At 35.0% G+C, this 66864-nt stretch overlaps 1 pseudogene; it reads right to left on the reverse strand.

The window, feature by feature from the left end:
• Positions 1-32780: 32780 nt before the first annotated feature.
• LOC125855998 (uncharacterized) lies at positions 32781-41919 on the reverse strand (annotated as a pseudogene).
• Positions 41920-66864: the final 24945 nt, after the last annotated feature.

Here is a 66864-nt window from a genome sequence, read left to right on the forward strand (position 1 = left end):
CCTAAAGAAGCATAAGCGATTGTTATCAAGTAAAGAACCCAACTTGTAGGTTGGGGTCGATCCCACGAGGAAAATGATTTAGACTTTACTTTAGCCAACAATTATATTCAATTAGTCAAATTACTTCCAGAAACAAGTAATTAAAAGGAGGGGGGGGGGGGGGTTTGTCAAACAAATTGTAAAAATTCAATAAGTAATCGTAATCAAAAGTAAATTTTAGTTGTCATCAAGATGAGAGAAATAACTAGGGTATATGTGTTCCCCATAAGCTCATAACATGGTATTCCTAGTAACAGCAATCATTTCCTAGTGTACTACAAGTAAAGTGATAAGTTAGGTATCTCGAAATCTTTGGTCCGGCATCTAGAGAATTTCACTTCGCACCTTGGTCCGGCTACGTGTGTATAATTTACTAACCCTTACCATTACCTCATATTAGACATCATAATCGATGTTTGGCTTAGTTATTACTTCGCACCAATCGACACTAGCCTATTAGATAGTATCACACTAAATCTCTGTTGGTAATTCTTTTCTTGTTGATTACCTCCTTGGTCCTTCAAGTAGCAACAAGGCGAGTTCTAATGCGTGCACTCGTTAAAAAGACTTCTAAACGACAGAATTATCAATGCATGCAAGACACTATTCAAGAATTGCTTATTTACTATTCTGACTTTGTTAATCGCTCATGGTTCCCACAACCCTAGTTGTGGAGTTTAGTTACCCATTATCATATGAACACAATTCATTGTTATAGATGAAAGAATTATTAACTTACTTAAGAAGAATAATAAACCCAGAAATTCAACTTGAATTGCAACACACAAATCTTCAAAACGAACTTAGGAAATTAATAATTGCTAGGTTTGCAAGAATAATCTCCCAAGTCATAAAATAGAACTAAAGTAATAAAGTCTAACTCCCAAAATCGAGGTTTACATGCCCTATTTATAGAAAAACAAGTCCTAAATTAAAAGGGAACCAAAATAAGGAAAGTTTGTTCAAGGACACGTCTTCATTCCAAGAGACTGACTCACGGACCGTCAATGGATCTACGATCCGTGAGTCCCTTCCGTCAGCCAGGACTTAGAGAATATTTCAGCTTCCAAAACTCAACTTCTCTGAAGCAAACAACGGAACTGCAGTACGGACCGTAGATCAATCTACGGTCCGTCAATCCCCTTCCATAGCTCCACACTTGGAATCTTCAAAAATCAGGTACTGGAACCCTCTCAGTATCAATCTACGGATCAACAGTATAGTCCGTAGATTCATCTACGGACCGTCAATGGCCACCGTGGTTCCACACTTGGTCAGATTTCCCTGATTTTCCTTCCATGCCTTGCCTGCTGATCTACGACCACCATCTACGGAGCGTCAATGGACCTACGGTCCGTAGATCACCTCCGTAGATGCCCTTTTTCTGCATTTCTTTCAGCTGTCTCTTTACTTCCAAACCTGAACATCTTTCCTGCAAAATATGATAAAAACACATAAAAACCAATACAAAAAGGCTCTAGACACACATAACTTGTAAGTGAAATGTATTAGAAATATTGTAAACTCACGGTATATCGACACCCTCAACTTAAATTCATTGTTTGCCCTCAAACGACGCACTAAGACTCTATACGACACTTGTATAGAAGCAAGCATTTCAAGCACAAGCAATCGCATGGCTCTCTATTCCACTCACCTTCCGGGTGCAAACTTTGTTCTCTTAGACTTGACAAACTAATTCATGCGGATCAAACCATGACAACGATCGACCAACCAACACACAACATACATTGTTTCACTATCACCAAAGTACCAACTTTTTGACAATGTAACTAGTGCCCTTACTTCAAACGAAATCCCTTTTCTTTCACACAATGACTATGAATTTTGAGTACAAGGATTCATTCAACACTCACGCTCAGAAGTAACTTCAAGTACAATTAGTGCTCAGTACCATAAGCTTGCCCTTATTTCACCGCTTAGATTCTCCAAAATAGATTCTAGGATCACTATAGGACTTTATTGGCTTGTAACGTAGACTCAGGGTCAGGTGTGGTACATTTGGGTACTTTTTAGTGACTTTATGCCCTCCTTGACATTACACTAGGCTTTCAACCTCTTTTTGCCCTATTTTTGCAATCCTACCATTGTACCTTCTTTCCCTTGATTTTCTTCAACCACGGATGTGACTTTAAACCTTGTAGCTTTTTAAGAAATATATATATATATATTTTATTTTATTTTTATAATAATACTTTTCTTTAGCTTTCAACAAGTCGCATCCTTTCCTCTCTTTTTCAACATCAAACTATTTTCATAGTGACAATTCTTTCAGTTTCCTCTTTCATAGCCACCCTTAACTTATAGATTTTCCATTGGTTGAGGTGCACAATACCCGATGTCAGGCCAGGGCAAAGATTGAAGTTACTTTTTACATTAGTCACCCTCAACTTAGGCTTTTGGCCTAAGTCAAGGTGCACATGTCCAAGGAGGGATCAGGGCCAACATAGTCGATTATGGGAAAGTGAGTTCGGGGATTAGAAAGAAATGGTCTAATTTTAGGCTCAAAGCATTTGGATCAAACGGAGCATTTATTTTATTTGGTTGGATCCTTCTTTTAGGCAATTTGTGGAATTTTCAGAACAATGGTCTATGACCACTTCCTAACCTCTAGATTGAATTGTCTTAGCAGGACTAACCGGGCAAGTTCTACTGTTTGAACAATCAACTATTCTCACACACTCTTTGCACATAGTTTCATTATCATATTATCAGATTACCTAGTTCAAGTTTCAGCTTAAGTCATGCCATCAAGTTGATTTGTTATCATGTCATACTCAGAACCAACACATTCAACTTGTCTTAGCCTACCAATTCTAGCACACATAAGCAAATTTGGACGGGTATATTTTTCATAGGCCATCATGCTTCATTCTTTTTCATGCTTTTACACATATGATCCTAACACATGCCGGTTCAACAGAAATTAAACAGTCTCTTGGGGAAAAAGAACACAGGCAAGAAAACCCCAAAGAGAGGATGTATGAGTTGGGTTATTCAGACTTCACCCTACCACTCACAATCCATTTACCCCACCCCCAAAAAAAATAGATGCGATTGTCCCCAATGCATACAAAAACAGTAAAAGATAATGGATTGGGTGAAGCAAACCTGTGGCGCATTGCGCTGAAGAATCATCAACAAGCGGGTGGGTCCGGTTTCCTCGAGCCCACTGGAACGATACTTGGGTCACCCTCAGTAGTTCCCACACAACCATCATAGCACCCTCAGTAGTGCTGTTGGTCACTCTAAACGCACCATCAATGGTACTCACAACGTCCCTCACGACAGGCGGGACCTCTACAACTGGGGAAGAACTCGATGCCCCTGCAATACTCTCACGCACCCTCTGTTGGCGCAACTCTTCATCTAAAATCGAAGTCTTCCTAGCCTCCTTCTCCTGCCTACGCTATCTCTTTTGGGCTTTTTCCTCCTCGGTGCGACTAGAACGGTGCCTCTTGCCTTTGGTATGTGTAGCCTCAGGACCCTTTCTATCTTTTATCACAAAATCAAACTCTTGCAGCAATAATATCCATCTAATCAACATCGGCTTTGCATCCTTCTTTGCCATCAAATATCTCAATGCAGAGTGGTTAGTGTATACTATGACCTTGGTACCAAGCAAGTAGGATCAAAATTTTTCAAATGCAAAAATCATTGCAAGAAGCTCTTGTTCAGTCACAGTATAATTCTTTTAGGCCACATTCAGAGCCTTGCTAGCATAGTAAATAGGGTGAAGAATTTTTTCTCTCATCTATCCCAATACCACACCAAGCGCCAAGCCACTTACATCCACATTACCTCAAATGGTTGTCCTCAATTTGGTGAAATAATGATAGGGGCAGTAACTAACTTCTCTTTCAACTCTCCAAATGCTCTAAGACAAGCATCACCAAAATAGAACTTACACTCCTTCTCAAACAGCTTGCACAAAGGTTGTGCAATTTTTAAGAAATCTTTGATGAATCTCCTGTAGAAACCTGCATGCCCAAGAAAACTCTTAACACCTTTTACAGAGATAGGTGGGGAAGTTTTTCTATTACTTCAACTTTCACTTTATCTACCTCAATGCCCTTTTCAGAAATTCTATGACCTAGAACTATCCCTTTTTTCACCATAAAGTGGCACATCTCCCAATTCAGTACCAGGTTGCAATCTTCACACCTTTTAAGTACCTCAGCCAAATGATTCAGACATCGATCAAAAGAGTCCCTTACCACAGAGAAATCATCCATAAATACCTCAATAATGTTCACCAAATCAGAGAATATTGACATCATACAACGCTGGAAGGTTGTTGGAGCATTGCACAACCCAAAGGGCATCCTTTTGAAGGCGAAAGTCCCATAAGGGCAAGTGAAGGTGGTCTTCTCTTAGTCCTCCGGAGCTATAGAAATCTTATTGTAGCCCGAATAACCATCAAGAAAACAATACCAACCCTTACCAGCAAGTCTATCTAACATCTTATCCATGAATGGCATAAGGAAATGGTCATTTTCTGTCCAAGCAGACTCTCGATCCAATCATGGGCTGCATCGGAACAAGCTCACTTCTCTCATTAGGAACCACAGTAATTCCACCTTTCTTGGGCACACATTGAACAGGGCATACCCAACTACTATCTGCAATGGGATAAATAACTCCAACATCCAACCACTTGATGATCTCCTTTTTAATAAACCCTTTCATAGGTGGATTTAATCTTCTTTGGTGCTTAATACTAGGTTTGTGATCTGGCATGAGTTATGTTTTGTGGGAACAAATACCGGGAGGAATCCCAATAATATCCGCAATAGTCCACCCAATAGCTCGCTTGAACCTCTTTAATACAGTCACCAAGCACTCTACTTGTCTCGCATATAGATCTGCCGCAATGATGACCGGAAAAGTGTTATCTCTACCCAAGAATACATACTTCAAATGTGGTGGTAGAGCCTTCAGCTCCAATTTCGGTACCTCCACAATAGATGGTCTCGTTGGTGGAGACTCATGATTCTTCATGTCTAACTCATACTTCTTTTGTTTTGACCAATATTCACACCTCTCGATTGCAGCTACCAACTCAGCATACTCTTCAATACCATCACTATCGAAATTCATCATAACTGCTGCTAGTGCCCCAACACCGAGTCGCTCTTCAATTTTCACTTCTACTCCACTCTCAACTCTGTAAGTTATAACAGATACCGTTTGGAGCTCACCACTATGCTTCATGGACCTACAAATATAGAAAGTTGCTTCTGCATTGTTCAGTTTGAACTTCATCTGTTGCTTCGCCATATCAACCAATGCATGACCTGTGGAAAGGAATGGTCTCCCAAGGATGATGGGAACATTAAAATCAACCTCACAGTCAAGAATCACAAAATCCACTGGAAAGATGAATGACTCCACTTTTACTAGCACATCATGGAGTACACCAATGGGCCTTTTCACGGTACGATCAGCTATAAGTAGCTGCACNGTCAAGAATCACAAAATCCACTGGAAAGATGAATGACTCCACTTTTACTAGCACATCATGGAGTACACCAATGGGCCTTTTCACGGTACGGTCAGCTATAAGTAGCTGCACCATAGTAGGCTTTGGATCCCCTAGACCCAACTTCTTATAAATAGACAATGGCATGAGGTTGATGCTAGCACTACGATCACACAATGCCTTAACAAAGTGTAAAAATCCTATAGTACATGGGATTGTGAAAGCACCAGGGTCTTCCTTCTTCTGCTTAAGAGATCTTGTAGCAATAGCCCTACAATGCTGCAATCTATCATCATCTTCAAAACTTACAGACCTTTTCTTTGTCACCATATATTTCATAAGCATCGCATACCCATGCATTTGCTCCAAAGATTCAATCAAAGGAACATTGATGGAAAGTTGCTTCAACATAGTAATAAGCCTGCGATATTTACCATCTTCAGTCTTCTTCACTAAACTCTGTGGAAAAGGTGGTGGAGGTCTAGGTATGGGGAACACATCTGAGATATCACCGCTTCTTTCTATGTCGCAATCTCAGACTCTTCTCTAACCTCTACCACATCATCTTCTTTTCTAATCTCAACATACGGCATAGGTGGATCTATGGTTTGCTTACCCCCTCGAGTAGTAACTGTCATACAGTGACCGTTATTCTTTGGATTTTGGATGGTGTTGCTAAGAAGAGTACCAGGTTGATGTGGGTTTCACTGTACTAGACAACTGGGTCATCTACTGCTGCTCTAGGTGCTTTATTGACACTTCATGAGCACCAACCTTTTGACCAATACCAGACAAGTCGTTTCTCATCTCCTTCACATTCTCATCAATTGCATCAAACCTTCTCATCATCTTCTGCATCATATCTTCAATACGCACCATATTGCCTCCAGCTTCCCTAGTACCAAATTCCTGATTTTGAGGGGGAACATAAGGTCCAACCCGATCATTTTTGTTTCCATAGTTATTCCTGTTGTAGTTGTTGTCTCGATTGAAGCTCACATCCCAGACTTATTGACCTCTCGGTTGTAGTTTCCATAGTTCCGACCTTGGTTTCCTTGACCTTGGTGCCAATTTTCCGTGTTGGATCCTTGGGCGTTTGTTCGAAAACCCCCCATCTGATCTTTCACCGCATAAGCATCCTTTTCATAGTAACACTCTTCAACTAGTGGTGGCGTTCTAGTCAAATAATTCACAACATTTACCTTCTCTGCACCTCCACTCACATGCTTCAATACCAACCCCAACTCGGTCCTCATCTGAGCCATCTCCTCATGAATCTCATCCGCAGACTAGGTGTTTGTATTCTGAATGGAAAATATGTTTCTCCCAGTATCTGGCCTCCTAGTGCTCCATGCTTTATTGTTGCGAGAGATCTTCTCCATTTTTTCAAAAATTTATGCATATGTGCAGTCGCCATATGAACCTCCTGCAATAGTATCAAGCACTCTTTTATTGTTGTCATCCTGACCTCGATAGAAATATTCCTTCAGCAACTCATCATCAATACGGTGATTTGGGACACCTCTTATGAACGCAGTGAATCTGTCCCAAGAGCTACTCACAGACTCTCCAGGTAATGCTACAAAATTATTGACCCTATCTTTGTGATTGAGCTTCTTGGATACTGGATAGTACCTTGCTCGGAACACATCCGTCAGTTGGTTCCATGTAAAGATTGAGTTATAAGAAAGCTCGTGAACCATATTGCAACATCGCCTGTCACTGATAGAGGAAACACTCGTAATCCGATGACATCTATATCCAAGTATGGTCTACCTACACAACTTTAGCAAACCACCCTTAGCTTGGCTAAGTGAGCATGTGGGTGGGGTCCTCCAATGGCAATCCTGAAAATAAGCCCCTTATTGTAAGCATTTGCATAAAGCTACTAGTCACCAAAAATGTGTGCCCTGGAGGTAGAGGGGGTAGGACAATAGGTCCATCTGAGTCTGCTATATTGACGTTGCCCCGATAGTTGTCATGTTGTTGTGGGCCTAGTGGATCTTGCACCCTCAATGCATCTTCCAATTGATTGTCAGCTGGAACCTGTTTGTCCCTACCAACTACCCTCGGCTATTGTAACTCAACTGCATCACCTGGATTTTCTACGATAGGATTCACTGGATCTCCTAGATTGTTCATTCTTCACAAAGTGTGGTTCAACTCTGGATCGTAAGGAGTAAGTGGTTCACCGTGGCTCCATGTACTTGGCATACACTAGAGTCAAAACCTGAGAGAGACAAAAACAAAGAGAAAAGTAAAATTAGGAAATATTTTATATAGTTCAATAATGTAATTAAAACAAATCTAAAAGCCAAATTTCCCCCGCAGCGGCGCCAAAATTTGATCCGCTTAAATTACACCTCCCTAAAGAAGCATAAGCGATCATTATCAAGTAAAGAACCCAACTAGTAGGTTGGGGTTGATCCCACGAGGAAAATGGTTTAGACTTTATCTTAACGAACAATTATATTCAATTAATCAAATTAATTCCAGAAACAAGTAATTAAAAGAGGGGGGGTTGTGAAACAAATTATAAAAATTCAATAAGTAATCAGTAATCAAAAGTCAATTTTAGTTGTTATCAAGATGACAGAAATAACTAAGGTATACGTGTTCCCCACAAGCTCATAACGCAATATTCCTAGTAATAGCAATCCTTTGCTACTGTACTACATGCAAAATAACAAGTTACGTATCTTTAAATTCGTGGTCCGGCATCTAGAGAATTTCACCTCGCACCTTGGTCCGTCTACGTGTGTATAATTTACTAACCCTTACCTTTACCTCATATTAGACATCATAATTGATGTTTGGCTTAGTTATTACTTCGCACCAATCGACACTAGCCTATTAGATAGTATCACACTAAATCTCTGTTGGTAATTCTTTTCTTGTTGATTACCTCCTTAGTCCTTCAAGTAGCAACAAGTCGAGTTCTAATGCGTGCACTCGTTAAAAAGACTTCAAAATTAAAGAATTATCAATGCATGTAAGACACTATTCAAGAATTGCTTATTTACTATTCAAACTTTCTTAATCGCTTATGGTTCCCACAACCCTAGTTGTGGAGTTTAGTTACCCATAACCATATGAACACAATTCATTGTTTTAGATGAAAGAATTATGAGCTTACTTAAGAAGAAGAATAAACCCAGAAATTCAACTTGAATTGCAACAGACAAATCTTCAAAACGAACTTAGGAAATTAATAATTGCTAGGTTTGCAAGAATAATCTCCCAAGTCACAAAATAGAACTAAAGTAATAATGTCTAACCCCCAAAAATGAGATTTACATGTCCTATTTATAGAAAAACAAGTCCTAAATTAAAAGGGAAACAAAATAAAGAAAGTTTGTTTAGGGACACGTCTTCATTCCATGAGACTGACTCATGAACCGTCAATGGTACGGTCCGTGAGTCCCTTCCATTAGCTAGGACTTAGAGAATATTTCAGGTTCCAAAACTCAGCTTCTCTGAAGCAAACAACGGAACTGCAGTACGAATCGTAGAACGATCTACGGTCCATCAATCCCCTTTCGTAGCTCCACACTTGGAATCTTTAAAAACCAGGTACTGGAACCCTCACAGTATCATTCTACGGATCAATAGTACAGTCCGTAGATCCATCTACGAACCGTCAATGGCCACCGTGGTTCCACACTTGGTCAGATATCCCTGATTTGCCTTACCTGCTGATCTACGACCACCATCTACGGAGCATCAATGGACCTACGATCTGTAGATCACCTCTGTAGATGCCCTTTTTCTACATTTCTTTCAGTTGTCTCTTTACTTCCGCGCCTGAATATCTTTCCGGCAAAATATGATAAAAACACATAAAAACCAATACAAAAATGCCCTAGATACACACAACTTGTAAGTGAAATGTATTAGCAATACCGTAACCTCACGATATATCAACATGCAATAAAATAAATCCCCAAGACCCCATTATTCCCTCGTGGAGACATGGATTCTTCACAGCTATCCACTTCTTTATGGCGGCTCATGACTTGGACAATCTCAGTAAATCAGCTGCCGTTGAATCTTCTGAAGAGGCTTCGGGAACCATTGTCAAATTACAGGCTGACACATCGAGCACTGATGCCCCGACGGATGGAAAGACTGCATAGACAGGATTCCTCTTTACCTCCCTCTCTGTTTTTCTTTATTTTACATTTTGGATTCTGTGTTATTTGCATTTGAGGAAAAATTTCTTTTATTTGTTGTGAGGTGAGTCCCACCTTTGAGTGTTATTCGAGAATTATGTTTTGTTTATGTATTTGGGTTATAAGCTATAATTGTGTTAAATATTGCTTTCATGGAAGGTTTGAGCTTGTGGCTCCTTGTTTTAAATTGTAAAATGATTTTGACCCTTTCAAAAAAATTATGCCACCCCTTCTGTGTTGAATATGGTTGTTCCTTCGCAAATTTGAATATCAGTTCTGATCAATACCGATGACTTGGATAGTGCTTATAATCGAGCAAACATGAATGTATGGCTACAATGAGGCCAAATAAAGTTGTATAGATAATATCTGAACTCTTTGCATCTCGTTGTGACTAGCCAATGATCAAATTGATTCTCTTGTGATGACTGTTGCACACTAGCGAAAGTATGGAGCCTTGTTTGACTATAGTGTCAATGCCTTGTGTGATGAGCTTACCTGTGAACTATGCATGATAGATCCTAGAATTTGCCCCGTTGGTCCGGTCAACTAAGTGATGATATCTCTTGATATGATCTTAGGCAACTTCTAAGAGTGTGAGCCAATTTGACATATACCTCTTTTGTGTCCTACCTTGTGAGTGTGTGTGAACCTCTTTTGAACACCCATTGTGCCTTATCTTTCTTTGAAAGAAACTTGATGAAAACAATGACTTTTATTTATCCATTACTCATAATCCTCATGAAGTTGTGGTTTCTTTATCTTTCTTTGAAAGAAACTTGATGAAAACAATGACCTTTCTTTATCCATTACCCATAATCCTCATGAAGTTGTGGTTTAGTTGACTAGCCAACTTAGGCTTTTGGTGAAAAGATAAGGGCAAGTTAAGAAGTGCAAGGAAAGTATCCTCTTACCCATGGTTTTGACAAAAATGGAACCCCTCCATATAATAAAATAAAAGAGGAAGAAAAAGAAAAAGAAAATTGTGGAATAAAATACAAAAAAATGGGGTTTCCAAACAATCACGGAAAGTGAATAATAGGATGACTTATGAGCACTAATGAAAATGATGAAAGAAAAGGAAATAAAGTGTTAAGAGCATCACATTTCATTAGGATGAAAGTCACTGAGTCTAAATGACTATACCTTTGCACTCAGCCCCATTACAAGCCTTGATAAGACCTTCTTGATCTTGAGTGAGCTGAAGCTAGTGTTGATTGGAAAATACGGGCAAACCTATGGGTGAAATTATGCATTGTGTTCTTCTTTGTAAGTGTGAGCGTTGCCTCTGATTTCGAAGCTTTAAACTGTGAACCATTGTGCGAATATGGAATCATTGTTTGTGTGAGGGCATTTGAACACTTTGGTTCAGCTTGAACTTGCATTTGAAGCAAGTATTGTGAGTATGAGATTCTTTGATATTGATGAGTCACAACTTGAATCTTTGAGTGCACATTTGATCTTTGCATAAGTAAATTGAGTCTTATTGTGTGCATTCATGATTGAGTCTTGTGTAGCACTGTTCGAGATACCCTTTTTGAACAGCCGAACCTGAGTTTGCTTGAGAACAATCAAAAGTTTAAGTTGGGGTTTTGATAAGTCCACAAATTGTACTCATTTAGGGCTATATTTTGATAGAATTAGTGTCCTCAAATGCATATTTTATCTTAATATCTGATGAAAACCCTTAAGTTTCAAGTATTTGAAGTTTGGGGGAAAGCATGGACACTACTTAGCAAAAAGGAACAAAAGAAGCTGAAAGAACAAAAAAATGAAGATCTGAGAATCGCCGAACCCATTCGGCGAGTCACCAAAAGGTCTTATCTTGGCCTTTTGTTCCTGTGTGCTGAGCCCTGAAAGAAAGGATCAAATCTGCAGTGAAAAGGAGCAGTCGGCGCATTGTCGAGCAGTTCCGCGAAGCTAAACTATGTCGCCCAATGATCCAAAACACGACAATGCTAAAGGTTAACGCAAGACGGCGATGAAACCTACCAAAGAGCTGATCACCGAGTTGATCGGCGATCTCGACTAACAACGCCGAATGATCCGCTGCAGCATAAATTTTTAAAAATTATAAATACTCGTTGAGAGTTGTATCTTAATATTAGATTTTGAATATAGAATTTTCAACATAAACTTGGAATATTCTCTCTAAGCTTGGAGAGGGTTTTGAAGAACTTGAAGATTCAAAGGGTTTCAACTCCAAGATTTTGGACTTGGGTCTTAGGGATTCTTCATTCTTTTCTTATTTTGAGACTTAAATCTTCATACCCATTTGAATGCAAACTCATTTTGGTATAAATTTCTATCTATTTTATATGTCTAGCCAAAACCTCAATTCTTGGGGTGTGATTTTGTGACTATGGGTTAGATTATCTGTTGGGTCTTGCTTGTTGATGGTTTATTTGTTGTGTAAATGTGATTTCGTTTAGTAGTTGTGGTGGAAGTTAATGAAATTGTAATTGCAAATATGATTTCACCTTTGTGTTTCCAGATTGCTCGAGAGAGAGGTTGTAAAACTAAGACTACTAAATTGATGGCCGGTGGAAGTAGGTCGACATGAGGTTCAGCTCGAGAGAGTGAACCCTAGTCCTTCTCCCACACACTCAGCTCGAGAGAGTGAGTGGGCTAAGGCGGAGGGTGTTCTTTATGCGGCAAGTGGGTGTCCAAGAGGAACCCATTTGATTCGGGGTAACTTGCTCGAGAGAGAATTTACCCCCACTATAGTCTAGCCTAGTCACAAATATTCAACGGATTTATTATCAAAAGCATGTACCCAATAGTTTAGTTTATCCCGTATTCCTATCACATCTCAAGAATCTCATATCCTTGATTAGTATTCTTTTATTTTTGTTGTTCTTGCTTACTTATCACAAACCCCTATTGATAATTGACGCTTGCGTCACCCCTTAGATTTAGTATGTTTATATTCGATAATGTTTCTAGCTATGACTAATTAGAACTTAATTTTATTTTTCTATTAATTATCAAGCTCACTCCCTTGGGACTCGACCCCAACCCTTGGTTGGGTTACTTTACTATTGTACGATCATAGACACTTGCATTGGAAGTTATGTCTTGATTACGCAAACATCAAGGGACATTGGCCACAAAAGAACTACATGCCAAAATCAAAATGCTCCATAAGTGTTGTTGAATTTTAATGAATGTTCTTTTTTATTTGAGGATGATGTTCCCTATCTCCTTATCTTAATTTGAATCAACTTATGCTATGTTATTTATATAAAATGTGTAATTTATTTAATTATGTGTTGCTACCTACAACAGAATATTGCATATGTTCCCACATATGTCAATTATGTGTTAGATTTGACAACAGAATATTGCATATGTTCCAACATATGTCAATTATGTGTTACATGTACTAGAGAATAACGCATATGTTCCAACATATATCAATTATGTGTTACATGTACTAGAGAATAACGCATATGTTCTAACATATATCAATTATGTGTTACATGTACTAGAGTATAACGCATATGTTCCAACATATATCAATTATGTGTTAGATATTACAACATAATATTGTCTATGCTCCAATATATGTCAATTATGAGTTACAAGTACAACAGAAAACGCATCTGTTCCAACATATTTCTAATAAATAATTACGTAAGGTGTGTGAACAATCAATCAATTATTACTGTCATTGGAACAACTTTCAAGAAAAAAATTAATTACAACTCTTCATATTTTACCCATTTTTCAAAAAAATAAGTACTTGCATTTGAAAAGTCAAAAGCTGTCTCTTCTCTTCTCTTCATCTTCAGAAGTTGCAACTTTTCATTTCTGGAATTATATAAGAATACGACAACAAAAGGTCCTCTCATTTAATTTTCTCCAAGATGGAAAGGAAGAAGAAAAAATCTTCAAAAATGATTAGGAGTAAAAAAACTATATTGAATCCCTTTCGAGGGAACTACTAATTGATATCGTTGAAAGGATTGCTTCCTACTCACTCAAAGATTTAGTGAATGTTAAATTAAGATATGTATGTATTAATCAATTTTCGCTCTTTAATTTGATTTCCTAACCATTTGATTTGATTTCTCAGTTCCAGGGTCCTCAATCAAGTCGCTAATAAACCTTTTGTGTATCAAAAGGTAACATTGGTCAACTTTCCTTATCGTAGATGGTCGATAGTTCAAGAAGCCACTTCTTTCTTGGAAATGTGCATCGAGGAATTGAGAAGCCTTATACATAAAAGGCGTGGTAATTTTTAATATTTTTTGTATGTATTCACGTTTTTATCAATGTATTTTGCCTTTTAAATGTGTTATTTCTTCTGTAGTTTGATTTTTTCAACTGTAACAATCCAAATGCATTGGTAATGATTAATCAAGCAGCAAACAGTGGCCACATTGGTGCATCCTATGTGCTTGCCATAATTTCATTCTTCAATGGCGGTGAATCCATGAGAGAAGACTTAATGTTCATTGTTAATATGAAAAATATGGAGCCACTAAAAGTCAGAAGATGTCGACAGCATTTGCGCTATATTTTAGGTGGAATGTGGGTTCCAGAACCTCATTTGTTGGGAGAAAGACCCATTTGTCGTATTGTTCATCAACCTGAGTAAATCGCTCGCACGAATGGTTGGCCTAGGGGAAGCGACAATGAAGATGATATTCGTTGTGAATTATGTAATTGTGATTTAGAACTAGATTATGTAGTTAAATTTCTGTCTTATACCACTGTGTGGTATTAATTAAATTGACATATGTGGTAACATATGTACATAACTTGCAAATTCATGATGAAAACGGTTGCATTTTTGTGTTTTGTACTAATTTTTGAATTTGTTCTTTATAAAATGTTTAATCTAAGAATATTTGTTATTTTTTCATAGTGTTCTCATTTTGACCATCCTGGAAATATAATATGTGGCAACATATGTATATCCTTCATTAATTACAACTCTTCATATCTTACCCTTTTTTCAAAAAATTAAGTACTTGCATTTGAAAAGTCAAAAGTGTCTCTTCATCTTCAGAAGTTGCAACATTTTACATTCATTATATTGGGATTATATAAGAAGAACCCAACTTAGGTCCTTTCATTTAATTTTCTCCGAGATGGGAAGGAAGAAGAAGAAATCTTTAAAAATGATTAGGAGTAAAAAAAACTACATTGAAACCCTTCCGAGGGAACTACTAATTGAAATCGTTGAAAGGATTTATTCCTACTCCTTCAAAAATTTAATGAATGTTAAATTAAGGTATGTATGTATTAATCAATTTTCGCTCTTTAATTTGATTTCCTAACCATTTGATTTAATTTCTCAGTTCCAGGTTCCTCAATCAAGTCGTTAATCAACCTTCTATATATCAAAAGGTAACATTGGTCGACTTTATGGAATATACATGGCCGTGTAAGCCTTGTTCAGTTGTTCGAAAATGCGTTTCTTTCCTGGAAATGTGCAAAAGATAGAGAAATTTAGAAGCCTTATACAGAAAAGGCATGGTAATTTTTAATGTTCTCCACATGTATTCATGTTTTTATCAATGTATTCTACCTTTTAAATGTGTTATTTCTTCTGTAGCCTGATTATTTCCACCATAGCGATCCAAATGGATTGGGAATGATTAATCAAGCAGCAGACGGAGGTGACATTGGTGCATCCTATGTGCTTGCCATAATTTCAATCTTCAAGGGCGTTGAATCCATGAAAGAAGGCTTAATGTTCATTGCCAACATGAGAAAAATGGAGTAACTAAAACTTAGATGATGTCAACAGAAGTTGCAATATATTTTATTTGGAAGGGTGCCAAAACCTCATTTGTTTGGAGAAAGACCGATTTGTTGCACTGTTCATCAATTCTATCACTTTCGTTGTGAAATATGTAGTTGTGATTTAGAAATATATGAAGTGGTTAAATTTCTGTATTAATTAAATTTTCATATGTGGGAACATCTATATATTTCTTGCAAACTCGTGGGGAACCCAAATAAAGGTGACATTTTTGTGTTTTGTACTTATTTTTGAATTTGTTCTTTATAAAATGTTTAATCTAAAAAAATTGACATTTTTCCCATTGCTAAATCACTCAATTTATCGATTAACCCATCCTTGAAGTGTCATCTGTGGCAACATATGCACGTTCTGTTGAAAAAATTGTTGAATTTTCCAGCCGAAAGAGCAACAAACATGTCATATGTGGCAACATATGTATATCATAAAATGGTCTTTTTGGGTTAATTCAATTATATTGTCACCTATTTCAACATGTAACACTAATATATATTCCTACAACATGTCTATGTACAAAATTATGGTCTAATACAATAATCTTCATTCAATTCTATCAATTATTTTTACAAAGACTATCATTCCACTAGTTCATCATACAATGACCAAGTAACAACATATGATAGTTATATAACACCCTTATAAATTGTTGTTCCAAGTGTTATAGAATATTTTAATTGCTTATTTATGGTCCAAAGTACTAAAATCTGGTCCAATTTGACATTTTTCCATTGCTAAATCACTCAATTTATTAATTAACCCATCCTTGAAGTGTCATCTGGGCAACATATGCACGTTATGTTGGATAAATCACAACAGACATGTCATATGTGGCAACACATATATATCATAAAATGGTCTTTGGGGGGTTAATTGAATTAAATTGTTACCTAATTCAACATGTAACCCTAATATATAGTCCTACAACATGTATAAGTACAAAATTATGGTCTAATACAACAACCTTCATTCAATTCAATCAATTATTTTTACAAATACTATCATCCCACTAGTTCATCATACAATGACCAAGTAACTCCATATGATAGTTATATAACACCCTTGAAAATCGTTGTTCCAAGTGTTATAGCATTTTTTATTGCTTAATTATGGTCCAAACTACTAAAATCTGGTCCAATTTGACATTTTTCCATTGCTAAATCGCTCAATTTATTGATTAACACATCCTTGAAATATCATCTGTGGCAACATATGCACATTCTGTTGGATAAACCGCAATAGACATGTCATATGTGGCAACATATGTATATCATAAAATGGTCTTTTGGGGATTAATTCAATTAAATTGTCACCCAATTCAACATGTAACACTAATATATAGTCCTACAACATGTCTAAGTATAAAATTATGGTCTAATCCAACAACCTTCAATCAATTCTATATATTATTTTTACAAAAACTATCATCCGACTAGTTCATCATACAATGACCAAGTAACTCCATATGATAGTTATATAACACCCTTCTAAATCTTTGTTCCAAGTAGTATAGCATATTTTTATTGCTTAATTATGGTCCAAAGTACTAAAATTTGGTCCAATTTGACATTTTTCCATTGCTAAATCGCTCAATTTATCGATTAACCCATCCTTGAAATGTCATCTATGGCAACATATGCACGTTCTGTTGGAAAAATTATTGAATTTTCCAACCAAAATCGCAACAGACATGTCTTATGTGGCAACATATGTATATCATAAAATGGTCTTTTTGAGATTAATTCAATTATATTGTTACATAATTCAACATGTAATGTAACGAAACATTCTAGAATACTCCACTAACACACACTCCGCTCACTCTCACACATTATAAAAGGGTTAATTAGGGTTCCCTTAATTCACAAAAAAAAGCTCTCATTTTTTATTTTCTTTCCTTTATTCTCCTCTCCTCCTCTCACGCTCAAATTTCCCTGAGAAAATGTTACTAAAGAAACAAGATAAACTGCAGAAGAACCTTTCATTCTTATTGCTGAAATGGAAATAAATATACATGATGGTCAAACTATTTCCTAAGCTAACTCCACAAAATGGGGAGATAATCCTAAGCCTAAACACTGTTAGAGACCTAGTCAAAATAGAAGAGCAGCAGTAAACTAATAGTAAAACTCAACAGTAACTAATGACTAATAAAATAGTAATTAACTAATTCTATCTAAGAGTTGTACAAAGCAACTTATGCGCTGATATGCCCCCCCTCAAGGTAGGCAGTGTGCAACAACACATAGCTTGAACATGTGTCTGCGAAGGCTGATTTGGAAAGGGCCTTCGTTAGAGTATCTGCAAGTTGGTCTGAGGATTGTATATGGACAACTTGAACTTGCTTGAGCTGAACCTGATTGCACACAAAATGGAAATCCACCGCAATGTATTTCATGCGATTGTGAAATATAGGATTTGCACATAAATACGTCGCACCAACATTGTCACAGTAGATAGTTGGGACTTTTTAAAAATTAAGTCGCAGTTCTGCGAAAAGATTTGTGACCCAATTTTTTTCCACAAGAGCACTTGCAACTGCCCGATATTCAGCTTTAGTGGAAGAACGAGCAATTGATCTTTGCTTTTTAGAGGACCGCCTCACAAGATTTTGGCCAATAAACAGAAGGTATCCAGTAGTAGAAACTCGATCATTAACGTCTCCAGCCTAATCCGATCAGAGTACATATGTAAAGAGAAATAATTATGGCGCATCAACCGTAAGCCAAGATGAGCAGTCCCTTGAAGATACCTTAGTACCCGTTTGACAGCTTTCCAGTGGATCTCGGAGAGAGTTTGCATAAATTATGACAGTTTGTTTACTGCAAAACAAATATCTGGACGAGTGAAAGACAAATATTGGAGATTCCCTATCACCCTCCTGTATCTGGTTGCATCAGCTAATAATCTGCCATCATTGACCTTGAGTACTTCAATAGTACTCATTGGAGTTTTTGCAGGTTTGCAATCAGCCATGTTCACCTCACGCAATATATCACGTGTATAGGTACTTTGAGTCATAATAATACCATCCACACTTCTAATGACTTTAATACCTAAAAAGTAGGTGAGAGCTTCAAGATCTTTAACAGAAAATCTAGCTGCAAGGAAAGAAATAACTTGATTAACAACTGAAGTATTGTTGCGAGTAACAATAATTTCATCCACATATACCAGTAGATACACTGTGGCATGAGAATGATGACGAACAAAGAGGGAGCTGTCCGACTCAGATTTTATGAAGCCTAACAGGAGCAAATGATTCTTGAGTTCATTGTACCATGCTCGAGGAGCTTGTTTGAGTCCATAAATAGCTTTATGAAGACGACAAATATGGGTTGGACAAGTCTTGTCTTCAAATCCCCGAGGTTGTTCCATATAAATCTCTTCATCCAAACGTCCTTGAAGAAATGTATTATTAACATCAAGTTGACACAGAGGCCAATCAAATTTGATTGCAATGGAGAGGACCACATGAATAGTAGTTGGTTTGACTACTGGGCTAAACGTGTCATGAAAATCAACACCGGGACGTTGGATAAATCCCTTTGCGACTAATATGGATTTATAACGATCAATAGAACCATCAACCTTTTGCTTTATCATGTACAACCATTTACAAGCAATGACATTTTTAGACGAATCAGGAGGTAGTAATTCCCACGTGTGGTTTTTACGCAGTGCATCAAATTCAGCTTGCATAGCATTCTGCCACTCTATGTGTTTGCTTGCTTGGTTGAAAGTGCTGGGAGTGAACATAGGTGGGAGGTTAGCCATGTAATCAAAAATTGGTTTTGGTTTATGGATATTGTGTTCTAAGCGGGTAACGACTCGATTTGGAGGCAAAGGAGAAGGGTGTGGTTCGAGCAAGGTTGGGGTAGAGGTGTTCGTTGTTGCCGCTGAAGTGGAGCGACGAGAGTACACGAACCGAATAGAAGGTTTTGGCGATGGTGGATGGGATGTTGATGGTAGTTGAGTTGATGAAATGGAGGACGACAGAGGATAAGATTGGGCATCAGGAAGAGAAGAAAGTGGAGGAGAAAAAGTAGGAAAAGTACCTGATATCACAAACTTTGTTGGAGCGCAGCCGGATGAGACAGTATCATGCGTGTGCCGGATGGTATCTACATTGGTCAAAATAATAGGAGGCGGTAAATCTGTACAAGGCACAGGAGAAATCATAGGAGAGATATCCTGGTTAGTTGTAACCAAATCTTCCCAGGCAAGTTGTCTGAAACATGAGGAAAACTTTGAAAGCATATTCTGGAAAGGAAAAATACTTTCAAAAAATTTGACATCACGAGAAAAGTATATTTTTGAAGATTTTGGATCAAAACATTGATAACAATGATAATTTGATGAAAAACCCAAATAAACACAAGGCATCGATCGTGGCTCTAATTTATTCTTCGAGTATGGTTTGAGCCATGGATAACACAAGCACCCAAAATTTTTAAGTGAGCATAATCTGGATTTGTACCAAATAAAATTTGAAAAGGTGATTGATTTTGCAAAAGGGAGGTAGGTAAGCGATTGATCAGGTAAACTGCATATTGACAAGCAAAGGACCAAAGGGTCAGGGGAAGTGAGGCTTCATGGAGTAATGTGTTTGCCGTTTCAATAATATGTCTATGTCGTCATTCGGCAAGAGCAACTCGTTGAGGGGTGTATAGAGGAGCTAAAAGATGTTCAATACCTTGAGAGTTTAGGTATGGATCAAGACTTTTATATTCTCCACCACCATCAGTATATAAAGAAAGAATTTTTGTATTGAAATGACGTTCCATTAAAACTTGAAAGACTTTGAAAAGTTCTTTTACCTCACTTTTATTTTTCAAGGTATAAAGCCAAATGTATTTGGTAAATTGGTCAACAAAAATGCAGTAGTACTATTTTTTATCAATTGATAACACTGGAGAAGGGCCCCACAAATCACTAAATATGGTTTGAAACGGTTTTGTACTTGACAATGTAAGTTGTTGAAAGGGATGCCGATGAGCTTTATTTGATGAACAAGAATTACAAACTGAAATTTTTTCTCGTGTACAAGGCAGCGAGAATTTATTTAAAACAAAATTCAAAACTCTAGCATGTGGATGACCCAATCTACGATGCCAAGTGATGATGGAGGATGAATTGGAGGAGGCAACATGTGCTTGTGGGGAAGGCACCGAAGGTGAAGTTGGCCACTCATAAAGACCGTCTCTACTCTGACCGTGGACCAAAGGAGTCCCTGTGTTCAGGTCCTTTACACAAAAATGAAAAAGGAAAAAATTCAACAGAGGTTAGATTAACTTGACAAAATTTAGAAACTGAAAGTAAGTTACGCTTAATGGTAGGTGCACATAGAGTACTGGAAAGCTTGAAAGCATTATTCGATGCATGTAATTTGGTAGAACCAGTGTGAGTTATGGGGATTTTTTTACCATCACCCATGGAGACATGCTCCATGCCATTGTATGCCTGCAAGTTGTGAGGTTCAGCAGTGATATGATTAGATGCTCTAGAGTCGACAATCCAAGAATCTGCTGGTGCCTGCAATCCTGAAACATAGTTGACCTTTGCCTCAAAATGATTGTGAGATTTTGATCTATACACACTTGCAACATGACCTGGTTTGTTGCACAATTGGTAGCGCACACCATCATAAGAGTTGGTGGTGGTGGAAGATCGACACCGATTTGGTGTAGTAGAGCGATTGCTGGACCGCCATTGTTGGTTCCTGCCATTGTTGGGCCAACGAATGTTCCAAGAGTTAGAATCACCAGACTTGTTGGATGTAGCAGCAACAGTAATCTGGTTGGGAGCGTGCTTAGACTCTTCATGGCGAAGGAAAATCTCATGATCCAATGGCTTTTCGTAGAGTTCTTCATAAGAAATAATGGAGTCACAAGCACGAATCGCAGCAGAGATGTCACGACCCGGGAGCACCCCTAAGTCGTAACAAGGCGTACTCGACCCCGAAGGGGTCTTATACAAGCCACATAGTCATTCATTGCATTCAATAATGAAAATAGTGCGGAAAAAATAAAAAAACTTATTTACATCCACACATTTAAACTTCTTGAAACAACTTTAAAAACACACAGCGGAAGTCTAAGTCTCACATGGCCATCTTAGACACAGTCGCAAAACATAAGTAGGGACACGGCCCTTTACAATCAAAAGAAGTCTATTACAAGAACAAAAGAACTTAAAAGTCTTGTCCTCAAATCCATGAGGACATACCAAGTCTTGGAGGAAAGCAATCCAACACTTCAAACTAGCTAGGAGGGATCACTTGCCGGAACCTACACTTATAGTAAAAATATGAAGAATATGGGTTAGTACACAAAATGTACTAAGTATGATGACCATGCAAAACATGCTTAAAAAGGGACATTTTAGTTAGAAACCATGCATTATGCCACCTTTTTGAAATATCATGAACAATAGCATAAAAGACATACAAGACAAGCATAACATCAAGTAAGTCATAATATCACCTTTAAACAATATCAACATGAAAACCTTTACCTTGGACCTTCACCTCAAGAAACCCTTATGCTATACCTCGTGCAATGTATGGATGACGTCCCATACCACCATCCATACTAAGGCACCACATTTAGGTCACTTAAAGTAACTTATCATTCCTTTCTTTCACCTTTGCACAATATTCATACATAAGAGGTATATCATTAATTAAGACATGACAAGGGAAAATAACTCGTAATATAACCCAAGTATAACATGCATAACATATTAAGCATTTAAGAGCCAACATTCTTTAATAACCTCATTTAGGGTACATTCATGTCACAGTCATTAGGATTTAGAGAAACTCACTATGACCCTCTCCAAGCCTACTCGTGCAATGTATAGGTAGCATCCCATACTACTACCTACACTTTGTAGAACCTGTCAAGAAACCATAATGAAATCTCACATGATGGGAAGTAAGCGTTTAACCGACATAGACCATGAGAGCTTGTCATGGAATCCGGTGTCATGAGTCCCCACACCGAAAAGAGGTGGTCTACTTGCCTAAGGAAGACCGGTATATATAGCTTAATGGATCCACTAGCTTCCTATGCGGGCACATAGTTTATGGGATAAGGTAGACGATCATTGAAACTCATGCCTAACTGTCGGGGGAGTTTCCATCTAACCAAATCCGCTCGGTGCTTAGCCTACATTCCCATAGAATAGTTCATTACTTTGACATCATCACACATGAAAGGGTGCCATAAGCCTACCGATTCAAGGTACATTATTTAACACATGAAAGGGTGCCATAAGCCTACCGATTCAAGGTACATTTAGGAAAGCTCATTAACTCCTCTTGAAAGGGTGCCATGGGCCTACCGATTCAAGTCTCATCATTAACCTTTATGGAAAGGTGCCATAGGCCTACCGAATCCAAGGTTCATTACTTATCATTAATGGAAGGGTGCCATTAGCCTACCGATCCAAGGTTCATTATAAGCATGTGTGGAAGGGTGCCATAAGCCTACCGATCCAAGGATTCAACAATCAACAATATAATCATTTATACAAGAAAATGATGCATAAGCCCTACCAATTCAAGGTATACTTTATATTGAAGAATCCTTCATATTATATCATCAACATTCATGAGTGTCATCAACACATCTCTGGATTTCCATACATCTCATAACTCAAACTTTAAAGCATCGATTCATCAATTCTCCATAGTTGGACATTTTGTCAAACACCTTGAAGGCATGTAATGGAATCAAAGAGCATGGAAAATAGGGTAGTAATTATGCAACCAAACCAGTGAACAACCTACAACAACACCTTTACATTCATAACATGATCACATTATCTTCATTGAATTCTCATTCGTATAATGTCATGATAACACTCCAATTTCTCATACTATGCCTTTAAGGCCATAAGCCTCACATACCAATACACCAACAATACACCATAAAATAAGCATGGGTAATGACATACTTCAACAATCTAAAGACCTTTAAACAAGTTTGATTCATATACATTCATTATCTAGCAACCCACTTCATAAAGGCATAAACTAGGAATAGAGAGAAATCATGGGTTCATGGAGTATTTTCATCTTAAATCGTCAATACAACAACAATATAACCATAAAGTGCCATTAGAAACCTTTTAAAACCATTTGGTGGAAGAACCCATGAGATTGAGTGAAAACCTAGATTTTTCATACTTTGAAATAACTTTGGATTTGGCTCCTTGAATGGAAAATTAGACAAGGATCAAGACCACCATACCTTTGCTATGATCTCCCACGAAATTTGATGAAGAAAGCCTTGAATCCAAAGCCCTAGCTCCCACTTCTTCTTCTTCTTAAATGGAGGATTGTAGAGAGGGAAATGTTTTTAGGGATGGGAATGAACTAATGGTATATAGGAAATAATATAAGTCCTTTGAAAAAAATGGTCCAACACTTAGAAAAAATTTCAGGCGGGTGAACAGTAAATGAACAGTAAAATCAGCTACTGGAATTTGCCTTTTTCTGCCGGACAGATTTTACGAAAATGGGCATAACTTCTTCGTCCGAACTCCGAATGAGGTGAAACGAAGTGAGTTAGGTAGCTAACTCAAAGGGCTTTCCATGGATATATTATTGGCCACCCAAATAATTTGTGTGCTAGGAGATATGACCCTCCAAAGTAGACCCTCGAAAAAGGCTTCACTTGGAAATTTCGGATTTTGATACGGTTGCTCTAAAATTTGGGTTAGACCCATTTCCCACTCAATTTGACCCCCTAAATAAGAATATGAAGTCGGATTTTCGAAAAACGAAACGGATCTTTTAATATACAGCTAAACAAGTTTCCGGTAACTTCCGAAGCACATTTTTAAGAACTTTTGATTCAAATTCAAATATAATCATTTCATTAAGTTCTCGACTCCAAACTCACATGTGAGGCTCTAGTTTCACTCTATCATTTTCCGAGTCATTACAAGAGATCTCACGGAACTTTGGACCCAAACCACTCAGGATCTTAACAATAAGTTCTGAGTTGGTAATTGAGGCACCAGCTGTAGAGAGTTCGTCAGAAATAGAGCGAATATGTTGCAAATATTCGATGACTGGTTGGGAGTCTTTCGTCAGGCGCGTAAGGCGATCACGCAAACTAAAACTGCGAGTTTGGGACTTATTCGCATAGGCTGTGTGCAATGCATCCCAGGCAGTTTTTGTTGTATTAGCAGTTGCAATAGTGGTGGCAATTATTGGATCAACAGATGCCATAAGGGAGTTTTGAATAAGTTGGTCTTGGCGAAACCAAAGAGAAAATGCAAGATTGGCACTAGGGACTGTGCCAGTAGTGATCGTGCGAGAAGGGGAGGGAGCAGAACCATTGAGATGGCCGTATAGATCATGACCATACATAAGCATCGAGATTTGTGCCTTCCAAGTTGAGAAGTTTTGGCTGCCAACTAATTTGATAGGCAATTGGAAAGCCAAATTAAATTGAATAATTGTCACTCCGATATTCGTATCTGCAGTGACAACTTGAGAAGTGTTGCCCATTTTTGGAGGGTGGGAGAGAAAAAAATATATAGGATCTTACTCGTTAGAGTTTATTGTGGCTCTTGATACCATAGAGAAACAAGATAAGCTGCAGAAGAACCTTTCATTCTTATTGCTGAAATGGAAATAATTATACATGATGGTCTAACTATTTCCTAAGCTAACTCCACAAAATGGGGAGATAATCCTAAGCCTAAACACTGTTAGAGACCTAGTCAAAATAGAAGAGCAACAGTAAACTAATAGTAAAACTCAACAGTAACTAATGAATAATAAAACAGTAATTAACTAATTCTATCTAATAGTTGTACAAAGCAACTTATGCACTAATAGTTACAACCTTGTACAAATTTAAGTCCCCACATGCTCTTGTTGTGGGTGATCAACATAATTATGTTGTTCTCAGTTAATATGATGTCTTCTTCAAGTGTGTTCTCAATGCATGGGTGATGGTCGTTGTTTTTTTTTTGTCAGATCTTTTCTAAAGGAGGGTAGCTTCATCATTTGGTAAGTCTTCTTACTTTATATATAACATCATATCTAATGTAACAGCGTGTATGGGGTAGCTAACTATGGTTGTTTGTTTTTCTGTAGGTGGTCTTGTGACAGAGTGCATGGGTAGCTCTGATCCACCACCCTTCAAGATAGAATGGTTATGCCCCTCCAGGTTTAATCGCTCAATGTTGACTCCAGATCCTTTTTTGCTGGCTAAAGTAATAGTATAGGGCTAGAGCGTTTCAGATGTAAATTTTGTTGTTTTTGTTGGCGTTAGTGCCTTGTAAATATGGATATATAGCCTAGCCTAGCCTTGCATGTCGTTATATCAACTATCAATGGGCAAGAGCGTTTTAGATGTAATTTTTATTGTTTTTGTTGGTGTTTATGCCTTGTAAATATGGATATATAGTCTAGCCTAGCCTTGCATGTCACTATATCAACTATCGATGGCATGATTATGTTTACGTTTAATGTTTCTCAAGTTTATGTGCTTGAATTCCTCTCTATTAATGGTGATACTACTTGCATGTACACATAATTGACATATGTTGCAACAGCTTAAAAAGCGTAAGTACTTTATAAAAGTCATAGGCAAGCCCAACCTGTAAAACTAGCCCAATCGGCCCATTATTTCATTTCTAGAAGGGATATATTTATAAATTAGGGTTTTCATTTTCATTTCAAGAATAGGGTTTTCATTTTCTTCCTCGCCGCTTCGGTTTCTCTCTGCTTCGCGCTTTCTCTCTCTTTCTCACTCTCTCTCTCTTCACATGGTTCTCGAATCTCTGGAGTGCATGGGATATAATGATGTTATTTATTTCATTAGTCTTTTCTGTTCTTTGTTTTTTCACATGCAACTACTTTGATTTGCCTTTGGTTAAACCAAATCTCAAATCAATAAAATCATTAATTTTGATATAGTGGTTGGGCAAGAATGCATTCTTTAAATATAGATATGTACTCTTGATCTAATTAATGAGTTTTGTTTGTTTTTGTTACTTTTGATATAATTTCAAATGCAATATTGAATCGAATTTGTAATGATGAAAATGATCCCATGTTGGGTGTGAAAATCTGTTTCAAACATGGAGACTAACTTTCAATGCAAACTTCATGGTCGAAGGACAATTCAGGTCGAAGATTTTGGTCTTGTCCACGCTATCGTGTATGTACATTTCTACATCTTAGTCTGGAGACTTCTCTTTTTTTTATTTTGTTTATTTCAATTACTTTGTGGTGTGTATTTTAGAAGAATGTGTGCAACTTCTTTAGTTGGAGAGATCGTGAAGATGTTGATATACGATCCAAGTTCATTATTCTGAGATTGGCGAACAGAATTAAGGAGTTGGAAATTGATTATGAAAGTCATATTAAAAGAAGTAACAGATGGGTGATGAAGGAGAAGAAGAAGACCAAATGTTGTAACAACTAGAAGCTAATCTTCGTATTGTTTGTTGTGAGTTTTTTCTATTTTTAAGCATTACCAAGAAGAATACTGTGGAGGATGGAAAATTCTTATGTAGTTGTGTACAACCATTAAAATTATCATAGTTGTGGAAATAAATAAACGTTTTTTTGCACTCATCTTCCAACACTTTTACTTGTTCTTAACACAACATATGAGTCAAATGTTGCTACATATCACCCATCTGTAGTAACATGTGGCTAAAATGTTGCTACAGATGACCCTTGTTTGCTACATATGAGACATATATTGCTACAAATGACTTATTTGTTGCTACAAATGAGTCAAATGTTGCTACATATCACCCTTATGTAGCAACGTTTGACCATGTGACTCAAATGTTGCTACAGATGACTTATCTGTTGCTACAGATGCCTCAAATATTGCAACATATCACCCTTATATACAACGCTTGACCATTTAAGGCATATGTTACTACAGATGACCCATATGTTGCTACATATAAAACATATGTTGCTACAGATGACCCTTATGTAACAACATTTGATTAAGTACTTGCTCTCAATATAACATAAGATAACATAAGTGATAAAATAAAACATTGTCATTAATTGCAAACACATTGTCAAGTCTCCAAGCTCCTAGATACTATCCAAGCAGCCCAAATCCATTGCATTCGACCAACTGTATTGTCACACAACAAGGTTTGGGGAGGTTGAATTGTCCTGATAATCAAATGCTCAATAAATGCAAGCAAATATGACCCGCACACGGCTTTGGTTTCATTTGTTACCATGGTTCCAATCGACCTTCAAATTCCCATGGTTCATTGAGGAACTTATCCGGCAAATGCTTCATTATTCCACTTTGCTTCAATAATTTTGGCAGCAACTCGTACACTGGTTGTATGAATGTCAAAAACATGGTATGTTCCATACCCATCAGCTGGAAGTCATAAACATTCATGCGACCCTCGTGCAAGAGGATCTCAAGAGTCACAAAATGAGTTTTGTTCAGGTTCATGACTGCCAAAATCCTTTTTGCACCAATCCAATCCATGCCTCCAACAAATGGTCTAATGTCGCTGACATAGTTAATCATATCTTTATCCCATTCAAACTCATTAATTAACTGTGTAAAGCTTCTACCACCATCTGTTGTTGCCTCCTCACTCATTTTGTCATATCTTTGTTTGAAGTTGGAATAGATATTGAGATCCAGGATTCTATCTGTGGAATCATAGTACTCAGGGTATCTCACATGCCTCTCCCGCATGAGTCTAAGGATTTCATCAATATAATGAAATAAAAAAAATATTAAAGAGTAAAGAAGAGTAATCATTGAAAAGATAAAACAAACGAACATTATAAATTGAAGGTACTAGAGAAAAATTACCCAGTCTTCCCACCAAATTTTCATGCTTGTCATAGTCCTGAAATCTTCTCCACTAAAAATATGCATGTCGTATTTGCACACAAATCCTTTGCTCTCATCAGTTCCACCAGTTTGTCCACGCTTATAAACAATCAGATGCTTGAACTCCAGCACTTCCTCTCCTACGGTGATTGGAAGTTCTCCAAATCTCTTCTTCTTCAAATTTTGTATTGCCTTGATAAAGGATTTTTTTGTTCTCCTCTTGGCATGTGGAGTATATGAATGCCGAACATTCTTTGATGGAATGACCATGACCCCCCTCTTGTTTTTAAATTCATTGACAGCCTGACTCAATGTTTGAAGATACATGATAGAATCTTCATCTTGTTTCTTGCACTTCTCACAGAGAAAGCCAGAGCATCTTCTACAAGAGGTAGCCCCTTGGTCTTGTCCAGCCCCAGCAACAATATCACCACCATCAACCCCATCAAAAACAATTAATTCATTATCAACTCTGTCTCTTTTGATGGTTCTTGCTCTTGCCAATTCCATTTTAACTCTATCCACAACAGGATCAAATAAGGTTTCAACCAACCCTAAAGTAATTAGATATGGCATTTGCAATTCCTTTTCTGTTGGGACAAGCCATGGATGCACAACCTAAAATTATAAAAATGAGTCATCCGTAGGAATATTTTGGTCAGATGTTGCCACATATGTGTGTCAGATGTTGTTATAGATGGGTGATATGTTGACACATATGGGCATATGTAGCAACATTTGTGCATGTTGCAACAGATGGATCATATGTAGCAACATATGAGTCATCTATAGCAATATTTATGTCACAAGTTGCAACAAATTGATCATTTGTAGCAACATATGAGTCATCTATAGCAACATTTGGGTAACCTGTTGCTACAAAGTAGTGATATGTTGCAACATATATGGGTGTAACATAATAATAACTTACTGCATCATAAGGAGGGTTATAAAGATCTGGAGGATTTTTGACAGTTTTTATTTTTGCTCTCAACCATCTCAATATCCTTGGAGATGAGATCTCTTCTTCTGCAGTTACTTGATGGGTCAAATGAGGAATGACTTCAAATGTCCAAGCCTATAAAAAAGGAAAACATATCACAAATCAAATGTTGAATTATTCAATATAATATTAAAAGATAAAGAACATTTATGTTTACCATGAAAGCCCATGGAAAGACAAATAATTTATTGATCTTTCGAGATAAAGATTTCAACAAGTATTTGACAGTTAATTCAAAGTTGTCATGACCCCAAGGATAGTTGTTGAAAGCCTCAATATCCTGAGATAAATTCACCCATTTAATGAATATGTTTTTGTTGACATCTTTTGTCAAAAGTACATTATGTACAAATCAAAGTAAGCACAATGACTCCTTGTGCTTCTTTGATGTATGCTTGTCGTTCAACAAATATATTAAATCTGGATTTTTGAAGCTTGTGCCAACAAAGGACACCAAGTCCTGCTCCTCAGTTGACTGTCTTATTTCTTCTTTTTCTCCTTTCTTTCGTCTCTGTGGTTGTTTTTTGACTATGAATTTAGGAATTAGCTCAGAAGGAGGATGGCATTTTAACCCTGAACTTATGGCAAACTCTCTTCTACCAAAGAAGAGTGGCATACCACAATAATTAATCGAAACCTCATCCTTCTTTTCAAGAGTCTGAAAAATGAACCTTCTTTTCAGAAGTTCATAGACCATGGTCATTTGAAAACATGCATTATTTTTCTCTGACAAATCAAGAAAATGACCAAAACAATTATTCCTAAAAAAATCTTCCAAACCCTTCTACTTAAACATGATTCTGAAGGAGTCGAAAGATTTTCCCATGGCTAACCTCATAATGCTATCACCAGTAGCATTAGGCTGTAAATACATAGGGAAAGTGTGTACATTGACAGTTTTGATCCCATCATCATCCTCAACTTCATTTTTTTCTTGTTCTTCTTCCTCAACTTCTATTTGTTTTCCTTTGTCTTCATCAACTTCATTTATTTTTTCTTTTTCTTCCTCAACTACTTCTTTATCTTTTCCTTCGTCTTCCTGAACTTGTTCTTTATTTTTTTCCTTCTTCTTCCTCAACTTCTTTTTGTTTTCCTTTATCATCCTGAACTTGTTTTTTATTTCCCTCTTCTTTCTCAACTTCTTCTTTTCCTTCTTCTTCCTCAACATCTTCTGTTCTTTCATCATCAACTTCATTTTTTTCTTTTTCTCTTTCTTCATATTGTTTTTTGAGAAAATTCTGGTTCTACTTGAGAAGAAGAAATTGATTCAGATGCAAGCTCTTCTATAAGAGTGGTAGTCGAATTTTCATTCTTTTTCCTACAAGTTTTAGTTCGAGGCCTCTTCTGGATCTTTGTGTCAGTTGTTTCATTTGTTAATACAATTTTTCTTTTGACAGGAGGCATTATATTTGTATTTGCAACCACAAAAATCAAATATTTCTTAACAAAAATAACAACAACCAAACACAACAACACAACACAACAAGACAACACACAACACAATACACAACAACACAAACAACAAATACGATTCAATACCACACATGAACCAACCAACAAACCACAAAACCCTCCTTAAACCCTAACCAACGAACTACAAATTATGTTTTTTAAATCATATAATATTTCAAAAGGAATAACTACCCAACTATCCTACAAACAAATAAGTAATAAAACCACTAAAAATGTCCTAATTTAATACCAGTAAGTATTTCAAAACCCTAATTAAATTTTACCTGAGAAGATATCAAGATAAACTAGAAATGATGAGGGCAACGATGCCTTGTTGTAGAAGAGGATCACAACAGATTACCACTTATGTTGTAGAAAATATCGCAATAATTTGATCTATGAAGGAATAATGGAACGAGAGAAAGGAAAGAAGAGAAAAGAAAATGGAAATTAGTAAAAGTTAATTGTATTTGAAATATGAAACGAAACGACCTTTTATAGAGGAGAGGAGAGAGGGAAAAATGAAGGGACGGTTGTTTTAAACCTTTATAATTTATTGTTTTGAATTTTGACAATTCAAAGTGTGACATATGTTGCCACACATATCCTTTCTGTTGGGGCACATGCAGATAATTTTGTGGTGTGTTTTACAACCAAGGTTATATATGTTGCCACAGACACCACATTTCTTCCTTTCCATCATAATTGACATTTGTTCCAACAAAATAAAAATAATGTTAATAATCATTAATATTAATATTATCAGCAAAAATGAACAATTTGTGACAATATAATGTTGTCACATATCTCCTTTCTGTGACATATGTTACCACGTATCTTCTTTCTGTGACATATGTTGCCACATGTATCCTTTTTGTTGGGGCACATGCAGATAATTCTGTAGTGTTTTTTACAACAGAGGTTATATATGTTGCCACAGACACCACATTTCTTCCTTTTCATCATAATTGACATTTGTTCCAACAAAATAAAAATAATAATTAATATTAATATTATAACCAAAAATGAACACTTCACCAATCGTTTTATACAACTTATCAATAAAAAAGTAATTCACAATGGTATACATAACCATCAATCTAATCAATGCTGGTAACCACATTATTTTCATCGAACTTTGCTTTTTTAGGTCCAGGCCTCTGTGGGTCTTCATTGTTACTAACATGATCACTCAGAGTCTTTTAAATCCCATAATTCCATAGGAGTGAAGCATATCTCATGCGAAGAATTTCAGAACTAATTCCATCATATGGTACTTGTAGTCCATCACTCAAAAGCTCAGCATATGCAGCAACAAAAAAGTCCACAATCTCAACATGGTATATTATCGATTAGAAAATATAATAACATCACATTTCAATAGTGATAAGGCAAAAAAATAATGTATACTTACAGACTATTGCTTGCTTGTTGGGTAATACCAGTAACATGTCTCACTTCGAATGGGTGAGATTTGTTCTTTCCTTGGTAAGATTCAAGAACAGACAAGTTGATTCGATCTTTTTGATCAAAAACTCCACTAAATTCAAGGTACTTTGGCAACAATGTACACAACTTTCGAATCTTGGAGCATAATTTTCTATTTTTCCTAGATGAGGACATCGAATCATACACCTTTATGCACCGTTCCTTCTATACAACAACTGCCAAGACCGAACGAAACTCCCCATTACAATTTACAAGAACATAAACCTCATCTGTGAGGTGCCAATGCAGTCCACCAGGTATACCAAGCCTTTTGATAGTGCCAACGATTTTATTCTCATATTCAGGAACATTACTGCATTGTCAATGTATGTTTTGAAAAAACAATTAGTAGTGGTATATCGATATTTAGAATGACTATGATGCTTCGACCTCTTTCGCAAATAGTATAAAATGGCATCCACATGCTGCACAGATGTATCAACAAGTGTATTTCTGTATCAATTTATTTGTATGTATTCATGTCTTAATCAAAAGATAAAAGTCGGCATGGATTAACCTCATCAGTCCAGCATTTATTGGGTTGAGACATTACGTAAAACCAATCCTTGTTCTTTGGAAATACAACTACAAAATCAAGTTGTTTGAACTCAAGATTTGAGCAATTGGCTAAGTAGTGATTATCCTTGTCTCTTCTGCATTTGTGTAATCATTATAAATAATTATTTAGTGGACAAAAATAAGAAATACTAATAATAGTTGAACGACTTTACTTTTTTGAATGATACTTGTAAAGACCCTCATCTATCCATTGCGAGAAGGATGACATTAGTTCAGTTGAACCCTCGCCGTCAATGTTAAAACCTTCAAATGAATATTGTTGCTTCATATCACAACTAACGACTTCAACTTTCTTCTCTTTCTTTTTCTCTTTCTTTTTCTCTTTCTCTTTCTCTTTTGCTTTCTTTTTCACTTTCTCCTTCTCCTTCTCTTTCTCCTTCTCCTTCTCCTTTTCTTTCTCTTGCTCCTTCTCCTTCTCTTCCTCCTCTTTCTCCTGCTCCTTCTCTTTCTCCTTCTCTTCCTCCTCTTCGTCCTCCTCCTCCTCCTCCTTGCCTTTTGGATTTGAGTGTGATACTAGAGCAGTAGTCATTGATTTTTTTCTTTCACTAATTATAGATAGTGATTGGGAAATAAATTTTTTCAACCTCCTACACTTCAAAGGTTGTGAAATCTTCTTGGATGTATGGACATCAATATTATAAGTCATTTCCTTAAGAATATCAGTGAGTTCTTTAACACGACTAATAAAATAATCATGTTGTTGTTCACATTCTTCGTATAGACAAAAAGAGCATTTGATGTTAGAAGAGGAAGCAACACCAATAAAAGATTGAGATGTTGTCATGGATGAAGTTTCTTGTATCATTTCATCTACAAGGTAAATAAAAAAAAGGTTGAGAGCTTACAATTGATTGTAAAATAATAATGGATAGCAATTTATACTTATGTTGACACATGGATATTATGTTGCCACAAATGAATCTTATGTGGCCACAGATGAATCTTTTGTTAGTACAGATGACCATTTTGTTGCCCTAATACATAGGTGATATGTTCCAACATATGCCCACTTTGTTGGAATATATACCAATATATCACTAAAATGTAACAACATACGACACATTTTTCAATAAATGAAATATATGTTGAATAATTGAACAAGACTATATTTCTAAAATCATATGAAAAAAATGGTCACAAAAAGAACAACAAAAGCAACAAAAAATGATTTTGCAATGAATGTTAACAATACATATACATTTCCTCAAAATTAGGGCTTTTTTGGATTTGTTTATTTTCTTTCAAAAACAATGAATAATAGGTACCATTGCACGATTATTCAATTTTCACATCTATAGAACGATTTATTGTTCATTAACCCAAGAAAAAAGCTTAGTATTGTTCGAAAATTGTAAAATCTTTCGAAAAATGACTTACCCATTTTAAGTCGAACACAATCTTCAGTTCAGAAAGAGGAAAGAGTCACGACCGAAGATGAGGAGAAAGATAAGATAATGGGGGAGAATATTTGTTTTGATAGTCAAATTTTTGGATTTTCTAAGGAAGAAGAAGAAGAGAAGAAAGAACGTTGGGAGAAGAAGAGAAAATTCTATTTTCTCTTACTTTTTTTTCAAATGGTTTGGATAAAATTATAAAAGTTGAAAAATGAAGTGTTTTTTTGTATTTTATAAAAGATTAGAAAGTTTTGAAAATATTAATTTGGTCCCAAATTTACTTAATTACATTTTAGAGTGAATTTGACCCTTTCTTGGTCAAATTGTCACCAAAAACAAAACTCAAACTTAATTGACACCTTTCATTTAATTTTCTCAAGTTACCATAACTCCATAAATTATACAACTTCAAAAAATCAAGTACAGAAGCATAACAATGTAACTGACATGCATAAATGCCAAACGAAGTAACACAATCAAATAGTGGGGCGAAGGAATTACCTTTAATTCTTTGTGAAATCAAACCAATATACCTACTATATATATAAACTGCTAATTAAATAAACAAACAATTGTGTACACGATTCGGATCAATATCACCAAAATAAAAGTCAATCAATCGAATCAAATTAGCCCATAATTAAGCTCATACACCAATCAACTATAAGATTACAATATTCAACCATCACAACAAGATCTTAACAAGGCATAAAGGAACAAGTCTAGAAAGATCAGAAAATCACAGGTAGTAGTTCGTACACGAGATTTAGAGCGATTATTTACTATTCACATAGAGCAAGCATGTGATAATATTTTAGAAAAGTAAAAGGCAAGTCTGAGAAATATGTAAAGTAAACAAACCCTATCACATGTTCTTTGGAAAAGTGTGTCATCTTCTAGCAGAGTTAGAACACCATGTGTATTGGGCGATAAAAAAAGTTGAATCTTGACCCTGAGCTACCCCGTAGAAAGAGAATTGGTCAATTGCACGAACTTGAGGAGTTTTGCTCCACGCTTATGAGAATGCTAAGTTGTATAAAGAGAAGACCAAAAGATGACATGACAAGCACATAGTCCCTCGTACTTTCACTGGGGGCCAAAAGGTACTACTTCTTAACTCGAGACTTATATTATTCCCTAGAAAACTAAGGACTAAATGGAGTGGGGCCTTTGAACTGGTGAGGATGACATAACATGGTGCAGTAGAGCTTAAAGGCAAAAACGTCCCGACGTTCTTAGTGAATAGGCAAAGGTTCAAACACTATTTTGGAGAAGATACGTATCAAGATCGAGAAGCTCTTGAGATAAACAATGAATGATCCAAGCTGAGCTAAGTCGCTACGTTAAACCTGGTGCTCCATGGGAGGCAACCCGTGAAAATATGTAATATTTAGTTAATTTTTGTTCAAGCTGGATTTTTATTTTTTTAGTTTAATTTAAGTTTTCTTAGGATTTAGTTGAAATTTTTTATTTTGGTAGGATTTTAGTCAAGTTGATTCATTTGTAATTACTCGGAACCATAAACGAGAAATATAAAAAGAGAGGAGTTATGTCACGACCAAAACTAAGGCTCTGGGTGGGAGGTAACCCACCATTAGTCTAACGTAGTGCGTTCATATTTTTATAGGAATATCAGAAGGTATAGCATACCACAATAAAAGATGAGTAGAAATTTTAGGTCTAGACTGCAGGTGCACTGTTGGCGCATCACACGAGGACCCAAACTACTGAAGGTCCTGGCTAGCGCACTGCAGGCACATCGCACCACACCATCAACTACTGAAAATGATTGATGGAGCCTGAGTGGAGCATCGCGCCAATTGTTTCCCTAGAAGGTGCATTGCCGGCACATCGCGCCAAGGGGTGAACTATTGAACGCGCTTAATGGCATAGTTCTAGCGTGCCGCGCAAGCCCCCTTTCTTTCATGTTTCCAATCGGGATCAAATTTTCTCTTTTAAATCCTATACCTACCAAAATTCTATCCCACTTTCTCTCTCTCTCTCTCTACAAGCCTTAATCGACCAAATTCCCCCAATTTCTCTCAAACACTAAAAAATTTCTTCTTCTTCCTCACTCACTTTCTTTCCCAGAATTCCCAAATCCACCATTAATCTTCAACTAAAGATTCTTCTAAATAGTACTCCTCTATCCCCAACCCACAAAACCCACAAACCACCAAGATAAATCAATACCCACTCACACACATACCCCTCCACTGCCCAAATCAATCTACTCCCACCCTTAGCGAAATTTTTTTCTTCATCCCTTAGAGTTTTAATGGCACCCTAAAGGCAAGAATTGGAGGTTGGCACAGGTAACAAGAGATCTAGGAAGGGTGATGCCACCGAATCATCTAGTGCCCGAATTTCGTCCAGGAGGTTTGGCAAACAAGCAGTGGAGCACCACGGAGAGGATTGGTTTGAGTGTCAAAAAGAGGCAAAGTATCTCAGCAATGAACATGTCAATGAGGTATAATTACAAGTTGAATTTACCTGTATTTATGAAACATTATACAATCTTGGGATGCAATACATTTTAGAGGATAAAGGAGATTGTAATCTCACCCTTGTAAGAGAATTTTATGCTAACTGGATAACTAAGTCGTGTTAGAATCATTCAATGGATATAAGGGGAATGAAGATTCAATTTACCTCCAAAGTGCTTAATTAATTTTTAGGTACACCCCATTGTAAGGTTGCTGAATATAATAGGCTAAAAGATACTCCCCCTATAGAGATACTAGATATACATTATGTGGTGTCGACTCCATAGCTAGGTAGGATAGGAGCAAAGACACAGGTAGACATGCCACCCTCCACTCTGCTCATCTGAACCAAAAAGCTAGAGTGTGAGTAAAGATTGAGAGCAGTGATTTGTTTCCCTGTAAGCACACCTCTGAGGTTACTAGGGACCTGGTTGTCCTAGTATACTTTAATAAAATGTATGCCAATAAATGTGGGGTCTCTGTTGTGACAAAACCTGATGAAGTTCAAGGACAACAAACGATGGAAGTTCTGTTATGTCAGCTTGATGACTCAATTTCTACGAGCGGAGGGTGTTGAAGAGGAAATTCATGACATGGCCCAAGAGAGGGCCCCTTACCTAGTTTGAACCCTTGTGGATATGACACTCATAAAATGCCAAGACGTGTCCCACGAGCCCTTATTATCTGCATGTGATCGGCAAGCGAGGGACGATAATTGGATGGGTTGAATGTTTTGCATGACGTAGCTACAGCCTTGCATTGGAGGTCGCCCACTCACAGATGTGGAGATGGAAGTGTTATCCACTGAGGTATAGTGCCATGTAGATGTGCATAACGGGCCCGTCTTTTCAAGAGTCAGTTGATGATAATGAGGCCACAGTCGATGAGGAGCTGAATGATGAGGAAAATGATGATGTTGATAATACAGACAATACCTTGATGGCAGTGGATAGTGCCACTGATGTGGAGGGTTGTTATGCTGATGACGAAGATGAGGCCTAGAGGCCAAAAAGAGTTTTCTCTAACTCTATACTTTATGTTATATTCCGCACTGGGACAATGCTATCTTTAAGTGTGAGTAGGATATGAATTTCCCTGTATATATTTTACTGCTTTATCGAGTCTTTTTCTGTTTTAGGTGGGTTCCTCGACTTTTTGTTTTCAGTACCATTCTGAGGATAGTCCCATTGAACCAACTAGGAATAATTTTTATTTAATTTAGTTGAGTCATAGAGTTGTCATAGGAGTGAAAGTTACCAATGATGGAAGGATGACGACCGTCTTAATGGAAAATTAATCAATATGAGTAGTAGATTGAGAAACTGACCTTTTGGTATTTTGAAACCTTGTCGTAAAAGTTAGCCAGACGTTATGGGTCACACTTGTAGATGAAACTTTTAATTGGTATCCTTGAAACTAACATAGGGTCTTTTTTTTTTACTCTATATGAAACTAATTGGGCTTAATTTTGTGGAAACACCTTAATATAGTTTATATGAGCATGCTAAAATTGATTTTATCCATATATGTGTCATGATGCCATGTGTGGTGAGTGATCGCTTAGTTCTTGCATTGATTGACATCTAGAACTTTCCCCATGTGTGCTTAATGGGTAACTTGTATGACTTGGGAAATGAGATTGAGACATTTCTTTAAATAGCCAATTTTAACTCTTTTGTGTGCCTCCAAATGAATTATCCCTAGTTTAGCCCCATTAAGCCTTTTAGCCTTGATTTTATGACTAAACCACATGTTTGAGCTGAGTCCCTTTCTATTGATACCATAAGTTTATTCGATCCAAAAGTTGATCATTAATGCACTATTGTTAGAAGAAAAATTGAGAACAATCATAGAAGTGAAAAGGGTGGAAATTCTTAGTTTGTGGTGAAATTAAAGAAAAGAGGTAGAAAGAGATGACCATGATCTTAATTTGTACAAGTACTTGTGTTGAAGAAAAATAAATAAACAAAATCATATTGGTTGAAAAAGAAACAAGTGATTAAGTAAACAAAAAGGGCAAAGCTTGAAATATAAGTGGAAGGATATTCAGAGCGTGTACCAAAGGAAAAGAGAGGTGATTGAAGATGTATGTCCAGAATTTAAAACATGTGCATTAAGGAGGAATAGTCACTGATGAGTCCTAGATTTTGACTCATTTAAGGATTTGTTTAGATAGTTTATTGTCCTCAAATGCCTAATTTATGCTCCGAACTGATGTTAAAATGTTGATTTGTAGCAAGGAAGGAAAAAGGAGAAGGCAAGGACACTACCAGGCGAAAATGAGCTAAAAAGATGAAAAAGGCTGAGGATAGAAAAATGTTGATAATCGTCAAAGCCACTCGGTGACTCGCCGAGTGGCACCTCAGCTTGCCTAAGCTTCAGACTGCCAGCCTTGGGGAGAAGCCAACTTGGCGATGGAAATGGACCTTCGGCGAACCGCCGAACAGATCAGCGACACATCATGTATTGCCTAAAGTTACAAAACCTTGAGGATAAATAACCAAGGAAGACTGGCGATGGAATGGAGTGATTCGTGTGTCGCCAACCTGATTAGCGTGTCGCCGACTTGATCGGTGATGCTCGACTTACCTCGCCTAATGGTCCTTGCAGCTGAAATTTGAGAAACTATAAATTGAATTTTAAAAGAGTTCAAAGGAGTCCTGGTTTTTATTATTGAAGTCAAGTTTTAGTTTTCTTAGTATTTTCATTTGGAGAACAACTTTGAAGGGTTTTTCAAGTAGATTCGAAGTGTGTCTTTGATTTTTAGCACTTTGGATCATTTTAAAGACTTGGATTGCAATGCCCAGATCATGGAGAATGCTTTTGGTATTGGTTTCTATCTTCTTATGATTCTTGGCTAAAACCCCAATTATTGGGGTATGATCATGTGATTATTTGCTTAATTAGCTTATGGGTATTTTTGTTTAATGATTTAAATGTTGTTTTAACGTGGGTTTGATCAATAGTTGAGTAGTAATTTATGAATAGTAGTTGCAAATACAATTTTAGCTTAGTGTTTTGGGCTTGCTCGAGAGAGAGGTTCTAAAACCAAGGTTATCGATTGATGATTGTAGTGTGTGGTTATTATGGTTTCAGCTCGAGAGAGTGAACCTTAACTCATTCCTACCTATCCATAGTGATCCGTTCCTACTTCCAAATAGGAATCGGCATCCTCTGAGATATACCCCCGGGCCCCTGGTGCTCACACTGGACCTGTTGGCAAGTCAAGCACCTAGAAACAAAGTTTGTAATATCCCTTTTCACGCCACAACACCAGTAATGGTGACTTGAATCATGATCCTATCATGACCCAGGGGTACCCCTAGACGTAACATGGTGTACTTGACCCCGAAGGGGTCTCATACAATCCCTTAGCATAATCATAACATAAGATACTAGAAAAGTATGATAATTTAAAACTTCTTTAAACCATACAATCGAAAACATTTTCATAAAGTAAGCGGAAGTCTTTACTATAACTTTGTCCCAAACATAAGGAAATAATGGGTTCATCCTCGAAGCTATGAGGACTCACCAAATCTTCAACTCTTCTTGCTCCTTAGAAACCTAGCCTTCAAAGGAACTCAATCTCTGAAACCCTGCATTTGATTAGAATGTAGGCAATATGCGTTAGTACAAAATGTACCAAGTATGATAGCCAACACAACATCATAAGAGCATCTCAAAATGGTTAGTCAACATAAGACATAAGCGTAAGAGATAATAACATATTCATAGCATAATCTCCAACATAAGCATCATATAATCATAAGTCAACATAAGACATAGTTAATGAGCATAGGAGATAAATCATATTCATGGCATAGTCCTTACTTAGACTTTCATATTTACATACTTCAACCTTTAGTCTTTCATATTACAAGGGAACTACTTCACAAGTCACCTCAAAGCATACTTGTGCAAAGCAAGAATAGCATCCCATAATACCATCCAAGCTAAGTACCGCTTCTTGGTCATTCTTGGGCATAGTCCACATTCATAGTCAAGACCTAGGTTTTCATGTCATAAGAGCACTATACTCCTAAGTAACCTCAAAGCACACTTGTGAAATTCATGTGTGGCATCCCATAATACTACACACACTAAGAATATCCTTGAAGTCACCATATTCATGCTTACTAATCATAGGTGTCACTATTGACCTACTTCATATAGACAAGGAACTATCAACTTAAGTCAAACATATCATAGAGGCAACTATAGCAACAATCTAAGCTAAGCATACATCACATAGAGGACACTTCATAAGTGGCTTCAAGTCATACTTGTGTCATGTATGAATGGCATCCCATACTACCATTCACACTAAGTACTTCCTTAGGCTATCTTACTCAATCCTTACTATTTATCATACTAGACTATCAAAGAATAGCACCATACTAGGCTAGACCTAACTACCATGGTAAGACACGCTATCATGCAAACCAAGCTATACAAGGAAGAGTACAAGTACCACAACCTAGCTACCATCCAAACATTCAATATAATGCATGCTACCCTTACGGGAGTATGAATCCTCAACCCTAAGCTACCCTTAGGAAAGTATGGTGTCTCAATCCTAAGCTATCCTTAGGAGAGTATAAATCATCTATCCTAAGCTACCATGAAGTGGTCTTGGCCTAACCAAGCCATGCTACCATGGAGGCATTCTAATAATTCTAGTCCAAGCTACCCTTAGGAGAGTATAGATCCTCAATCCTAGGCTACCATGCCTATACTAATTCAAGCTACCATGAAAAGCATCCTACCAATGTAAATTCAAGCTAACCTTAGGAGAGCATAATTTTTCAATCCCAAGCTACCATGATAACTATTAACTCATGTTATCTAAACAAGCTATACATGAAGGGAACATATATCACAACTTCAAGCTATTATATTCTAACATGCTTTGATTCATTTTAGGTGTTTCACCCTAAAATCAAGATCCATTCTATGTGAGAAGACCTTTCACATTCTACATACATGCATTCATATAGCTCTAGGTAGGTCATGTGGGTAAAAGCCTTCCACCAGAACACTATCTATTTTGTATACCAATCATATGCAAGCTATCTCATCATATTAGACTTACTATATAAGCCCTAGTGATCAACATTATGACTTCAAGCCCTACTATCAAGCTTTACTCCACAATCATCATACTAGACTAGATCACAAGACATATTAGTCACAAGCCTTAGTCACAGGCAATTCTAAGCATAATTCATCATAAAGTCCCAAATTCAATCATTAAAATTCATGGTCTATAATACATTCATAAATATAGTTCAATTCATGATTTCATATTCTCTTTCTTGAATAAGTTCTATACATGATGACAATCCTAGAAGATCTATCAAGAATCATCAATTTCTCATCACAAGGCATAAACCCACATACTTTGCGTGCTAGGGTTAACCATGGAATTCACATAAATTCACCATAATAGCATGAATAAACACTAAATTAACAATAAATAGGTATTATACAACTAATTGGAGTCATACCCAACTAAACCCACTCATTGGATGAAACCCTAGCTTAGATTGGGTTCTTTTTTACAAATTTGGGGAATTTATTGGGTACTCTATGGGTGGAAGAACCCATAGATGAAAATCTAAACATACCTTTAATCAAAGCCCTACACAAGCCTTCAACAATGGAGCCTTTGTGTTTGACCTTAGCTTCAAATTCTAGCTTCTTCTTCAATGGAGGTTTTCTAGAGAGAGAAATATTTGAGAGGGGAGTGATTTGGGGTTTTGATTCTAAATGACTTAGTTGGGGTGTTTAATGACTTAAAAGACTTTATATATGTGTATAAAATCAATATAAAATGACCCCCACTTAAAACTAATTAAAAGGGAATTTACTAAATGACCCTCGACTAGGCAGCCCCTTGCCAGGGGCCACGCCCATCTTCACGAGCTGTCAAGGGCACCACGGCCCGTGGTGGTGCCTGTGGTTCCTTGACCAGTAGCTCCCCTCACTTGCCAAGCTCCTAAAATGCTAAGACATGACCACAAGATCTCCCACGATCCGTGGTCAAGCCAACGGGACATGGTGATGGTCGTGGTCTTGGGGCAATAGCTAGGCCTCAAGGCCTTGCCTCTCACATGTAACGACCCGAGAGCACCCCCTAGTCGTTACCGGCGTATTCGACCTCTAAGAGGTCTTATACAAGCCCTTATAATTCATCATAGCATGCATCATAGAATAAAAACACGGAAAATTTAAAACTTTTACTTTGAAAGTTCAACTTCACTTCATATATGAAAATAGAATCTAAATTCTTCACAATGTACCATCTAGACATGGAAGTATTGAAAATGGGACTTATCCCTTACATCAATAAGAAGTCTAGAAATAGGAAAGTACAACATTGTCTTTCAACATAAGCAAAGAACTAAACATAGAAGCTAGATCATAGGGTCTTGTCCTCGGACTTGAGGACTCACCAACTTGGGGAAGCAACTCCAAGTGTCTTGAGAAGTAAGCTTGAATCCTCAACTACCCGAACATAAATGTTTGGGGAAAAAGGAGACAAAATGGGTTAGTACAACACACGTACTAAGTATGGCTACTATGCATAAAAACCATTGAAACATGCATAAAAGGACGTTTAATCAAAACATGCTTTTTGCCAAGTAAATCCAATATGCACACAAATTAAGTATCATAGTCCAAACCAACATAATATCATCCCAACATGTAGACAACCCAAGTAATACTAGTGCAATGCAAGGAATAGAATCCCATAACCCTATTCAAAGCCAAGTATCACATTAAGCAACCTACTTCATGCATACATACATAAGATCATACTTCATCATAACTTACCATATTCATAATGATCATACATAACATAACTTCAACACACATAAGTCATAATCATCATAATTATAAGTGAACACTACTACAACCATCTCTTAGGATCCCACAAGTGCAATGTGCAAGAGAAGTCCCATACCCTCCCTTACACAATGAAGAAACCCTTAAGAAAGCCCTAGTAATAGTTCACACGTTTCATACCTTCATTTAGTTTTACATTAGGGAGATATTGCCATAACCGACATAGACCATGAGAGCTACATGGAATCCGGTGTTCTACTCCCACACCGAAAAGAGAGGGTTAACACTTGCCTAAGGTGTAACCATTCGTACATAGCTATCTAGGTGGATCCACTAAGCTAGAGTCCTATGTGGGCACATAGTTAAGGGTCAAGGAGATTACTTCTAGAAACCCTAACTTACTAACGTAGGGGATTTCCATCTCATGAGACAACACATACCGTGGGTAATCCGGACTTGCTAAACGTGAGGAAACCCATGTGGGGAGCCGGACTTACTAAACGTGAGACCCCCATCTCATTTACATGCCCTTTCGGTGCTAAGCATCTAATTCCCTTTTGTAATCATCTTTAGTCATTACATAAGTTCACATTAGCCTTTACTAGACGTTTATGAAAACATCTTACCATAATAGCTCATATGTGTTCATAAGGGAGTAACAATCCTTTCACTTTAGAAACACTTAGTAAGTGAGTAACCCTTTCACTTCACATTACACTATAATCATGAGAACTACCTTTCAATCATATAGCAATCATACCATAACATACATACATATTTCATAGCTAATTTAAGTGTAGAGGGTTAAGGATGAGGAAACTAGGTCATCAACACCACAACAACACATTAGGTATAGCATCATTACAATCTAAGTAATTCACCTTCCATACTTGAGTTCACAGAAGAACCAACCTTTATACCTTCTTGCCCTTCCTAGGACATTCATACTTCAATCACCAATCAGTTCATAACCAATACATAATACAAGGTAATTCATGAAGTAATAACATCATCAACGTCAATATAATCAATTGACATATTCCCTTCATAGCCTTCAAGGCTTCATTCAAAGACTCAACCCTAATTTAATAGAAATTATACATAACCTAGGGTAGAATCATCATAAAAACATGAATTATATAACATCACCTTCAATTCATAGCCTTCAATCAATATCCAACACAAACTAGGGTTATAATTAGGAAAAGAAGGAGAAACACGGGTCTCATGGGGAATTCTTCAAGAAACCACAAATACAACATAAATTCATTCATAATTGTTCATATAACATCAATCAAAGTCAGTTTATAACATCAATTTCACTTTAGAAAGAAGACCCACGTTTTTGGATTGAGATCCTAGAAATTGGAGATTTTGAAATTCATCTTGAAGGGGCCTCTTGGGGAAAGGAATCCCAAGAGTGATAAGCAACCATACCTTAGTTAATTCCTTGAGAACTTATGGGGAAAAATCGAAAACTTTCTGCCCTAGATGAACCTTGGTCTTCTTCTTCAATGGGGTTCTTAGTTGAGAGAGAGTTTTGAGAAAGAATGAGTTTGACTTGTGAGTTTAGTTGTGTGAGTTAAAGTCTTAGGGTTAGGGTCTTATAGTTAGGCTTAGAATGGTAATTAGTTAACTAACCACCCTTCTTAACCCTTAATTAAATAACTAACTAAAACTAAGACCCCTAAACTAAAAACTAAAAACTTAAAACTGCCAGGACTTACGACCCTCCACCTACGGACCGTAGGTGGAGTTACGGACCGTGCTGGTCATCCATCGTTTGGTACTGAGGCTCCCTTTGGGGGGGGTCAAGTCTCCCACGACTAAGTATGGGCTCACGGCCATGACTTACGGTCCATCGAGTAGTCTATGGGCCGTGAGTCTTGGTCTCGTCGTTTGCTGCAGTTTTGACAGCTTTTGGGTCCATGTTTGGGTCCTCCTCAAGGACCCCTAGGGGGGTCCTTGGGGAGTCGTACCCGGACGTTTGACCCTATGAACATATACTTACCTAATTTAAACCATTTTACAAGATTATACCATCAGACGACACTCTCAAACCTGTCCAAAAACCTAAGGACACACTACAACACATTCTTCTCTAGTTTTCGGACGTCGTGGTCGTTTCTTGACGTTTAGACTTTTACTCTTCCAAACCAAGTCAATTGCATTAATTTAGGTTTATAAACATAATTTTAACTGTTTTTAAGTCATTATTCATAAGTTGAGGCTTTAACTTAAGTCATAGAATTTACGGGGTGTTACACCACAAGCCTAAGGGGACTCCACAAGCCCCTTCACGTTCCGTGGTCAAGACCACTGGTCATGAAGGTGGTCGTGGTCTTGAGGCAATGCTTGGCCAAGGTTAGGCAGCCTTGGCCTTTGGCTTAGGCTTTTCCCCCTTGCCTTGGCACTTGCCCTTTCCACCCTCCACCAAACCTTAAGTAGTCTTCTAAACTACGGGGTCTAACACGTACTTTAATCTTCAACCACTAAATCCCTCATTCTAAGTACGGAAAGTCTCATCTACGACTCTAACCCTAACACATCATACTTTAGAACCCTAGCTTGAGGCTCTAGTTTGGTGTACAAGTTTCCGGGGTGTTACAGATACATCTTTGTCGCTCCGAGATGGATGAAATATCGAGAACAATGAGACTCCTCTAGAATCAATCTAATAAACTCGCCAGTCTTAGGCACACTAATCATCCCTACGATCCTCAAGACATAATAAGAATCGAGGATAACCTCTTTGTCTTTCCCTCTCAGCACTGTCTCAAATAAGACACAACTTCCCATCATCAAACTAGTGCTCACATATCTGTTCAACTAAGGAAGACCAAGCCTTAATAAAAGCAATCATACCACCTCCATCCTCTAAAATCCTTAACGGTACCAGACTGTTAGCTAATCTATGAACATCTCTAGCCAACGTCTCTCCTTAATACTGAGCACAGTAAGACTCCCTATGCTAGAAGTTTTCCTCCCCAAATGATATAAGATTGTCACATCATAGTCCTTGAGCAACTCAAGCAATCTATGTTGCCTCAAGTTCAGATCCCTCTGACTGAAAATATACTGAAAACTCATATCATCGTTGAAGATATCAGAATGCACCCCATACAAATAGTGACGTCATAACTTAAGCACAAAGAACACGGCTGCCAACTCCAAATCATGAGTAGGGTAGTTCTTCTCATAAGCCTTCAACTACCTAGAAGCATAAGCAATCACATTCCCCTCCTGCATCAATACACCACCTAACCCCACTCCAGAAGCATCACAATACACAGTAAAGTCCACACCTTCCTCAAGTAGAGTCAATACAGGAGTCAAAGTCAACAAAGTCTTGAAAATTTGAAATCTGTTCTCACACTCATTAAACCATTGAAAACCCACGCCCTATCGATTCAATCTTTTCAACGGAGCTACAATAGTTGAGAAACTCTGTATAAACTATTAGTAATAGCCTGTCAATCCCATAAAACTTTGAATCTTTATAGGAGAAGTAAGTCACGTCCAACTTCTAACTGCCTCAATCTCGGCAGTATCTACTCAAATACCCTCTTTGACACCACATGTCCCATGAATTCCGCAAAATTATGCAACAATTCACACTTTGAGAACTTGGTATACAACTTGTCTTCCCTCAACCTCTAGAGTACACTCTTCAAGTGTCGAACATGGTCCTCCTCAGTACTGGAGTAAACCGAAGTATCATCGATGAAAACAATCACAAAAGAATCAAGGTATGGTCGAAAAACCCCGCTCATCAACTCCATAAATGTTGCAAAGGTGTTAGTCAACCCAAAAGACATCACTAGGAACTCGTAATGCCCATACCGAGTCCAAAAAGTTGGTTACATATATCTGATGCCCTCATCTTCAATTGATGATACCCAAAGCTCAAATCAGTTTAAGAGAATAAAGATGCTCCTTGTAGCTTATCAAATAAGTCCACAATACGCGAAAGAGGATACTTATCCTTCACTGTTACCTTGTTCAACTGTGTGTAATCAATACACATCTTCAAAGTCCCGCCCTTTTTCTTTACAAATAACACAGGGGAACCCCAAAAGGATAAGCTAGGACGAGTGAATCCCTTACACATCCTTACTAAGGTATCTTGAAGCAAAGGTGTGGATGCGGGCCCTTAAGGAACCTAGTATTCTCTGTCATCAATTTGAGGCTCTAGAGAGACCTCTCTAGCACGACCCTTCGATGGTGCTACTCCATGGGCATGACCTCTGGCTAGTGGCGTTCCACAAACACGACCTCTAGTTGGGGCTCTACCCCTACCCCTTGTTAGGGCCTCAACAATTCTCTCGAGGACTGCCTCCCATCTACCACCAGTAACAGTAGCTCTAGTCCTCGCTATCTATCAAAATAACACGAAATAACTCACTGCTAATGAAGGTAACCATGCACAATGAGAAAGAATGAAACAAAGGAAATTATCTCAGTCTTCATAGTCTCTCGAAGATAAGTACAAACGTCTCTGTATCGATCCTCGAGACTCTATTAGACTCGGCTTGTATACACATGGGACCTATTAACTTGGGACTCTGATACCATTTTTTTCATGACCAAAAAATGGATGTTATGGCACTCATCTTATCCCACTAAGACAAGTTTGCCTCAAACCCAACCATTACGATAAAGTGCATAAATAAAATAAATATATAACTTTAATGGTTAATACTAATGGGGATAACAAAGAAACTTAGCTAAATCCCCAAAATCTGGTTGTCACGTGCACAAGTCTCTAATGTAATACAATAGATTTGAAAGAAAAACAAGAGTCTCAAATGATATTGTCTCTATAGGAGGACAAAATCATAAATAGGAATATGAAGGTCCGCTTGAATGACGAATAACTACCTCACAAATCTCCATAGGAAGCCTCGAACAAGAAGAGGGTAGAGAGTATCACGAAGATTCGGACTCGTAACATACACAAATGTAGAAGCAAGGGGTGAGTATCAAACCACACAGTACTCAGCAAGCAAACTACTAAACACCAAGTTAAAAATATAGAAAATGGGTACTCCTTACACCCCAATCGAACATCCACAACTACAGCATGCATAAAAACCAGTCCAACCTAATAGTTCACAACTTACATAGCACATAGTTCAACCATATCACTTCAACAATTACAGATCAATAACACACAAGATCAAATTCACCAATCACAAGTTTCACAGAAAAAGTACTCGTAAGTTCACAAATGATAAAGATGTGTAATGCAATTAAATGCAATGTCAAGTATAGTGATGCATGTCTGACCTAACATTACACATCCACTGTCTCTCAGTTCAGGACCTCTGGAGGACATATCTATCCATGCATTGTTGTAGCGTGCGACATGTCCCTTGATAATAAAATCTTTCACAGTGTGCGACACGTTCTTCGATAATAGAATCTGTCATAGCATACGACACTTTTCTCAAATCATAATAGCCATCGTGGCGTGCGATATGTCTCTCAAAATGGCACATCCTCTTTAATTCCTTATTCTTCCTCAATTCTCATAACAATTATCACAATCATGTCTCAGAACCAATGCAAGTGACATGTTCACACAATTAATGAAGAGATGGCCATTTTCATAACACTGCACAATTTACAACAACACAATTATGATACAACATCAACAATGAATCAATAAGCCTTTCAAATCATTATCAACACATCACACACCAATCTTCAATCACATTTCCTTTTATTACCCCTTTTTTATAATTAGAATTATTCAATATGGACAAGTCAATCCATCACCAAGTCCCATTACTCCCCAACACATACCACAAGAAAATACACGATTCTTTACACTTAACAGGGGTTAAGAAATCCACTTGCCTCAATTAATCAAGAATTCACTTCAGGATTTGAGCCTTCCCCTTCGTTGGGCTTCCAAGTCAATGCAATTTGTTCAAATAAATAATCACAATAAGATTTCGAAACTAACAACGCCCATATTACTATATGTCTAGCCAAGACCCAAACCTAAAATCAAGTTCCTAATCTTTATGCCAATTAAAATGTCAAGTCTCATATTTTCCTAAAATTCAAGCCTAAGGTTAAGTCTTTATCCCTCTAATCTATCTATATATAATATGAGAAGTAAAAAGTGTCACGTGTCAGCACCACAAAATTTATATATATATATATAAAATAAGCCACAATGCAAAGATTTTTATAGTATTTAGTTACATTGTAACTATCTTGTTAGCTTTCAACCAAAAGGAGTACTTCTTTTAAATAATAAATATGTCATTGTATGAGCTATTTATTACTCATTCCTTTTGAATTTGTTAATTTGATTTTGATCTGACACATTGTTTACGAAAGTAAATTAGATTTTCAGAAAAAACATTAAGTGATACTTGAAGTTGTCCCAGATTTTCATAAAGACACCTTAACTTTGTGTGCGTCCTATTACCCCACAAAACATTCAAAATCACAATAAATACACATTTTTTACACAATATTTCCACTTTGGACAAAAATATCCTTCGAATGTGCAATTTCTTAAAAACAAAAAGTCGAACCCATTATTGATGTATTGGAGGATGCTTTGGTAATTTCCTATGATGAATTCGTTTTGTTTGTTTCTTTTAAATTTATTTTACTATACTAAATAATTGTATAAAATATTATGAATCACAATAATTAATTACTTAAATATTTAAAAGATATAAAAATATATAAAAGATCTGATTGACTCTTCAAATTTTACCGGTGACACATAAATTGGGACAAATGAAATAATATATTTTATTTGAAAATTTCTTAGAAAGTACTATAAATTACAGTAATTAACAGCTAGAAATATTTCAAAGACAAAAAAAATTGATTGAATCTCAAAATTTTTTTAGTACTACATAAATTGAGAAAGAAGAAATGACCTCTATTATTTGAAAATGGCGTAAAAGTATTACAAATCATACAATAAGAATTAACAATTTAAAATTTTAAAAGACTTTAATGTTTTATACTTATTCTATTTCCATTTTGGACAAAAATATCCTCCCAATATGCATATTTTTTTAAACAAAAAGTGGGACCCATTATTGATGTATTCAAGGATGCTTTGGTAATTTTCCTATGATGAATTCGTTTTGTTTGTTGTTTAATTTTTTTAAAATAATTATATAAAATATTATAAATCACAATAATTATTTACTTAAGTATTCAAAAGATATAAAAATATGTAAAAGATCTGATTAACTCTTCAAATTTTATCGGTGACACATAAATTGGACAAATGAAATAATATATATTATTTGAAAATTACTTAGAAAGTACAATAATTAACAGTAATTAACAATAGAATATTTGAAAGAAAAAAAAATTGATTGAATCTCAAAATTTTATTAGTACCACATAAATTGAGAAAGAAGAAATAACCTTTATTATTTCAAAATTGCGTAAAAGATATTACAAATCATACAACAATAATTAGCAATTTAGAATGTTAAAAGACATAAAAAAAATTTTTACCATAGTTAACAATAATTAAAAATTTAAACTATTTTAAATTAATATTAAAGTTTGATTAACTCTTTAATTTTGTCTTTGTCACATAAATTAAAACAAAAAATGATACATATTGGGCCCGTGCTAGCACGGGCTCCGATGTCGTGTATATATATATAAAAAAAAATAGAAATTTAAAAAAAAACATAAATTAAAAACAGATTTTAAAAGTAGATCCTTTAGGGTAATAGGGCAGTTTTTTTAGATTCCTTTTTTGTTTTATTTTTACACATTTTTAGATGGAAAATGCTTAAAACATTATTTTTTTTTATTTAATCGTAGAAAATTTTAAATTATTATTACAAAAAACATAAAGTAAAAACAGTTTTTAAAAGTAGATCCTTCGTGGGAAATGTGGAAATTCTTTTTTCTTTGTTTTTATACATTTGTATATGGAAAATCCTTAAATCTTTATTTATAAGTTAACACAGATTTAGAAAAAATAAAATTATTATTGCAAATTTAAGTAATTGCTTGAATTATCATCATCATCATTGTGTGTGTGGTGTGTGCGCACGTAGTGCGTGCGCGCGCGTGTCCGTGTGTGTTTGATTAGTAATTATATGCTTTTTAAAAATAAAAATAAAGAGAATCATATATATATATATATATATATATATATAATAATAGAAAAAGAGAATTTATGAATTATTAAAATTAAAAGTAATTTAAAATATCTAAAAATTGATATCCATATCTATATATAATAGGAGAGGTGTTAGAGCCTACGTGTCAGCGTCACAATTAATTTATTATATGTAACTACATCAAATAATAAACTAAAATTTTAAAAATAATATAGAAATTTTAAGCAGTTTCAAAATTACTGTGACAATTTTTAAAAACCTAAAAACGGAATTTTTTTTAATAAAAAAAAAAGACACACACACATATACGTACATCCACACACATATATATGTAACTTTTGAATATTTAGAGGATAATCAAAATTATTTAACAAAATTAATTTAAAATCTGAAAAAAAGAAGAAAACATAAAAATATAAAAAAAATCGAGTTTTTTTTTTCATTAAATGTATTAGAATTTTATTTTATTTTTTTGAATTCTATTAACTTACTGGGAGTGCAAAAAAGGGGAAGAGTAAAGAAGAGGTAAGTTTTTCTTCCTTCCCTTTTTTTTTCAATTCTTTTTGTCTATTTGATGTCATTGTATCAATAAAAGTTTGTAGTAAAGATTAACTCTTCTTATTTATCTTCATTTTGTTAATTTAGTGATATAGTATACTTTATTATTCTTCTTCTGTTCATTTTTTTTGTCTACTTTCTGTTTCATAACTGAAAAGTCTATTTTTTTTATAAAAAAAAATATAAGCGCATTGATTTGAGTTTAACAAGAAAACTTTTATAATAGTCATTACAAACATAATTTGAAGTCTAACGTTTAAAATTTGAATTTAATATTAAATAATTTTAGAGATGAGCACATTTCTTTCACTTTATACGATTGTAGGAGTTTTAAAATTCAAAAATATATTTTAAATACTGTTTTTCTTATCAAACTCTAAGATAAAAAGAATTATAGAGATATAAAGATTTACAATCTAAATTTAATACATAACCAGTTTAAAGATTAGTTGTACAAGTTTTAGAATTCAAAGATATCTTTTTTTGAAAACAATTATTAAAACCAAACACTAAGAAACATAAAATCAAAACCTAACCAATTTATTTTAATTCTTTTATGGTACACAAAATTAATTCATCTTGAAATATACCAGAGTTTGAAGATACAGTAAAAGTTAAATATTTGTATTATGTGATTATGACACATTCTATATCACGAAAGGTAACTAGCAATCCTTTAAAATTAAATATTTATGAAGTGAGCATGTTGAATTTATGAATACAACGGTTATGGTGCATTATATCAGCAAAAGAGTTTCTGAACAATACCTTTCCTAAAATACGAATTAAGCCTAATATTGGTATATTTTAAGAATTCTGGCTTTCATTCACCAAAATATTCTTAGAAATGGAGAAATCATTACTTGAATTTATTTCTTTAGATTAAATAAAATAAAGTTTTATATATACATAAATATTATATATAATTTAAGCCTCTTAAAATTGAAAGCAGAACTAAAAAAAATAAAGTGGCAGCTAGCAATTTTATATAAAGAGGAACGTGCAGATAAAATACAAAGATTCTCTTATATTTGAATTTTAAAAATAAATATTTATCAAATAGACGATACAATAAACTCTTGAATTTTTGTACAATTAAAATTAATTAATTAATTATCTGTAATTTTTAAATAATGATTTAAAAACAAAATAGAAATGTAAAGTAATTTTAAAAATTAACAGTTTTAAAATCTTACTTATATTAACAGTTTAAAACTTACTTAAATTAATGTGAATTGAAAAAAGGAAGTTAACATCCTTTTTCGACGTGTGTTTTGTTTAACGTGTCGTAATATATTGAATGAATTTGTTCCTAATAAGATGCTAATAGTATGCGGTTTTCAAGAATGAAATCTAAGAATTTGAATTTTTGTAATATTACAATAAATAATAATCACATTCGTCACCTAAGATTCAGTTTCAGGGCCAAACTTTTTGGAACTATATCTCCAAAAAATAAAACTTTGATAAAATTATACATACACCTTCAAATAAAATCATCTATCTATATGTAATAAAAGAGGGTAAAAAACATTTATCAAATATTAAAGATCTAATTTGAAAAGAAAATCTCCGGTAAAAACAAAATCAATTTCACATAGATTTGCTTGCATAATTATATATTTTAATCTAATTTTATTTGTTATTAGTTTTATATAAATGAATACATTAATGGAAACAAACAAAAAATCAAATAAAGCATGTTCATAACTCTCCATCACGATACACTATTATACAGTCATATAGTCAACAAAAATTGTGTTTATAATCTTTTATTTTATCTGTAGTTACTTTAAATTTTAAAAAATATATAAAACCATAAAATCTATCTATGTATAATAGGAGAAAAAAAAGGACACATGTCAGCACCACAATTTTTCAGAATTTTAAATTAAAAATTAAATATTATATAACTAATTAAATATTTTAAATTGAAAATTTGAAATAAAAATACACATGTCAAATAAAGATCAATTGGTTATAAATCTCCACTTCAACTTACGTTAAAATAGATTTTTTTTTAAATTTGAATCTAGGACATATTTTATAAGCGTTTTTTTTAAAACTGTTCTAAAAAATAGGGTGTGATTTTTTATTTTTTTTGTGAGAAGCTACATGTTTTTATTAATTTGATAATAGTAAAAAAAAATTATATATATATGTCAGCACCAAATAATTATAAATAGTATTTTTACAAAATAAATAAATAAAAATAAAAAAACATATAAATTAACTAATCAAAACCAACTTTAATTCTTCACCCACGTAACATCTCCTAAAAAAATGTATTTTTATCTTTCTGGCAAAGTTTCTGTCTTTTATATAGTATTTATTTAAATTCAAAAATAAAAATTTAAATTTGGACATCTACCAATTTTTATACCTAGATAAAGTTTACTAAAAAGTAATTGGATTGAAACATTTTTTTATATAATTTATATTGCAAACTAAAAAAATATATAAAAAGAAATTGAAAGATAAAGTTTATTAAAATTAATTTACAGATAAAGATAAATTTTACTAAATAAAATTATTTTTTTGAATTTTGAATTTGAATGGAAAGTTACCAATGGTCTTTTAAAGTTTGAATCGAAAACTAACTCTATACTAGATAAAACTAAATTTCAATCTATTTTTTCCTATATAAACCACTTTTCCAAAATATCTATAAAATTTTATTTTACAGCTAAACGTTTTTTTAAAAAAATTTAAAACTGTTCTAAAAAATAGGGTATGAATTCCTTTTTTATGTGAGAAGCTACATATTTTTATTAATTTGATAATAGTAAAAATAATAATATTCTTTATATATATGTGTGTGTGTGTGTCAGCGCCAAATAATTATAAACAATATTTTTACAAAATAAAATAAAAAAAAACAAATAAATTAACTAATCAAAATCAACTTTAATTCTTTACCCACGTAACATCTCCTAAAAAAAATTGTATTTTAATCTTTCTGGCAAAGTTTATGTTCTTTATATAGTATTTATTTAAATTCAAAGATAAATATTGAAATTTGGACATTAACAAATTATTTTTTCTATTAAAAATAATTGGATTGAAACATTTTTTTTATATAGTTTTATATTGCAAGTAAAAAATATATATATAAAGAAATTGAAAGATAAAGTTTATTAAAATTAATTTACAGATAAAGATAAATTTACTAAATAAAATTATTTTTTTGAATTTTAAATTTGAATGGGAAGTTACCATTGGTCTTTTAAAATTTGAATTGAAAACTAACTCTATATACTAGATAAAGCCAAATTTCAATCTATTTTTTCCTATATAAACTAATTTTCCATCTAATTTTTTATTTTATTCTCTAAATTCTTTTGCACCTATTCTTTAATTCTTCAGTTTCATTTGTTGGTTTTACATTATTCATTGAGGCAACACTTACATAAATATATATCTCCTCAATTTGCTTACCTGAGTGACCTTGAGATGATTTGATTTTATTATAATCTATCAATAATTTGTGTTATTTATTAGGAAAGTTTTTATTTGTTGTAAATTATTTTATTCTTACTTTGGTGAACAAATAACTTTTATAATGAGATTAAAAGTTTGCTTTCAGATGAATTTATTTCTGAACAATCAATAAACTTTGAGGACGACAACCTTGAATCAACAACAAAAGAAGTGTAAGGTAATTGCTTAGGGAGATTGTATGTATGCTAGATAGTTATTATACTTATTGCACATATAAATTGAATTTTAGAATCCGATATGTTCTAATGCATATTAGTATACTCAATTTTGTAACTATTCTTCATTATTATAAAATTTATAAATTGCTTTTAATTTTTTCTCAATTAGTTATTTTTTTAATGTGAAGGTTTTGCAGGATAATGAAATACAATTTTAAGTGTGGGCTTAATTTAATTAGTTTGAGTTCAAGATAACTACTTAATAAGATTGTGCAATCGCGCTTTATTAATTTATGGATTTATTTAAATAATAATGTTTGTCAAATTCTTATCATATTTATTGGCAAAAAATTGACATGTTGACAAAAATATTCTATCGAATTTAATGAACCCTATAATATTAATTTACGAATAGCATATTTTAAAAATATTCATTTAATTTGTGCTTAACATTTCTATTTTGGATATTTAGGGATAAAAGTGGATTAAGATTTAGGAAAGTAACAATGTTTCATGCCATTTTTTATATTTAGACACATAAATCATGTTTTGGGTTGATTATTCATGCCATTGTTTCATGCCTTCTTTGCTAAAATTGTTAAACAGTAAACAAATAATGAGGGAATGTGAATTCAATAATCCTATTATTTATTTATATATTGATTTGTTTTTACAAGTAATATAATAATATCCTATTGAATATTATGATTGCAAAAATTGGAGATGTGCTTAATTAGTTTCTAAAAATATAGTATCATTGCTTAATATTTTAACGTGTAAAATTGTCTAATTAAAAAATTGAAACAGTGTAAAAAAAACATAAAATTGGAGTCTTTCAAATGTTTTTTCAAAAAAAAAAAAAACATAAAAAACTGATTTTTAATAATTCAAAATACTGTCAATCTGGAATTATTTTAAAAAATAATTTACAAAAAACAGAAATTAATTTATTTGAATATAATAAAAAAATATCCACAAACGATGATGAAGTCTTTTTAAAATTAATTTATATTGAATCAACAAAATTATTTTAAAACCTGAAAAGAAAATGCAAACATAAAAAAATGAAAATAAGGTAATAAATGGAATTTAAAAATATATTAATTATTTTTAAATAAAATAAATAACTAAAAAAAATAAAATTAACCTAGCAACAAACATGCACAATATAACTAAAATTTGAATTGAAATAAGTTATTTTATTGTCAGATTGATCCTAAATATTTGCTCCATTTGGCTCCTCCTTTATAGCAAACACATTCACGCCTCCCTTTTTATAGAGTATATTATATTCACAGGAAATAATTATAGGCAACTAAATTGATAGGCTACTTGACTTTCAATTAGAGTATTTCCTCAACCTATTAATAATTAATTATAACTAATAGTCTAAAAATAAGTTTTAACACTACAATTTGACTATCACTTACCACACACAAAAAAAAAAGAGAATTTATCATTGAATTAAAAAAAATAAAATAAAATATAAAATTAAAATAAAAGAGATAATGTTAGTTCAATTGAGATTTTTTCAGTTGAGATTTTGAGTAGTTTAGTGCCCCTTATTATTTCAAATTTTAATTTAAAATTGTACATTGATTGAGCGTATTTATTAGTTTTAATTTTGTGTAAAAAAAATATGACTAAGATTATTTAAGTGGAGTGATAAACAGGCTGAGAAAATGATCAACGAACATTTTATTATTATTTTCATTATATAAAATGTTTAATTTAATATTTTTTAAATGCCATGTTTTTAATTTAATTTCTATTATACTTAAATTTTTTATGTAATATTTTAATAATATTAATTTTAGATTTTTAAGTTGATGTATACTCTTTGTAACTTGAGAATTTTATGATAAATTTTTATCATATTGATTTTTTTTTCATAAATTACAAGTATTCAAGATGCATTAAGAAGTACGGAAAAACTTGCCTTGCAAATCATCTCATAAATATGCAATAATAACTCATATGTTAATAGTGTGTAGTTGGAAATATGGCTAAAGGTTGAGGGGGCATTTGACCCTTTTCCCGTATAATATATATTGAACATGATATATAACATAATTACTTTCTTTAATATTATACGCGCAACGCGCGAATACGTATACTAGTATAAATAATAAGAGAGGTGAAAGTGCCACATGTCACCGCCATAATTAGTGTCTATTTTTTTTACTTTTAATATATATATATATTAATTCAATTATTATTTTATCAAAGAAAGACACATGGAATCAACAAAGACAAATGATGATAAATGTCAAATACAATAAAAAATATATATGTCAGATTCTAAAATTATTAACAGTGTCAAAATCATAATTTTTTCCTAAACATCATATTTTTAAAAAATCAATTTATTATATATTAAAAATCTATTTTTTTTAAAAAAAACTGTGTGAAAACGAAAGCAATTTCAGATAGATTAGCTTATATGCATAATTATATTTTATATGATTGAACTAGAGAAGAGTGTGCTAAAAAGGTTGTAATATGATTTACAAATTTTGATTTTAATTAAAAGTAGAGTCATTATTTTTATTTCTATGATCAAATTTGATGTAGGAATTTAAAACTTTGATAATTAGTACAAATGTCAATTCAACACATGCCGCATATGCTATTAATCTTCATTATACAAGGAGAAGTATAGTGGTTATAATATTTTTTGGTGTCTTTGAAGAATATATACTTCTTGTACATGATTAGCATAAAATTTTATTAAGTGTTTATATAAAATTAAAACATCATGCATAATCATGTGCACTTATGTTACCAATTTTATAATTTATATTATTTATTTTTAAATAAAAATCATTACATTTTAATATATATGCGCAACACGCACGCATGCATACTAGTTGACATAAATATAATGGTATTCATATACTATAATACACCTAATATTTAATTACCTATCTTAATATACAAAAATCTAAATCATAAATAAATTTAGACGATGCATGTCAAACAGTAGCTTTTAATAGCCAAACTTAATCTTTGCAAAGCAAGACGACAATTTTGAAGAAAATACATTTAATACATATGGGCTAAAATATATCGGTCTTAAATAAGTTTCAGATTATTATCAACTAAATTAATTACCTAAATATTATCTGTCAATTAATTAACTATCGTTAACAAATAGTTCACAATTTCCCAACCAACTTCACCGAAATGACTCGGATCAACTATCGAAAAGGACCGCGTAAAATAGTAATTTTCATTAAACTTTTCAAAAATAACCTTTCCGATCGTTAAATTTGGATTCAAATTTATAAGCACTAAGAAATATATATAAAGATTAGCACTTCAATTCAAGTATATTAACAAAAATGAAGCACAACAACAATAGGTAAAATAACGTAAAGAAAAGAAGAATAAAGAGAAGTACAAAAGAAGCAATATATTTTTTTCCATGTAGTGGATAGATGAAGCGTTTGAATTATGTAACCGTCTTTTTCTGCGGTTAAAAACATATAATTTGCTAGAAATATGATTTATTAAAATTTAAAATTTAATATACTTAAGAACGTAAAAACTGTTTTAATCTCAATGTGATGCTATGTTTGACCCATAATCAACTTTGACAGAAAATCTCCCGCTGATAAGGAAAAACCCTAGCTGAAAAACCACGATTTGCCTATTTTCTGACAATCACCATGGCCTTAGCGGCCATCTGGCAGCCTTTTTCAGGGGTTGTTCAAACATTAACACCAGCAGTAGCAACGACGAATGAGAGAACAATGACCTATGCAACAACTTTACAACCCCTCATATCAAAACATATCCCACTTCCATTAAAACCAATCACATGTCTGTGTGGAGAACCTCGAGTAGTATGGACAGAGGAGGAGGTGACGCAGATGATTACAAATGAAGAATTAGAATTTGCAGTCATAGGTAAATTTTCCTATGGATGGCCAGACATACAGGACCTCACGATCTACACAATGCGAGTTGAAAGGGGATGTGAACATCGAACTTTTGTGTAATCGATACATGCTGATTAGAGCGTCTAGGATGGAGGATTATGTGACTATTGTCCAAACCAATATTTTGCATTGTGCACAAAAACTGGAACTATTCGATGAGAACCCTAAAATGGGATCCACTCTTTGATCTAGAGGAGGAGACAACAACTGCAATAGAGTGGATATCATTGTCGTCAGTACCACCGAAATTTTTTGGAAAGGAGACAATATTTTCAATTGCAGCAGCGGTCCGAAAGCCTTTACAGGTGAATCTGGCAACTAGCAATAAAACACGACCGAGTTGTGCAAGAGTGAAGGTTGAAGTGGATTTAATGAGTGACTTCCCAAAGAGGGTGAATGTAGGCATAAAGAAGAACAGTATATACATGGTGGAATGGGAGAATAGAGGAAGAATGTATTTTCAAAAGACTTGATAGAGTCTTTGGAAATGAAGAGTTTCATCAGGAATTTTCACATAGTGAAATACAACACTGGATAAGGGAAGGGTCTGATCAGGCTCCTTTATATGTGATATGTAAAACATTGAATTACATAGTGGGAAAACCATTCAGGTTTTTGAACTTTTGGACAAAGCATTAAACATTCACAGGAGCGGTGGAATAAGTATGGGGAACAAATATGAGGGGATCTCCTTTTTATATATTTAATGAGATATTGAAGATATTGAAGAAAAGTCTGGTTCAATGGAGTAAAACAACATATGGTGATTTCTTTAAAAAGATTGATATGCTGGAGGAGGTGGTGAAGATGAAGGAGATACAATTGGAGATCAACCCTACTGAAGAAAACATAGTAAGTTTGAGGAGGGAAGAGACAAAACTTAGGAAATTTAAAAAAAATATAGGAGGATTACTGGAAACCAAAGGCTGGAATACAGTTGTTTAAAAATGGTGACAAGAACTCAAAATTCTTTCATGCCTATGTGAAAGGAAGAACAAAATAGTTGATGCTACAGAAGATAGAGAATAAGCAGGGGATGTAACGACCCGTTTGGTCGTTTTGAGTAGTAGAGCTTTTTATTTCATAAAATATTTTCCGATAGATTTTAAATGGGTACTTTGGACTATGTGTGATTATAATGATGAAATTAGTGGGGTAATTTTTATAATGTATTTAGTTAGAGGTTACAGGAAATAACAGAAAAATTTGTAGTGGGACAGTTTTTACCACTTTTATAATTAGTTACAGATAATAATTAGGATAGTAGAAGAAAGGAAGACAAAAATAGATGCACGAGCGTAAAAACAAATTTGAGAAGAGGGTTTACCTGTGCGGCGACTACCAGGATATCAACTGTGTATTCTTTTGTTGGTAAGTTTCTTCATTAATATATATTACTTCTGTGAAAGTTTAATTGTTCAACTGTATCTTGGGCTGCTACGAGATTTTGGGTGAATTCTATACATTTGGGGGACATGACTTAATAGACAATTGTCAGGCAATCATTACAATAAGTATGCGGTAATCATGAAGTAATGATTAGGAGATGTTAATTAAGTAATTGAATTATATTAAAAAGGCTATCAAGTTTTGCTCATAAGTTGCTTATTGCTCGGGGATTAGCAATATAGGTTAGGTAGTTTTTGTTATTATTGATGTTATCAAAAATTGGGTTGAAATCTGGTTTGCCTTTCACGTGAGTTTTAGTTCTTCGCATTATCGTAGGACCTCTTAATAGCCAATTAACGATTGGCAGTGGACCAATTTATTACAATCATATAGTATGTGTTATAACTTGATTGGAAAGTGAGGGTGGTAATTATTTAATTGCATGGATAGTTGTTAGTGAATTAATGAAATTATGAAGGGGAAAGGTATAGTGGTAATATGCATGAATTTGTATTACTGATTGGTTGGGACTTTGGATGAAAGTGAGGAAGTTAATAATTTAACAATGGTGATTTAAGGATATAAAAGTGTAGAGTATATTGTTGGAGTGTTCGCTGCCACTGGTTCCGTAACCAGTGGCTTTAACGTTTAAACATTACAATTTTGTTATTATATTATAAACTATATTTTGATATATTGAGTTAGGTAATTAAATATTAGGTGCATCGAATTATTTAAATTCCATTAGAGATATGCTAATGGGAGGAATTAAGACTTACCCATAGGTTTGAACTTTAGGAAATTGGTTATAGAATTAGGTGAGTTTTTGGGTTTAGGCTAGACATAAAATAATATGAGTGTTTATGGACTCGCTAACTTACAAATTATGCATATATATATTTGATAGATTGGAAAGGTTCAGAGGCATTGAGGAAGGGAAAAGCATTGGAGAAGTAGTTTGCTTGACTTCGGTTCTTCTGTGGAGGTAGGTTATGATTTGTTCTATTTGATAGATAAACTCTTAATAGCGATTGATATGCATTGACTGATATTGTGAAGTTCTCTATGTACTTGACTGTGTGATTGTGTGGCTTGATTGTGTGGTTGTGATTGGTCTAAAATCCTGAGACCGTGAGATTTATAATCTGAATACCTCTCTATTGAAGTTATGCCTTGAATAAAGAAGGCTTGATGTAATATTATTAATGAACTGAAAAGTAGTGATAATAAATGATAAATTAATAATATTATTGGATCGGAGTGTCACGTTCCGACACGGTATTATTGGATCGGAGTGTCACGTTCCGACACGGTATTATTGGATCGGAGTGTCACGTTCCGACACGGTATTATTGGATCGGAGTGTCACGTTCCGACACGGTATTATTGGATCGGAGTGTCACGTTCCGACACGGTATTATTGGATCGGAGTGTCACGTTCCGACACGGTATTATTGGATCGGAGTGTCACGTTCCGACACGGTATTATTGGATCGGAGTGTCACGTTCCGACACGGTATTATTGGATCGGAGTGTCACGTTCCGACACGGTATTATTGGATCGGAGTGTCACGTTCCGACACGGTATTATTGGATCGGAGTGTCACGTTCCGACACGGTATTTTTGGATCGGAGTGTCACGTTCCGACACGGTATTATTGGATCGGAGTGTCACGTTCCGACACGGTATAATTGGATCGGAGTGTCACGTTCCGACACGGTAACCTTAAAGGAAAAAGATATTGAATTAACTTAATGTACTCAATCTCAATGAACGCATTTCCCAAACGAGTGTGATGTAGAGGGATGAGTCCTCGTGTGTGTGCTTGATATTGTGATTGATTACGTACTTGCTTCAACTGTTACTTGTTCATGTTGTGGTTTCTTATCACCTGCTAAGTGCTATAGTTGACTTTATACTATTACTCATTGTATATTAGTTTCTATTTTGGGTTGGCCGATGATACCTACTCAGTACGTGTTCCTTGTACTGACTCCTACTTGTGTTTTCTGCATTTTTCTTTTGTGGAGTGCAGCAAGTGTACCATCGACTTCGACTCGCCCTCAGGTCTAGCCAGTCTCCCGCACATCAGATTTCAGGGTGAGCTATTCCTTCTAGCTCGTGCTGGATTCTCTCAGTTATGGTGTGATGTCCTTGATTGTCGGACATGGACCAACGTATTTACTTATTTTGGGGTCTCTAATACTTTTAGACTTGATATGTTAAGAACAGATGTCCTTGATGTGATGACTTTCAGATTTTGGGGATAATATGTAATAGACTTTAGAGGTTTATTTGATTGGTTACTTTAATAAGTTTTGGAGCTTCCGCGTTATTGTTGTTAGTCGTAGTTAAAATATTGGTATATGTGGGGGTTTAGATTCCTTGGTCCGCCCACTTAGGAGGTTAAGTGTGGGTGCCACTCATGACTCAAATTGGGTCGTGACAGGGGACTATTCTAGAAAATTCACAGGATATTGGGGAGAGGTAGTTAGAGTTTTTCAGGATCAATTTAGGGAGAATGCTTGGCCTGACAACTATCAAATGATGGAACATATTCCAAAAATGATAATAGGTGAAGAGAATGATGACATGATGAGAGTACCAGATTATAATGAAGTTAAAAAGGCTATTTTTGCTCTTAATAAGGAGAGTGCCTGTGGTCCAGATGATTTTTTAGGGGGGGATTCTATCAGGCATGCTGGGAAATAATAAAGGATGATGTTCTTAAAATGATTACAACTATCTTCTGTGGGTATGAAATTCCTAGATACATTACTCTACTACTTTGGTACTCATTCCAAAAAGGAAACAATAGGTAAGTTCTGAGACCTCAGGCCCATCAGTCTAAGAACTTTTATGAATAAGATTATCTCAAAGATGATACATGGAAGAATGGTGCAAGTTTTACCTAAAATCATCTCAAAAAATCAATCAGGCTTCATGAAAGGAAGAAATATTACTGAAAATGTGTTGCTAGCTCAGGAGATTATTAGGAATATCAATAAAAGAAATAAGCATCACAATGTGGTTATCAAAGACTAAAGCCTATGATAGAGTGTCTTGGATTTATCTAACCAAGGTAATGAGAAGATTTGGTTTTGGAGAAAGGATGATAAATATGATTTCGAGGCTACTGTCTATTAATTGATATTCTATACTGGTTAATGGACAAACTTATGAATTCTTCAAATGCACAAGAGTACTGAAGCAAGGGGATCCACAATCTCCAACTCTATCATTTCAGCAGAAGTTCTATCAAGCGGCCTCAACAGTCTCAAGTTGGATAAGGACTACATTGGTTTTTGGGCTTCCCAAATGGAATGAACAGATAAATCATCTGTCTTATGCAGATGATACTATTCTGTTTTGTTCAGGTCATAGATATTCAGTTAAGAAAATGATGAAGATTCTAAGGGATTATGAAGAAGTATCTAGGCAGTTGATTAACTTGACAAAAAGCTTTTTCTACTTGCATGAAAGGGTACCAATTGTGGTGGGACAAAGAATAAGGAAAATTACAGGAATTGGCCAAAGTAATTTCCCTTTTACATATTTAGGGTGCCCTATTTACTATGGCAGAAAAAAGAAAGTGCATTTTGAGGTTCTCATAAAGAGAGTTTTGGGTAGAGTGATGTCATGGAAAAACAAACTACTCACATATGGGGGGAGATACACTCTGATAAAGCATGTTCTCGAATCAATGCCAATATACTTGATGTCAACTATAAATCCCCCAAAAAGGGTAATTTATCAGATATAGAAAATCATGGCTAAGTTTATTTTGGGGAAATTCAGAAGGTTCTAAAGAAAGACATTGGGTAGCATGGGAAGTCTTATTTATGCCAAAAGATGAAGAAGGGATAGGTTTCAGATATCTACATCATGTTGCAGATGCTCTTTTTGCTAAAATGTGGTGGAATTTTAGAATTTCCACAAATTCTCTGTGGAGTACATTGATCTAGAAAAAGTATTGCAGAAAATGGCACCCAGTAGTGACACAAGGGACAGGGGCATCAAATACATGGAGGAAGATGATCAAGATAAAGGAGGAGGTAGAACACAACATTTGGTGACAAGTCAAATCAGGAAATGCTAGTTTCTGGCTAGACAACTGGATTAAACTAGGAGCTCTGTACTATGTGGAGAGGGACAATTTAGAGGAGGAAATTAAGGTGAATTTTTTTGTTACAAATGGAGGGTGGGATAAAGGAAAATTAGAACAATATGATCACAAGAGATGGTGGATCACATTTGTGATAACATAACACCGCCAGTTCCAAAAGGAGCATCAGACACATCATGGTGGATGGGAACACAAGTGGCAGATTTTTAGTACAGTCAGCCTAGAGCTTGGTGAGAAACAGGAATGAAACAAATGAGGATTACAAACATTTATGCGTGACAAGGCTACCTTTCAAAATCACTTTCTTTCTATGGAGGGCTTGGAAATGGAGGATTGCTATAGAGGATAATTTGCAAAGAATGAGGATAAATATGGTTTTCAGGTTGTGAGGAATACAAAAGGAAAATCATGAAACATCTTTTTCTAACAGCTCTCATAGTTGAAAGGCTATGGAAGCATTTTGCTAATTTTGTAGGGATAAAGTTTGAAGGACTTCACCTAGAGCAACTAATCAAAGTGTGATGGAGAGTGGAAAATAATAATAAGCTCAGACAAGTTTATAGGGCAATACTTACATTGATCATATGGGAACTGTGGAAAAGGAGGAACACAAGAAAGAATGGGGGAGACACAACTTTGAAAGAAATGGTAATACATATTGAATCTGCTATCCATCAATTGATTAGAGCACTATTCACATGGTTGAGGATTCAAGAACAAAAGTGGGCAGATTTGATCAGTACTTTAGGAAGGTATAAACCTCAATTGCATCACTTTGTTGTTAAATGGGAACTCCCAATCACTTGAAGGCTCCAATGCACCATAGATGGGGCAACTAGAGGAAACCCTAGGCTTAGTTTTTATGAATTTTGTATAAGAGATCATAAAGGTAATCTATGTTATGCCCCAGACAGGGGTCTTAGGACAAACAACTAATGGACATGTTGAAGATAGAGCTATATTGAAGGCTCTAAGGTATTGGGTAAAAGCAGTAGATGCAAAAAGGTCCTAGAAACAGACTCTCTCTCTATGATTAATTTCAGTAGGCAGTCTAGAAAGTGCCTTGTGAGATAGCACAAACAATAGAGGAGATAAAAATGATGATTCTTAAGCAAGGTGTGAAGTTACAACACATTTTTAGAAAAGGAAATCAACTAGCTGAGTTCTTGGCAAATCATGTAGAAGAGATAGACAGAATGGTGGAATATAAAAGCTTCACAAAGCTTCCATCAACAGGCACAAAGATTCTTAATACGGACAAGCAACAAATACCAACTTTACGGATAAGAACAAGGAATATCAATCATCATCAGGCATGAGAACACATAAAAGGCTTTTGTATATGAATGAGAAGAAAGTAATCACTGCTTTGTCACAGCAGAGAACATACTGAAAATGTATAATACACATGTAATCAAGCTGCAAAGAAAGGATTGTACATGTCAAAATCG

Source organism: Solanum stenotomum, chromosome 2 (genome assembly GCF_019186545.1).
Source record: "Solanum stenotomum isolate F172 chromosome 2, ASM1918654v1, whole genome shotgun sequence".
Taxonomy (NCBI): Eukaryota; Viridiplantae; Streptophyta; class Magnoliopsida; order Solanales; family Solanaceae; genus Solanum; species Solanum stenotomum.